At 37.5% G+C, this 72,089-nt stretch overlaps 3 protein-coding genes across 3 annotated transcripts; 2 read left to right on the top strand and 1 right to left on the bottom strand.

Annotated features, from left to right (window-relative positions):
• The first annotated feature begins 30,823 nt into the window (after positions 1-30,823).
• On the top strand, positions 30,824-31,765 carry LOC139046023 (putative olfactory receptor 1F12P). Its single transcript, XM_070516788.1, has one exon. The coding sequence runs from the start codon at positions 30,824-30,826 to the stop codon at positions 31,763-31,765; it is 942 nt and encodes a 313-aa protein (XP_070372889.1).
• A 5,045-nt stretch (positions 31,766-36,810) lies between these two features.
• Positions 36,811-37,749, bottom strand: LOC139046073 (putative olfactory receptor 2B8). The gene has a single exon (XM_070516844.1). It carries the CDS (start codon positions 37,747-37,749, stop codon positions 36,811-36,813), a length of 939 nt encoding a protein of 312 aa, XP_070372945.1.
• Positions 37,750-62,491: 24,742 nt separating this feature from the next.
• Positions 62,492-63,424, top strand: LOC123287690 (putative olfactory receptor 2B8). Its single transcript, XM_070516787.1, has one exon. It carries the CDS (start codon positions 62,492-62,494, stop codon positions 63,422-63,424), a length of 933 nt encoding a protein of 310 aa, XP_070372888.1.
• The last annotated feature ends 8,665 nt before the right edge of the window (positions 63,425-72,089 follow it).

Genomic DNA, 72,089 nt, shown 5'->3' with positions numbered 1-72,089 from the left:
AATTTTTAATTCTTATAAAACATTTAAAATCTGAATCAGGTTTGGGTGTAGACACTTTTATGTGTGAAAGAAATTGGTACAAAATGGCATAAAATAAATATTAATAAGATCTGAATAAGGGAAAAGCAAAGATCAAATGAAAGAAGAGTTAGTGGTAGAGAGGCAGCTGGGAAATATCATCTATCATGACATAAATGTCCTCCTTGTCCAGTAATTTAGTTGCAAGAAAAATAAACAAAAAAATTATATATTTTGAAAAGTAAAAGCACATATAATAGAAATTTCATATATGATATAAGAGAAAGATTAGTTAAACTAATCTAACTTTACACTCAATCCTAAACAACATGAAAGAGTACTATTTCTCATATCTGGCAAAAAACAACTATGTAATCAGTGAAAAATTTTTCAAATTTAAAGTTTGAAAAATTAAAGTATCCAAAGGTTGAAGGCTGAACTGATATGCCACTTACACTTAATAATATTAATACCAGCTAGTGTTGTGAGTGTTTGACATGCTCCAAAATATTGACATGCGTAATCTCAACTAATCTCTCAAAATATTTCGAAATTCATTGCCATCTCCTTTAAACATATGAAGAAACTGATTTAAGCGGTTAAATAGATTACCCAAGATCATTAAACTCCTAAGCGGTTTAACACAAACCCAGGTGCCTTTGACATCAAAGTTTGTACTTTTAGTCACAACATTACTTTGTTGTCAATCAAATGGATGTATTAAAATTCAGAGTAAACACCACATGTGACATAGAAGATGTGGTATTTAACAATATTTCATGCTTCTTTTGATTTCTTATAAGAATGTGATCAGTAGTATCCCCTTAAGAATCTATGGAAAAAAATTTCGTAACAGAAATAATTATAAAAATATGAGAGACAGTCTAAACGTGCCATGACAGGATACATCCCCTCACTCACACCTGCTCAGAACAGCAAAGAAAAACAAACCATGGTTCAGTCTCATGCACATATACACAAATATAAAGACAATCATCTGAAATGAACCACTGGACAATTTTTAAATTATATCTAATAAAGGAAGCACTCACCAAATTGAAGGAGGGCAAAAATAAAATGCTAACTCATCCAAGGAAAAACACCAAGATAATAATGCACCATTATAATAAAATATATATATAAAATATATATATATAAATATATATATTTAATAAAATAATGATATATTCTTATATCAATAAGAACCAAGACAGCAGTTGATAACAGATAAAACCCTGGTGAGACAAAATTGTACAAATGATTTGCTGCTTTACAGGATAATATATATAATAATTTTTAAAATGTTGAATGGCTACCTATCCAGCAGGTACAAAAATGAATATGATTTCAGGTTGAAAAATAAATATCAGACAAGGGAGATGCCCGCTAAAATGGAAAAAAGAATCTGATTGTCTCAGTGTGTTACAATAGCTTCCAATGTCACACTGGGAGCACACTGGGAGGTATTAGGATACTGTCATATTCTGTCTTTTACTTACAATTTTTTTCTCGCTACAATTCAGGAAAATTATTATCCTTCAGAAAGACTGCATATGGGAAAGATCTAGCTGCAAGATGTGCTATCCCATTGATTCTCAAAAGTATGTTCCGCTAATCTACGTCACTTTGATCCCTCCTCCTTTCCTGTGTGGCAGCCATGCCTCCTAAAGCTGTTTGTACCACCAAAAAGTAATCTTTCAAGGGAAGGAATTTTTTTTTGACTGAAGTCAAATGAGAAACTTCATCTCGTTTCCTTCCTACCATATTTAAAGAATTGTGTAATTTGACTGGGAATCATCATCTCTGTTCAGGTAGGCATCAATTGACTTTAATGCAGTAAGAAAGATTGATTCATATTAGACAAAATATATAAATAATAATGGCTGGAAATGTTAGACACGTCCGTCTTAGGTACAGGAATAAAGAATTGTGTCCTTGGTAACTATCACAATGTGACATGATACAGGAAAGTTCAGTTATAAAATTGCACATTAAATATTACTCTGGATACAGAAAATAAATAATTGATAAACTAAGAATATATAGATAGAAAAAAGTTTTTAATTGGTAAAATAAGAATAAATAGATTCTACAAAACAGATGGCATTCTATGTGACAATTACCATCAAAAAGGAATATAATGGGAAGTGACATCTCACAAGAACACGATTTTACAGTAGGAATCAAGAGGATAGGTAACAAATGAAAGAGGTAAGTGCTTAGTGCTGAGAGATATCCAGTGATAGAGGTAATAGTTTACAATTACAATAACTATACAATACGGACAAATAACTCCAAAAATTTTAGTGGAAGAATACATATTTCAATAAAGCTAGATACTTAGCAAACTACACATTTTAAAGGCAAAAAATCTCAAGATAATGTCTGTATTTAAGATATTTCTAATTATACAACATTCACTGATATATTTAACGCACACACCCTGCCCTGTCCAGTTCCTGAATGAATCCTGGAAAAGTGCTGGCAAAATATCCACAGCCTCAGTGCTATGACTAAATTGTTATTGTTTTAATAATGCTTCTGTCTCATAGGTCTGAGCTGAACCCAGATCTAGTAGGACTGGCCCCTGATGGCAATGGAGAGTGTATAAATGAGGGCAAAGTGGATCTATCACTGTACTGGAAATGACAGTGCATACTGTCCACTGAACATGAACAGTGTTTTAATCCACATTCTATAGAGGAAGAGGCTGAAGTAGGAATTCTATTGCATGTTGTTTTTTGAAGTAATGTTCCTAGGATAAAGGGAGTGAGAGCAGAAAAATAGAGCAGAGGACGTTGCTAAGCAAGGATGTGATCACAAGTGAAATATAGCATGAGCCTGATCCCATAAGAAGCTGGAGCAGAAGCGAAATAAGCCAGAGGGAGAAAGTCAAATACCGTATGATCTCACTCATAAGTAGAAGATAAAAACAACAAACAATCACATAGAGACAGAGATTGGATTGGTGGCTACAGAGGGGAAAAGGGGAGGGGGGAGGGCAAAAGGGGTGATTAGGCTCATATGTGTGGCGATGGATTGTAATTAGTCTTTGGGTTGTGAAAACGATGTAATCTATACAGGAATAGAAATATAATGAGGTACACCTGAAGTTTATATAATGTTATAAACCAATGTTACCACAAAAAATTAATTAATTAATTAATTAAATAAGTAAGCTGGAGCAGGACTCTGCCGTAGAACTATCTGTGATGGTAGAAATATTCTATCTTCACTGTCTAATACAATAGTCACTATCCACATGTTTGAATGTGGTATTTTAAATGTGAAAGCTAAGGAACTAAATTTTAAATTTTACTTAATTTTCTTTAATTTAAATGTAAATAGCTACACGTGGCTACTTACTACTATATTGAACAGCACAGCTCTGGAACGTGAATTGCAGCCGAATTAACCTCATCTTAAGGCAAAGGCAACCTTTTGTATATCCCATGAATTGCTCATTGACTGTGGGCTGCTCCCACCAATTCCTGCAGACCTCTTGGCAATGAGGCTCCTTTACAGCTGAAGCCAATTCTCTGAAGAAAGGAACGGCTATGATCTTAGCAGCCAATACTAATAACAAGCAGGGTTTAGATGGATGCTCCAGCTAGCAAAAAGGATCTGAGTGGGGTCCCAACAGCATTCACACAAAAGAGTCCATTCATGAGTATGTGCAAGGATGGAAGGATGGTCACTAGTGTACATTACGCATCACCTCAATGCAAACCCATAAAAAAAAATTGTCGTTGGCCTAATTCACCAACTATTTAAACAATCAGGTCACCTTTTCCTTTTTCTTCTTCAAATTAGTATTTGCACTTAAGTGAAGAATCATCATTCTTCATTAACAATAAACTCAAAATAAAAATGCATTGACACAATATTCACTTAATGGAACTTCCTTGTAACTTTCAACCTAGCATTTTGAAGATTCCATACATATTTTAGACATATTTTTGTCCCACTTTAATGGAGGAAAAGAACATTTAAAAACTACAGATACTGAAAATACACTTTAAGGACAGAGAACGAATATTGTGCAGTTTCACAGAGAATAAAGAGGTAAAAGGAAAGAATGGAAGCATATGGTCTAATACTTTTACATACACACACTATTATTCTATTACTGAAGAACATATTCTATTACACGGAAATATGCTCTATTTATGTTATTTTCCATATGTACATGCTGAGATACAGTGAATGTACTACAATAGAATGAAATATCTGGGAACGAGTTGTCAGCTTCTAAAATGAACAATAAAATTTAGTTCTTATATTTGATGAATTTCTGTAGTTTGTTTCTTTTGCCAGTGGACGTGTAGGCAAACCAACTTAGCTTTTTGTTTCAAGAGCAATTGCAACTGAAAATAAACTAACTTGCCAATTCCTAAAGCAACACAGAGACTAAGTTCCATTCCACTCACCTTTGTTCTGTGGGTCCTAAGCTATTTCTCTACCTCATCTTCAATTTGCCGCCTTCAATAGAGTACTGGGGTTGGAACTTGGATATATAGAATCAGAAGTATGTGGAGCGAGTGCAAGGTTAATTATACCAGCATTGGATTATCCAGAAATTTTTCTTAAGCAAGAGGACACTTTCTCATGATGGCTTCACATATCTTCACATGGTACAAGAGATCTGCATTCTGCCTCAGGTAGTAGGAAGAAGAAGAAAAGCAATTTCTAACTCTCAATATTATGTCCCCAATACAATGACCTGGTTTTATGACTGGGAGACCCATAGCAGCAACATGAGAGGGTGGTATGACACTGTGCTACGACTTGGGCTGGCACGGATGGATGGAGAACCAAATCTGTTTACCTGGCTGAAGTCTCTGGGGAACATATGCTCCATACTGTTAATTGTTTGATATCACCAACCTGTCCAGAGAAGACAATCCTCAGGGAATCTGAATATCAAGGAGGATGCCAAGGGATGCCTAATCTATCTCTTGTATAACTTCATATATTTGAGAGAGGACGGATGGCTCCCTGGACCTCTTAGCTACCTTCTCTCTCATCTTTAAATGACATAAACGTTTTACCAGAACCTTAAGACGTTTTCTCTCACTACTGCAAAAAAATTTTACACATAAGTATATAAATACATAAGAATTCATTCAGATACTTAATTTTAAATGTAAATGATTTTTTACTCAATATAATTTATAACCAACTTATAAGGGATTATAGAGCTAATAATTAGGTACAGTCTCATCTTTAAGGTGAATATAATGGAGGGCAACTCCACATTTACTACCAAATTTCTATGGTGGCTACAAAAAATAATCTCAAATTCTCTATAACATTGTTCAGTTTGTATCCAAAAGTTTTAATGATTTACTCAAACAATGAAAAAAGATTATTGATTTTTTTAAAGAAACTTACACAGTTTGTTTGAAGTCCACTAGTCTTTGCATTTAAGTTCCAAATGATTTTGAGTTTACCAGGATAGCTATAAATAATTGCTAAAGAAAAATGAAAGGAAGTTAATGGGTGTTTTGCCTGCTGAAATCAAGTTTGAAGATCAATCAATTAATTTCAAAATAACTTATCTCTACTTGACTATATAGGCAAAAGGCAGGCATAAATAACATCATCTCACTTTGACAAACTTAGGCCCCAAATGTCAAATGCACTTGAAAAAATATATATGAAATCTTTTTCCACACTGGAACACATTTGGTTTCATAGAAATAGAGGGCTGCTAAGTAGCAATACAAGCTGGCTCAGAGAAAGCCATTTAGGTTTGAAGCATCTTAGCTCTTATAAATGCCATTAGTCACACAAGTATAAAGAGTTTTGCTGATTAATTTTTATTCTGTAGCCAACTATTTCCCATATACCCAGAAATTCCAGTTTCACTTATAAGATTCAGCTCAGAGAGATAAACTATCTCCTCCTAAAACCATTCTTAGGTTAGACTTTCCGTTGTCTCCCTACTAGTTAAATCCCATCGTGATATTTATAAGGAGGTCTAGGCAACCCAATACCGCTTAGGGTGTCCAGAGAAGGGAGGGAATTACATAGCTGCTATTAAAGCTTTTCTTCCCAGTTCACTCCTGCTGCTGCAAATATTAATTGGTAAAATCACTTTGGATAATACTTTGACACTATCTAGGAATGCTGACCCACAATTAACATTACTAGGCTTAATATTCTCTAAAGTAGTTCTTGGTCATGTGCCACAAGAGACATGAAAAAGAGTGCTCATAGCAGCATCATTTGTATTAACCAAAACCTAGAAACAACCCAAATGTTCATCAACAGTAAAAAGCGTAAATTATGGACTATTGATACAATATAGTAGTATACAATAACAAATATGAAAAAACTACAGCTAAACAAATTAAAACAATGTCCTTCACACAAAAATATTGAGCAAAAGATGCAAGTCACAAAATACTTAATCTATGTAAAATTCAAAAACTATTGTTTACGAATGCAAACATGGGTGGTAAAAGTAGTTATAATCAAAAGTTATAGTCAAAACTAAAAATAATATCAAAAGGCTGATTATAACAAAGTCAAGATCAAAGAAGAGGGAAAGGGATGCAATTGGGAGAGGTTATCCAAGATACTGTCCAGGTTCTAGTTTACAAGGGTGGTGATAGCATGACTATTCACTTTTTAATTATTCTTTAAAATGAACACATATTCATACAGCTCTATAGACAGAGACAGACAGACAGACAGACAGAGACACAAAGACAGAGAGAAAGATTGCCAGAGGAACTAAGAAATGATACATAGGACAAGGTTATACTCATGTTATACCCAATATTAAACCTCTGACAATAAGAAAGCAGGAAACAAAAAGGCTATATAAAAATAATATGAATGATCAGGATTATTTTTTAAATATGGCTGATATTCTATAAAAAGGAAAAATTATTAGGAATTTGTAAGGAATCAAATTAGTGGACCAAAAGAAGTCAAAAACAATCAACACTGATCTAAGGAAAAGCAAGATCATAGAAGGAAAGAACACAAATGCTTCTCCACCAGCTTCCAGGACACTATCTTCTCTGTAGACTAGACATAATGAAGATAACCATCCATCCAAAATATCTAAATTGCCACCACCTCAGTAAATTATTGAACAGGCTATTTCTGGTCTCTGAATTATTCTGAAACCTCAGATTCTCTTCCTCAGGGCTTGTCCTCTGAGATAAGTTGGAGGAAAGGTCCACACTTCCCAAGTGAAATGCTACCACCCCTCTACTGCTTCCCTGCTTTTGATTTTCTGTGGTTATCACTAGATAAATGGATAAAGAGCCAAAATGGGAAAAGGGAAATGCTCAGAAACAAAGGGAAAGATAAAGAAGACAAGTATAGAAGGACAACAGGATCTGAGAGAGACAGCAGATATAAACGGAGATTTGAATTAAATAGAGACAAAAGATATAAACTAAAAGCAAAAACAGAAGGAAAGTGATAGTTAAAACAATAAAATGATGGGCACAAGGATTATTAACACCTCAAAAAGCTCATAATGGATTGAAGTAATTACAGTTAGGTAAAATTTAGTGCCAGGCTACAAAGCAAGCATATTGTTTAATCATTCTATATTGAAAAATAATTCACTTCTTGAAGAAACTTTCACATACATGGTCATCTTACACAAAAATGGAACATATTAAATATAGACATCTATATTTCCACCAAACGTCAATAGTAACAAAATCTGATCACTTTCTGTTCATTACAACATCCAGTCCCTCGCTCCTCTCCTGTACAAAATGTGTGTCTGGAGGTTCTCATGTAAGCAGAGTTTTCTTAGACTAGAGCTGGACTCCATTGTTCCTGTGAGGTCCTTAAAAGAGCTTCCCAAAGTATTTTACCTCTGTGGGAATTTTCTGAACTGTAAAGAAATCAGGTATAGTTAGTCTTATGGAGAAGTGACTGTGAGCACTATAACCCAGAACATGTGGAAATGGCCCATATATCACATGCTACATTTCCATCATCCACTCCCTCCCACTCCCAAAACTACACTCACATACACATAGACACAAAATATTTGCACTAGAAAGCTCCCCAATTTTGGTTCATCATGTCTGATTTGATTATCTGATCAATGAATGAATCTATGTTTATGTTGCTGAATATACCAAAAAACCTTAAAACAGTTTGAATCAATTTCTATTTTAATATATTAAAATTCTTTTGAAACTGCAGGAGTGACATCAGTAACATGGCAGAGTGAGCTGTTTCCTTCCTCTCCCCCTCTGAATTACAATGAAACAAACAATCATTGGCCAACAGAGGATACCCACACAGCACAACAGGATGCCTGAGAGACCCCCAGAGCTATACATCTGAAGGTGGATGGACAGGATCCCCAGGAAGGAGCGGAGACGGGTGAGTGCACCCCTCCCTCACCCTAGCAGCAGCAAGCCAGGTCACAGGGCCTCACACAGTGGCCAGTATGACTCTAAGAGCGAGTGGGGGCAGTTCAGCCTCCACATGAATGCTACCATGGCCTATGGGAGAGCCCACTGTGCTGTGGCAGCTCTGCCAGTGACAACACTCCCCAGTGAGTGGCTTCAGCTTGACATCTGTGAAGGACCCCAGCCCAACAAGCACAGCGGCCAGTTTGACTGTAAGAGGAGTTTGAGTCAGCCTGGCATGCACAAACACTATCCCTGCCTTCCAGAGTGCCTAACTTGCCATGGCAGCCCCACCAGCGGGAACACTCACTACTGAGTGGCCGCAGCTCAGCCCCTGTGAAGGAGCCCTGCCCACCAAGCACAGTGGCCCACATGACTATAAGAGGAGGCAAGGGCAGCCTGGTGCACATGCAAACATCTTTGGAGGGGTAGTGTGGTCTGCGGGAGCACCCACCATTCCCCAGTGGCCATGCCAGTGGGAACACTCCAGAACAAGTTGCCACAGCCCAGTCTCCATGAAGGTTCCCTGCCCACCAAGCACAGTGGCTCAGCCAAACCACCAGCAAGCACAGTGCTGGCCAGTAACTGTGCAACCCACCCACTGAGCACAGAGGCACAGAGGTCCCACCGCTAAGAGAGCTACCCGCCCAGCAGCTGTGGCTACCTGGTACACATGCAGAGCAGCCATACCTGCACAACTTCCAGCAGAGGAGGCAGCATCAGAAACACAGCTCCTGCTTCCCCCAAGTGATGGCAGGTGGAATCTGCCACCTGATACTACCACTAAATGTGCCAGCAAAGGATGAGTTTATCAAACACCATGAAAAACTACAGTAAGACTTAAGAGCATAAGGAAAATGACAAGTCTCCAGAAACCAAGCCTGAAATCAAAGAAATTTACAATCTAAATGACAGAGAATTCCAAATAGTTATGAAGAAACTCAATGAGTTACAAGAAAACTCAGAGAGACAGTTCAATGAGCTTGGGAACAAAATTAATGAGCAGAAGGAACACTTCACCAAAGAGATTGAAATTATTAAAAAAAAAGTCTAGATAATGAAGAACACAATTAATGAGATAAAAAATAATCTAGAATCCTTACAAAACTAGAGCTGATGTTATGGAGGACAGAATTAGAGATTTAGAGGATAGAAATATAGAAATGCTTTTGGTGGAGAACAGAGAACTAAGATTTTTTTATATTAAAGAAATCCTTCAAGAAAAATCCAACTCAATTACAAAAAGCAGCATAAGGATTATAGGTATTCCAGAGGGAGAAGTGAGCGTGAGAGGAGCAGAGAGCTTCTTCAAAGAATTTATACCTGAGAACATCTGAACCTAGGGAAAGGACTGGACTTACGAGTACATGAAGCCAATAGAACTTCTAATTACATCAATGTCAAAAGACCTTCTCCAAGGCATATAATAGTACAACTGGTAAAAGTCAATGACAAAGAATGAATATTAAGGGCAGCAAGGGAGAGGAGAAAACTCTACAAAGGAACCCATATAAGGCTTTCAGTGGACTTCTCAGCAGAAACCTTACAGGTTAGGAGAGGATGGAATGATATATTCAAAATACTGAAAGACAAAAACTCTCAGCCAAAAATATGCTATCCAGTGAAACTATCCTTCAGATACAATGGAGAAATAAAAGCTTTTCCAGATAAACAAAAACTGAGAGAGTTCATCACCACTAGACCCCCCCATACAAGAAACGATGAAGCTCTCATACCTGACACAAAAATGCAAAGGTTTACAAAGCATAGAGCAAGGATATAAATAAACAGACAAAATCAAAAAACTGCAGCTCTCTATTACAACAGGTCAGCAAACAGTTTTAACATAAAAGATAAAAGGAAGGAAAGAATCAAAATAACGATAAACACTTCAATGTAGTCACAAACTCACAACACAAAACAGAATAATTTGTGATAATAACTCAGAAGGGGAAGTGGAAAGGGATGGAACCTGTTTAGCTAATGGAGATAAAAAGCTATCAGAAAATGGACTATCTCATCTATGAGACCTTTTATACAAACCTCACGGTAACCACTAAACAAAATCAGAGCAAAGTCACAAATCATAAATAAAGAGAAAACTGATAAACCATCACAGAAAACCACCAAATTTAAATGACAGAAATATAAGGGAAGAGAAACAATGGAAATATAGAACAGCTGGAAAACAAGAAATAAAATGGCAGTATTTAGTCTTCATATATCAATAACCATTCTAAATGTAAATAGATTGAATTCACCAATCAAAAGACAAAGAGTAGCTGGATGGATTTAAAAACAAGACCTAACAGTATGCTGCCTCCAGGAAATACATCTCAGCTCTAAACACAAACATAGGCTCAGAGTGAAGGGATAGAAGGCAGTACTCCAGGCAAATGGCAAACACAAGAAAGCAGATGTTGCCATACTTATATCAGACAAAGCAGACTTCAAGATAAAAAATATAATGAGAGACAAAGAGAGAGATTATATAATGATAAAAGAGACAATCCATCAAGAAGACATAGCACTTATGAATATATATGTACCTAACACAGGAGCACCAAAGTATATAAAGCAACTAGTAAAAGACATAAAGAGAGAAACTGACAGCAATACAGTAATAGTAGGGGACCTCATCACCCCACTTACATCAATGGATAGATCATCCAGACAGAAAGTCAACAAGGAAATAGCAGACTTAAGAGAAATGCTAGATTGCGTGGACTTAATAGATATATATAGAACATTCTATCCAAAAGCAGTAGAATACACATTCTTCTCAAGTGCACATGGAACATTCTCATATAGACCATATGTTTGGAAACAAGGTGAGCCTCAATAGATTTAAGAAGATTGAAATTTTATCCAGCATCTTTTCCAATCACAATGCTATGAAACTAGAAATCAACTACAAGAAAAAAGCTGGGAAAGTCACAAATATGTGGAGCCTAAACAACATGACACTGAACAACAATTGGATCAATGAAGAAATCAAAGGAGAAATTTTTAAATACCTGGAGAGAAATTAAAATGAAAGTCAACATATCAACTCTTCTGGGACACAGAAAGAGCAGTTCTAAGAGGGAAATTCATAGTAATACAGGCTCATCTCAACAAACAAGAAAAATTTTAAATAAGAAATCTTAAACTACACCAACCAGAACTAGAAAAAGAAGAATAAACAAAACCCAAAGTCAGTAGAAGGAGGGAAATAATAAGAATGAGTAGAAGTAAATTAAATAGAGACTAAAAAACAGTGGAAAAGATCAATGAAACTGAGAGCTGGTTCTTTGAGAAGACAAACAAAATTGACAAATGCTTAGCCAGACTCATAAAGAAAAAAAGAGAGAATGCTCAAATAAATAAAATTAGAAATGAAAGAGGAAAATTTACAACAGATACCACAAAAATACAAAGGATTACAAGCAAATACTATGAAAAACTATATGCCCACTAATTGAATAACCTAGAAGAAATGGATGTACTCTTAGACCCATATTACCTCCCAAAACTAAATCAAGAAGAAATAGAGAATCTGAATGGACCAATCACAAGTAAAGAGATCAAAACAGTATCTAAAAACCTCCTAAAAAACAAAAGTCCAGGACCAGATGGCTTCTCTGGAGAATTCTACCAAACATTCAAAGAAAATTTAAGACCTATTCTTCTCAAACTATTCCAAAAAATTGAAGAAGATGGAATGCTTCCTGACTCATTCTATGAGGCCAACTTTACCCTGATAGCAAAATCAGGCAAAGACAAAATAAAGAAGGAAAATGACAGGTCAATATCGCTGATGAACATAGATGTAGAAACCCTCAACAAAACATTGGGAAACCAAATACAGCCATACATTAAAAGGAAAAACACCATGATCAGGTGGGATTTACACCAGAGATGCAGGGATGGTTCAACATGCCCAAATCAATGTGCTACAACACATTACCAAAATGAGGAATAAAAATCACATCATCAGGGCCAGCCCAGTGGTGTAGTGGTTAAGTTTGAGTGCTCTGTTTTGGTGGCCCAATTCACCAGTTCAGATCCTGAGTGCAGACCTGTATGCTGCTCACCAAGCCATGCTGAAGCAACATCCTACATAGAAGAACTAGAAGGACCTACAACTAGGATATAAAACTATGTACTGGGGCTTTGGGGAGAAAAAATAAAAAATAAATTAAATTTTAAAAAGTCACATGATCACCTCAATAGATGCAGAGAAAGCATTTGACAAGCTCAGACATCGATTTTTTATTAAAACTCTCAATAAAATGGGTATAGAAGGAAAGTACCTCAACATAATAAAGAGCAGATATGACAAACCCACAGCCAACATCATACTTAATGGTGAAAAACTGAAAGCCGTCCCTCACAACAGGAACAAGACAAGGGTGCCACTCCTATTCCACATAGTACTGGAGCAATTTGGCCAGAGCAATTAGTCAAGAAAAAGAAATAAAAGTTATCCAAATTGGAAAGGAAGAAGTGAAACTCTTGCTGTTTGTGGGTCACTTGATCCTATCTATAGAAAACTCTAAAGAATCCACCAAAACACTATTAGAAATAATCAACAACTACGGCAAAGTTGCAGGGTACAAAATCACCTTACAAAAATCAGTTGCATTCCTATATGCTAACAACAAACTAGCAGAAAGACGACTCAAGAAAACAACCCCACTTACAATCACAACAAAAAGAATAATATATCTAGAAATAAATTTAGCCAAGGAGGTAAAAGACACGCACACTGAAAATTATAAGACATTATTGAAAGAAAATGAAGAAGATATAAGGAAATGGAAAGATATTCCATGCTCATGTATTGGAGGAATAAACACAGTTAAAAATATCCCTATTACCTAAAGCAAGCTACAGATTCAATGCAATCCCAATCAGAATCCCAATGACATTCTTCATGGAAACAGAACAAAGAATCCTAAGATTATATGGAACAACAAAAGACCTCAAATAGCCAAAGCAATCCTGAGAAAAGAGAACTAAAGCTAAAGGCATCATAGTCTCTGACTTCAAAATTTACTACAAAGTTACAGTAATGAAAACAGCATGATACTGGCACAGAAACAGACACACTGATCAATGGAACTGAATTGAAAGCCCAGAAATAAAACCACACATCTATGGACAGCTAATCTTCGACAAAGGACCCAAGAACATACAATGGAGAAAGGAAAGTCTCCTCAGTAAATGGTGTTGGGGAAACTGGACAGCCACTTCCAAAACAATGAAAGTAGAGCATTATCTTACACCATACACAAAAATTAGCTCAAAATGGATTAAAGATTTGAATGTAAGACCTGAAACCATAAAACTCCTAGAAGAAAATATAGGCAGTACAATCTATGACATCAGTCTTAGCAGCAGCTTTCAAACGCCATGTCTACTCAGGCAAGGGAAACAAAAGAAATAATAAACAAATGGGACTATGTCAGACTAAAAAGGTTCTTCAAGGCAAAGGAAACCATGAACAAATGAAAAGACAACCTACCAACTGTGAGTGAATATTTACAAATCATATATCGGACAAGGGGCTAATTTACAAAATATAAAAAGAACTCACACAACTCAACAAAAAAAACACAGCAAAACCAAACAATGGGCAGAGGATATGAACAGACATTTTTCGAAAGAAGATATACAGATGGCCAACAGTCACATGAAAATGTGTTCAACATCACTAATTATTAGGGAAATGTAAATCAAAACTACAATGAGATACACCTTACACCTTTTAGAATGGCTATAATTAACAAGACAAAATACAACAAATGCTGGAGAGGATGTGGAGAAAAGGGAACTCTCATACACTGCAGGTGGGAATGAAAACTGGTGTAGCCAACATCGAAAATAGTACAGAGATTTCTCAAAAAGTTAAAAATAGAAATGCCATACAATCCAGCTATCCCACTACTGGGTATTTATCCAAAGAACTTGAAATCAACAATTCAAAGACACTTTTGCACCCCTATTTTCATTGCAACATTATTCACAATAGCCAAGACATGGAAGCAACCCAAGTGCCCATCAACTGATGAATGGAGAAAGATAAGGTATATATATACAATGGAATACTACTCAGCCATAAAAAAGACAAAATCGTCCTATTTCCACAACAGGGATGGACCTTGAGAATATGATGTTAAGTGAGATAAGCCAGACAGAGAAAGACGCACACCATATGATTTCACTCATATATGAAAGATAAACTAACACAGGGATAAAAAAAAACAAATTAGTGGTTACCAGAGGGGAAGGGGATTGGGAGAACGGTGAAAGGGGTAAACAGGCACACATGTATGGTGATGGATAAAAATTAGACTACTAGGGGTGAGCATGAAGGAGTATATTCAGGAATTAATAAACAATAATGTACACCCAAAATTACACAGTTATAAACCATTATAATCCCAATAAAATTACTTTAAAAAAAAGACCCAGAGTTTACAGTGTTAACTAATGACTACACATTTTTTTAAAGGTTGTTCTTACTTATAAAACTCTTGGTTAGTTCTTGTTGACCCCACAGAAGCCAAAAGCAGATATAGTATTTTAAACGTTCCCTCCTTTGTAATTCCAGCTATGGTACAGATTTTTCTTTGCAAAAAAAAAAAAAAAAATTAGACTACTGATGCTGAGCACAGTGCAGTTTATGCAGAAATTGATAAATAATAATGTACACCTGAAATTACACAATGTTATAACTACTATGACCTCAATAAAACAATTGAAAAAATTCTTTTACTTTTTGCCATTATTGGACTCACTCTATAATTCATAAGTAATTATATTATGAAAATTATTAACATCTTAAAATTAAAAATTACAAACACAAAGCTTACCATTATACTGAGGAAATCTTTGAATGTACAGCAAGCCGTTTAAAACATTAAGAAAAGTTGATTGCCACCTTTTGGTAATCATTAGTCTCTACCTAGTGAGAGTGAGAGCTTATTAAAAGAAATAAAAGAAGTTATTCCATTTTTACATAGAAAGAGCCTAACTCTGGAGTCTGAATATCTAGGTCCACATCTTGGCCTCGTCATTCAGAATCTGCATCACTTCAACTAAGAATTTAACTTCTCTGTTCCAGAATGTGCTGAGCTGCAAAATAAGTATAATATCGTCCCTCAATGTTGTGGTAAATAAATAAGAAAATGAATGTAAAAATGCATTATAAATTGTAAAGCATTGTGTAAATGCAAAGAACTACTAGCATTCCTGGATAGAGTCGTACTTTTTCTTCAGTCCGTTTCCTCAGATCGTCTTCAATCACGCCACGCTATTGGCTACTTCCTTTTTGAAATGGTCCTCATGTTGCTTTTCCAAAATGTTCAGCCTTGATATTTTCACATGTCAGTGGCCACTACTTTTCCGAATTTTCTGAAACCCAAAGTCCTTTACCTTTAATTCTCTTTTTACACATTTTCTCTTTAAAATCGACTTCAAAGGTTGATTTTGAACCACCAAAGAGATAATTGCCAAAGCACGTCATTCTCAAGGCCCTCTGTGCAAATATAATCCTACATTTCCATTGTCGTTCCTGACACACCTATTTATATATTTACAAATAATATGGCTCTGTAAATTCACTGTTTCCCTCTCCCCAACAAAAGTAGCTGTATTACTTTCCGATGGCTGCCAAGGTGCCAACAACTGGGGGGCTTAAAACAACAGAAATTTATTCCTCACCGTTCTGGAGGGCAGAAGTCCAATATCAAGGTGTTTTCAGGGCCATGCTCTCTCTGGAGGTTCTGAGGGAGAATGTGCTCTATACCTTTCTTTTAGCTTTTGATTTGGCTAGCAATCATTGGCATTCCTTGGCCTGTAAACTCATCAGCATTGCTCCAATCATTGCCTCTGTCATCCCATGGTGCTCTCCCTGCGCGTATGTGTCTCTATTTCTGTTTTGCTTTCTCATAAGGACACCAGCCATTTTGAATTAGGGCTCACCTTAATCAAGAATAACCTCATCTTAATTTGATTACATCTGCAAAGACTCTATTTTCAAAGCAGTTCACATTCATAGGTAACAGGTGTTAGGAAATGAACATACCTTTTAGGGGGACACAATTCAACCCTTAACAGATGCTTTTCCTCTTGGCTTCTCCATTTCTAACAAAGGGATCAACTGATTTCTCAGTCACCAAGACTGGAATCTTTTTTTTTTTAAAGATCGGCACCTGAGGTAACAACTGTTGCCAATCTTTTCTTTTTCCCCCTTCTTCTCCCCAAAGCCCCCCACTACATAGTTGTATATTCTAGTTGTGAGTGCCTCTAGTTGTGCTATGTGGTACGCCACCTCAGCATGGCCTGATGAGTGATGCCATGTCCGCACCCAGGATCTGAACCAGTGAAACCCTGGGCCACCAAAGTGGAGTGTGCAAACTTAACCCTTCAGCCATGGAACCAGCCCCAAGACTGGAATCTTTAATGATACTATAGATATCTTTCCCTTGTTTACTCCCCTATAGTTAGCTATCATATGTTATCCTGTCATACTCCGCCTTGAATTCCATAAACCGTCTCTTAATCTGATTTTAAATCCAAATTTAAGTCTGAATTCATGACGTAAGATGCAGGTTCCCGTGTATTAGTGGTGTGAGCGCAGGAAATCCCCCTACCCTCTCTGGACTGATTCTTCATACAGAAATTGACGGGATTTACTAAAGGCTCTCTTAAGATTCCTTCCAATTTAAAAAGTTGTAACTTCTGCCAAATGTGTTTATTTATTCCTCACCTACCAGGTTGAATTACTCATATAATCAATGCAATTAAAAATAAAAAAGAGTGCCAACACTCAAAACAGAACAAAGTCTCATTAAAAGGAACAAATTTGAACCCGTCTTCCTGGCTCCTTATTATTATTATCCTCACTCCTTCGATGCTATGTCACTTCACAGATCACTTTGGAAAACATTTCTTTCACCTTGCCACTCTCCTGAGCAGAGAGGAACAATGTTCCCCATTGTCTAAGACAGATCAGAAAACTATGGTCCATTGGAACTCAGACACACTCGTTTGTTTATGTGTTGTCTACAGTCGCTTTCTTGCTACAATGGCAGGGTTGAGGAGTTGTGACAGAGACTACATGGCCTGCAAAGCCTAAGATATTTACAGAAAACTTGCTGACACCTGGCCTAAAAGATGAAGTCTGAAGTCCTAAGCCTGTCTTCTTGGGCCTTTCACGATAAGGCTCTTAAGTTTCTTCTCTATATGAATCCTCCACCTCCAGCACATACCCGGAGCTCAGACCTTTTCTTCTGCTTGTTAAGATCTCTCAAGTCTTCTCCACCTAGACAAAGATTCACATCCTTCAAGGTGCAGCTCGAGTCCTACCCTTATTTGTAAGCCTTCCCAAACCAATCAACTTGATATCACGCTCCTCTGAGCTCAAACACTATGGCCTGCTGCATTCATTTTGCAATTGATAATGCATCATCTTTCTTAGTTTCCTGTGTCTTCTTTTTAACTCTTTTAACTCTTTTACAACTTATTTAACTTCTTTTCACGTTTTCATTTGCCAATTAAATTGCAACGCTCCTTGGAGTAAGACTATTTATTTCTTTGTATTTCCCATTGCATCCAGCAGACACAGGTTCTCAAACAGTATTTGTTTAATAGCATGTGGTTTAATAATCTCTTCAGGGGACGGCTGGTGGCGCAGCAGTTAAGTGCGCACCTTCCACTTCTCTGTAGCGCGGGGTTCGCCAGCTCCAACCCCAGGTGCAGACACGGCACCACTTGGCAAAAGCCATGCTGTGGCAGGCATCCCACGTATAAAGTAGAGGAAGATGGGCATGGATGTTAGCTCAGGGCCAGGCTTCCTCAGCAAAAAAAGAGGAGGATTGGCAGTAGTTAGCTCAGGGCTAATCTTCCTCAAAAATAATAATAATAGTAATAATCTCTTGACAAGTATAAGTGGATGTAGAATTAGAGGTCATCTTCATCCTTAGTTCTTCATCAGTTCATGCTGCACAAAAGGAAACCCTTGTCACCTGACATTTTCCAGCTCCAACAATATAACCCTACCTTAAAATCTTATACTTCTTGATTATTTATGTGGGGTGCATTTGCACACACATTATTTAAATCCAGTGGGAGTGGTCAGCTGAACAGTACATATAAAAGCCAAAATCATGGCCTCCAGCTACGTCCATTAACGATGTAATTTAAGCATCTCATCTTCCATCATTGCGCTCATTATCCCTGAAAATTCAATTTCCTAACTTCCCACAACAAATTTCAAGCTTCCCCTTCCCACTTGCTGTCTCAGTTAATAAACTCTTTCTCTAAATCATCCAATAGAACCACCACCTCCTCCCCACTTTCTGGATGCTGCTCTCAAACCCCATTCAGCACCTATCCTGGCAGAATCATCAGCAACTGCTCCAGCATCAGAAGCTCCAAGATCTAATCCTGGTGTGCGTCTCAGGCCACAGACACTGATGGCAAAGCTACCAGAGGCTCCAGAAGATGGCTCATCAAATTGCCTGAAGCATTTTCACAAGATCTCCTGTCCAGAAATCTCTACCTCAAGTTATATTCCTATTTCTGAGTATTATCCTCCTTCATATTTACTATTAGAAGTCCCTCTTATTTGGAAGAAAAGTGGAGATCCAGAGTTGCTGTGCTCCTTGATTCTAAAACCATTTACAAAATGGCTCATGGAACATAGAATCTAGATTTCCAGGAGATTCCTTCATGTACTATTGTTGGCAAAAAATACCACTGTTAACACTGAAAAATCACAAAAGTTGCTACAGAATTTAAAAGAAACTTAAGCTTATTTACCATCAAGGGAGTGTGGCTATAACAAAGGTGGGGATGAGAGGGAATGTAAAGTTAGGGGAAAAAAATCAACTCCTCCAAAAAAGGGTACCTGTTACCCAAGTACAATAAGAAACTACTCTAGATAGTCTTCCAACTGCAAGAAGGGTAAAAGTCACAGATGGAGAGAATGGACTGGAATTGCTGAACCAACATAAAACCCAGCAAGGATTTTTAAAAAACAAGAAATTAAAAAATTACATAATTAATGTTTGAGAGTTAATAATTTGGGCCAGCCTGGTGGCACAGTGGTTAAGTTCACATGTTCCCCTTTGGCGGCCCGGGGTTCACCAGTTCAGATCCTGGGCACAGACCTACACACTGTTCATTAAGCCATGGTGTGGCAGACGTCCCACATATGAAGTAGAGGAAGATGGGCATGGATATTAGCTCAGGGCCAGTCTTCCTCAGCAAAAAAGAAGGGGAGGATTGGTGGCAGATGTTAGCTCAGGGCTAATCTTCCTCAAAAAAAAAGAGAAAATTAAAAATTAATAATTGAATGAGAATCTGAGAGAGAGGCTGAGACACAATCTCACCAAAAACCCCACCAGGGGTGTGGCGATACAGAATCAGGAGGGAACTCGTAACTCACAGTTTCTCCCTGAAGGGCAAAAGTGTTTGTACCCTACATCTGGTGCCCCAACTTTTAAACACTTCTACCTGAGAGATGGGCCCCCAAAACACATAGCTCTGAAGCTAACTAAGCTTATGTCCAAGACCCACAAGGCTGTAACAAACTGAGAAACGGTTACCCAGACTCAGTGTGTCTCTCTCTCCAGGGCACAGCACAGGGGAAGCAGACTGAAACAGCCAGTTTTTTCCTGAAAGAGGCCTATTTACTTATCTTAAAAGCTAAGGCTTCTAATTTAACATACATCTAAGTGCAGATTGCAATCCTCTCCAGAGAAGGGAGGCCCCGAGCACCATCTTTGCACTCTCCCTCTGCCTCACTCCAAGTCGCCCATATCTCCCAGAAGGGAGCTTGTGTATCATGTCTGGTGCCTTGGTTTTTGCGGCTACCACCTAGGGTACACTTCTTGATCACCTGGTTCTGGTAACCTCTTGATCACCTGGTTCTGGTAGCCAGCGAGGTTTATCTACACGGGTACCACAGGACTGTAACAAACAGAGAAAGAGGCCTTAACTGACTATCCCCCCAGGACTCAATGCAGAGGAAGCAACAGAAAGGCTCATCTCCTAGTCTTCCTCTGGGAGAGGTATGTTTACATACTTTAAAAGCTGCTGCCTGATGGTCCAGCCTACATCGAGGTGCTGACTGAGATCTTCCCCTTTGGAATACTGACAAGTCTTGGCAAACCCTCAAATATCAGGAGACACTAAGAACAAAGTAGAGTTAGAACTGTCCCCCAATTCTTGAGAAGCTACACCACTGCCTGAGAGAGAGAGAGGTGGAAAGAGAGAAGACAGATGCAGAGAGAGAGAGAGACAGAAAAAGGATCTTCTGTAAGCAACTATATTTTCTGGGTCTTTTTGTTATATCAGCTTAGTTTTAATGCAACTAAAAGAATTTTTCTCTCACCTCTCTGCATTTTTCTCCCAATCTTATTTAGAGTCTTACAATTCTCTACTACCAATCAGTAAATGTTAAGGTGCCTCAAACCTTGGTCTTATGACCTCTTCTTTCTCTAAAATTGCCCCCCATGGGATCTTCTCCATTCTTATGGATACAAATGTCTTTGATGTTTAGTAACTCCAAAATTCATGTCTATAATCAAGATTAATTTTATAGGCCCCGAGATTTTTTGTCTTAGCCTAGGTTTCCCGGAAAACAGAGCTTGACACAAAGACGTATACACAAATACCTAATGCAGAATGTGATACAGCATCAGGAGTAAAAGAAAGCCAGCAGAACAGGGAAGAAAAGTGGGTTTGTCAAGGATACATTATCAAGTTTACCACCAGTATGGAGTAACTGGGAGCTCAGTCACATGTGTCCCAAGAAGTGTAACCACAGGCCCTCAAGGACCAGTTCAACTGACCCCATCTTATCAACAGAGTAATTAAGAATGCTTTTCCAGGAACTGAGACCCTCTTGTCCAGTTCAGGCTGGCTGAGACCACCAAACTATCAACTGGGCCTGCACAAATGCTCAACAAATGACCTTTTGATGTCAAGGAGCTAAAAACTCCACCCTCAGATCATGGTAATAGCTGGCATTTTGTGCGCATGCGTCCTATGAAGAGGCACGAAGCCTGACTATACTTGTGCAGATCATCAATTACCTTATTTCTCCTCACCTCCAATCATCTATTCCCACATTTTAGACCACCTTTCCCCCTCCCCCATAAATATCCCTGAGTCCCTATTTTTGAGAAGGCAGATCTGAGATTGATTCTCTGGCCTCCTAACTTAGTTGCCTTGTGATTAAATCTTTTCTCTTTGCAAACTGGTCATCTCAGTGATTGGCATAATCACGCGGCAGGCAAAACGAACCTGGTTTGGCAACAGAAATGTCAGGAGGCATCTCAACAGACATCTATCGCAGGAAAAGAAAGGAGAAACAATTTACTCATTGGCTCACATTCCCCATTGGTCAGATTTTCACTCCATGGGATGTTAACTGTCCCACACTTGCAGGTTGTGAATGTGTGACCACTAAGCAGTTTCCTTACCCCCTGCCATGGTGTTGTAGCGTTAGACGAACCTTAGGGCAAGCACCGGCCCAAGCTGAGGCATGGTCAAGGGGCACCCAATCAAAAATAGTGCTCATGGAACTAACCACTGCAGCAGTGGTTGAAATAAGAAGTGTGAGGCCCAATGATCTGAAGTGGTGCTCCAGACGTTCCTGAAACAGTCTACCCCCGGCAACATAAAGATCCCTTTTTGTCTGAACAAACACGGAGTCGCCTGCAAGGTGGCTGCCAGCATAATCTCTATAAAACCTTAATGCAAGAGATTTAGTGAAAATGCTACAATCTCACTGTTGAAGCTGTTCCAAAGCCGTTTATCAAAAATAGATTTCATTTATTCTCAGGCATTATCTGTGCTGTTTGCCTGGAATGGTGGTCCAGACGTTTATCCTTAAGAGAACAGTGTCTTGCTTTACTCTTGTAAGGTCTTTGTTGCCGTAATTTCACATTCACACGCTGGGCTCCAGATATACTCCTTCCTTGTCTTATGTGTAGCAGCAACCCTAGATCTGCACGATAATCAAGGTCAGTTATCCCCTACCAGTATAGTAACACCTTTCTTTGCCTGCTCATCCACTGGCGTGCGGAGCCCAGAGCGGCCAGGTGGTAGTCACTGCTTCAAGTTCAGTGAAACCCTTACTGTGTTCCCTTATGGAAACAGTCTCTTCCTTAGAATCAAATCTAGCAGACCTAAAGTTACAGGGATGAGAAACACAAATTCCAAAAGCAAACCATTTGCAGAAATGGTAAAAGATATCATTCCTACTTCCATCCTTGGTTAATTGCAGAAGTGGCTACAATTTTGCCCTCTTCCTTGAATCCATGTTTTTTGCAATGTGACTTTGAAGCTCCACCCATCAAGAGGTAGAGTCTTTCCCCACGCTTTGAAACTAGGTTGGGCTTGTGACTTGCATTGGCCAATGGAATGAAATAGAATTAACGTTGTGCCAGTCTTAAGCCTAGAACTCAAGAGACCTTTCATGTTTCTACTCTTTCTCTCAGAAATCTGCCTCCATGATATGAACAACCCAGGCCATCCTGTTGGAGGATGAGAGACCACATCAAGCAGACAGGAGCCATCCCAGCTATAAGCCCTAGACCAGTAAGCCCTAAAGGAACCCAGTAGCTAACTTCAGGCATTTGAGTGAGTCTAACCAAAACCAGAAGAACTACCCAGTTGAGCTCAGCCCAAGTGGCTGACTTACGTAATTGTGAGATAAATAAATGGCTGGTGTTTTAAGCCACAGTTTTAGGGTGGCTTCTTATATGGAAAAAGCTAACCAATACATACCCTTTGGCATCTGGACACATAAATTACAGCAGTGGGGAAACACTACCATACATTGGTCATTTTTCCCATGCATAGCACCCTAAAATTTCTGGATGTTATCCCCAAGCTGATACATTAGTTGAGGCTTTAAGAGGCCATTCCACTGTTATTCTAGGCTGAGTGCTTCATGAGGATGGAGTACACTGTAAGAGCAATGAATCCTGACCATGTGCCCGTTATCTCACCTCCTTTACCACAAAATGGGTCCTTTTATCTCAGGCAACAATGATAGATCAAGCATTCACAAGCCCAAGGGTGGTGTTGCTGAAGAGTGCTGAGGCAGGGAAGATAGACCCTATGTTTAGAGAGTAAATCGACTCATGCCTGAAAAGATCATTTGTTATCAGTGTAATGTTTGATATTTGTTGTTTTGGGGCCTCTTGAAGGTAGAGGGGGAGAAATTGTGTTACAATCCTTCCTGGAAGCCTATGAACAACTTCCAGATCTTTTAATTGTTTGAATCTCCCTGGAGAATTGTCTGCCACATACATTATCTCTAGGGTTTCAGTTGGGAAACCCACAGGAGGATGAAGTAATTATTACTGGCATCGAGGGAGCTTGTCAACATTGGGTTCCAAGAGCTACAAAGAAGCTGTAAATGTCAGTGTGGGGGAGTCCTGTGGTCACTCCAGTTCTCACTGCACCAGATATACCGTCACCAGATACATCCCATCCCTCATCCTTGTACATCCTCAGGGAAGGGTAACTTTCTTCCATTTTTATTTTTCCTATTACCCCTCAGTGAGACTTGGAAGCTAAAGTCTCTTCCCAGAAGGTTCCTGAGAGGAGCATTTGGTAAGCACAATGAGAAGTGAGCAGCTTTGAGAAAAAAGGAGAAAGCACGTCTTTAATTAGATTTGTGAAACAAGTTCAGGTTCTACTTAAGGTCACCAGGCATTGTCTAACACGTAGTAAATTCTTAATAACCATTTGTGGAGTGAATGAATGAACTGATTAATTAATGAGAACATACCCTGGGAATGTGTGAGATCCTAGATGCAGTAGTGGCTTAGTAAAAAGTGGGCTGGATTTCAAAGAAATCGTAATTCAGATCCTGGCTCTGATAAACTTAGTGTTGGTATAATGAGGATATGTGACGTACATTATAGAGTTGTTATGAGGATTAATAAATTATGAAAACATTTTGTGTGATATAGAGCACCTGATAGTGGCAAGTCTTTATATTTTTTCTATCTTGGTGAGAAATTTATGATTTTTACATAATTATAGAATTTACTCAGCTTATTTCGTGTACTTTTTATTGCTTTATCATGTTTACAAGAGTGAAAAACATTTTATCTTATGGCAATTGAGAGGGAGAGATGATGTCTTCATTGTTATGACTATTGCCACCACCCTAGTGCACTGATGAAATCCACAGATGTCTGTGATTATGCATCCAAAGTATTTTCTCATGCCTATAACTCCCTCTTGATGCCTCCTAGAGATTAGTGAAAAGCCCTTTCTCCTCCCTCCAGGGTATTTGTTTTCTAGAATATTCTCTTTATACATTTCTCTGTAAATGAAGGTTTCAGTGGATCAGTTCTTTAACAGAATCAACAAAGAGCTTAGGATAACAGTTACTAATAGGTTTGGGTGAAAATGAAAGAATACTAGAAAAAATGTATACCTGCAGTTGAAAACATACCTGCAGGCAAATAAGGTCTGAAAAGCCAATGGATATGAACTTGGTCCAGGCTATGAACAAAAAAGAAGGAAGCTGTGTCTTCAAAACTGAGTTTAGGAAGAATCCAGTTTGGTAGGGCAGGAAAGTCAAAGGTGCAAAGGTAGGAGGGAAAATAAATAGGAGAAAACCCCTTCAGATAGTCAAAGCAATTAAAAAATGAGTCAGAATTGAAGGAGAGCACTATGTGACTCTCTCCCTTTTTCTGCAGATCAATTTTAGTCTTCCTTCTCTGCAGGTAAGTTTCCTCTTTTATTCATTCTACACAGCATAAAGTGGCAATGGTTCAAATTCTAAATTTTCATATCTGCTCTGTCCAAGAACTAATCCCACTTCACCTGGCCATTCCCCAGCACCCCCAAAGATCCTTGAGTGAAAGAGCAGAGACTTTGGTAGAAGAAAAGACTGTGGGCACCATTTTCTCTTGGAGTTTTCTCTTTAAGTAGAAGTGAAGGATCTACACACTAGAAGTAGTTACTGTCAAGGTAGAGAGATATTCTACAGCTTATGCGCAAAGTAGAGAAAGGCATTGGCACTTTGGACTCCAGAGAAGCCAGGGCTGCATTGGCATTAGCAGCATTAGCAGCTCTGAGATCTTCAGTGCCCCGATATCACATCACTTTTGTAAAAGCAGGCACTGGCAGAACAGTATTGGTGAGCAACCTAGATCAAAAGAGGAAGAAAAGGGAGGATTCTAACCACCAGGGAGACAGCAGAGAACCCGTGTGAGGGTTTCCTGGGAACTCTAAATAGAAATTATGGCAAATGATAAAAGCAGAGATGTCTGGTATGCCAGTGAGAGATGTGGAGGTGAGGGAAAGTGCAGCAAGAAGAAACCTCCCATAAAGGACGTTTAATAGTTTTATTTCTTTTGCTTCCTGCAGAGCGCATGGCCTGCCCTCCCCTCCACCTATGTCTGCTTTATATTCCATAGTGAAAATCCTGTCTCCTGCTGTCACCATAGCTGTTACAGAACATTTATTCAACTAACATTTTTGAGTGCAAAAGCTGTGCCAAGTGACATGACACAATTCTGATCCATGTTTCCTGAAACCACATCAATCTGTTGACCCGAGAGTGGCAATAAACAGCAGGCTGTCATTTTATCTACCGCAGCAATCCCTGCAGTCTGTGGAAAGTTGCTTTAATTATTTCTGGGAATTCCCAGGAAGTTCTCACATGAGCTCTGTGTGTTCTGGAGTCCAAAGTGTCAATGCCTTTCCCCACGTGACATACACATGTGTAGAATGCCTCTCCATTCCATTCAATTTCACATTTTTATTGTTCAATCATGGAAAAAGTAGTCCAACAGCATCCCTCCATTTCCTTTAGTTTCTGCCACCAGACTCTCCATCCCTTTGGCTAAGACTCAGGACAATGGGGCTGAGTGGAGAACCAATCATGGAATCAGAGACTGTGTCGTCTTGCATCCTCTGGCAAGCAGCTCATTCCACCCATAAACTCAGTCTGTCTTCATAGGCAAATATAAACCATTGTTTATAAAACTGAGCTTCCCTAGACAAAGATGAATAAGATTCAGTGCATGTGCTCTCCAAAATATCTTATAAGCAAGGAAGAGCCATGAAAACAAATATACAAATACTGACATATAGATGTAGATATAGATAATCTCACATTCTATATAGCCTAGAATAAAAGTCACTATAAAATATGCATTAAGGACACATATTTCTATCTGATATTTAAGAAAAAACTTTCTGAGTCTTTAACAAGTATGTTCGTTTATTCCTGTATTCAACAAATACATATTGATTATCTGCTGTATGTTAGGCATTATTCAAGACATATAGGGGTTTAAAAAAAAGACAGATTTTGGGGCTGGCCCCTTGGCTGAGTGGTTAAGTTTGCGCTCTCCGCTGCAGGCAGCCCAGTGTTTTGTCAGTTTGAATCCTGGGCACGGGCATGGCACCACTCATCAGACCACGCTGAGGCAGCACCCCACATGCCACAACTAGAAGGACCCACAACTAAGAATATACAACTATGTACGGGGGGCTTTGGGGAGAAAAAGGAAAAAGATAAAATCTTTAAAATAAAAAAGACAGATTTCATGCTCTTATGGACTTTACATTTTACTGATGTAGATTTGAAAATAAATAAATTACTTTTCAGGAAACAAGAAAATTCCAGATAGTGGTAAGCGATATGAAGACAAAAAGCAGGGCAATGCAGTAGAGGATGTTTGAAGGAAGCTTTAGAGGGGGTGGTGAGAGAACTTCAAAAAAGGAAAAGCCACATAGACATAAAGTTTCAGGGTGTGTCAGGAAGTTCTAAGGGTGGAAAATTGACCACAGCAAGAGATAAGACAAAAGAAGTAAGAAAGGGATAATGTAGAACCTTGTAGACCATGATAAGGAATTTGGAATTTGAATTGAAGGCCATTGAAAACCCTTGAAAGTTTTGTTTGTTTTGTTTTGTTTGGTTTTGTTTTTGAGGAAGATTAGCCCTGAGCTAACTACTGCCAATTCTCCTCTTTTTGCTGAGGAAGACTGGCCCTGAGCTAACATCCGTGCCCATCTTCCTCTACTTTATATGTGGGACGCCTACCACAACATGGTTTTTGCCAAGCGGTGCCATGTCCACACCTGGGATCCGAACCAGCGAACCCCAGGCCACCAAGAAGCAGAATTTGCAAACTTAACTGCTGCACCACCCAGGCCGTCCCCCGTTGAAAGTTTTTAAGAAGGGAAATGGGGAAATTCTTGTTTTAGAAGGATAATTCTTTGCTAAGTTTGAAGGAAGGGTTGAAAGGGGGAAGACTGTAGGAAGGAAGACCAGTCTGAAGTTTACTGTAAGTATCCAGATGAGAGACGGTAAGAGTTTGACATAGACAATATAATTAGGAATGACGAAAAGGAGTATGGGTGCGAGAAAAATCAGAATCAACAGGGCTCATTCACGAACTGGATGAGTCAAGGATGACTCTGAAGTTTCTGGCTTTGATTTCAAACTCCTTGAGGGTAGAGACCACATATCTCTTATTCACTGCTATTTCCCAATGCCTAAAACAGTGCCTTAGTTGTGGTAGATATTAAAAATCTATTTGCTTAATAAAAATATTCTGATTCCTAAGAAGTAATGTCAACAGGGCTTAGCAATTGATTGGATGTATAGGTAAAGGAGAGGGTCCTGGACTCACTCTCAAATTTTCTCTTCTTGAAATTGGATAGATTGTGGCGCTGTTTACTGAATAAGGGTACATGGAGAGAGAAACAGTCTTTGAGCCCTGAGGAGAATATGACAGTTTCCGTTTGGGAAGCATTAGAGATAAGCTGTCTATGACATCCAAGGAGCCATGTCAGAAAGCATTGGGTATATGAATCTGAAAATAAAGAGAATTGCACTAAAGAAATAAATTTGGGAGAGAGTGGCACATGGGTAGTATTAAAGCCATGGAAGTGAATAGAATCATACAGGAATATGTGTAGGATGAAAAGAAAAGAAGCATAAGACAAAAACCAGAGAAATGTCAACATTTAAGGGCCAGTTAAAGGGAGGGAATTCTGCCAAGGCAACTTAAAAGGAATGGCCAGAGAGATAGGAGGAAATATGAAAATAAATCCAAGAAGGAAAAGAGTTTCTCAAGGAGAGAATTCTAGGAGGTCTAAAAATGTAAGAACTAAGAAGTATCCATTGAGTTTTTCCAGAAATTTTGATGGGGCCGGCCCAGTGGCACAGCAGTTAAGTGCACACGTACCACTTTGGCAGCCCAGGGTTTGCCGGTTCGGATCCCGGGTGGGGACATGGCACCCCTTGGCAAGCCATGCTGTAGTAGGCATTCCACATATAGCGTAGAGGAAGATGGACACAGATGTTAGCTCAGGGCCAGTCTTCCTCAGCAAGAAGAGGAGGATTGGCAGCAGATGTTAGCTCAGGGCTAATCTTCCTCAAAAAAAAAAAAAGAAAGAAATTTTGAAAGAGCAATTCAATGGAGTGGCTGGGGCAGTAGATAGATTGGCCCGAGATGGGATCACATGAAGAGGTGTTAACCTTTTCAGGGAAGGATATTGCTTCTGTTGTAACAAAAGGGAAAGAGAAAAGGAAGGATGAATGGAGCTGCAGAGAAGTTTTCTGCACTGGTGGCAGGAAGAGAAGAAAAGATTTAAAACAGCCACTGGAGGCTGGGAAAGAAGCCTGACTTATCCCTTTCTGGCTTTCTCAACAATAGTTTGAATTTATTGAGTAATCATTATTTGCTAAGAGTTTTTCATACATTAATTCATTTCATTTTCACAACAAACTTTAAGGTAGGTACTATTATTTTACATGAGGAAACTAAGATTTGGAGAGGTTAGGTGACTTGGTCAATCAGACTGCAAGTGATAGAGTCTAGTTTCAATGTGGGCTAACTCCAGAGCCCACACTCTCCTGTATCTTGTCCATCTCTTAGGGAGTCCTCCATTCGTCTAAAACTATCTCATCTATGGACGAGAACCTTTGTCTTCTTACTTATTTTCCATTATAATATTTTTCCTCCACGACCTGATTCCAAATTTCTTGGATCAGGAACTCTGTCTTAAATTACTTTGTGTTTTCTACATCTGCAAGAAATGCAGGAAGTAATAATGATACTGACAAGAGATTTTCACATATTGAGGTATATGGGGTAACTATTTGAGTTCAAAACTGATTCGACTTGAACTAGAAAGCCTGACTTATGGCGTATCAAAAACATAGATTGTACATCTGCTTATCCATTAAAGTAAGGAATCTCTCTTGACGTAAAGAATGCATACTTCCCCTCCTATGCCCTATTGGTAACAACATCCTATTGGTAACATCCTATTGGTAATGCCCAGATTAGTCCCTTTCCTGGAATCAAGGTCATGTTGACCTGTTAATTTGCAACTGTGTACTGGGTGTTTTTGAAAATGTATCCTGGGTGTTTTTAATGTATCTTCTTTGTTCTAAAAAGATGTAAGACTGTACTGAAACTCATGCTTCTCTGGAACACCTTCTAAAGCCTTCCCAGGTTATAATCCTCACTTTGACTCATAAGAAACTCACTCTAATTTTGATATATAGGTTGGTTATGGATTATTTGCATTGACAATGCTTTATAAACCTGAACCCATTTTTGCAGTTATGGTTAAAATATTACAAAGCCATCAAAAGGAAATCTTCTAAATTTGCCTCCCTATTTTGACACAACTTTTTCTCTGTGTTCTCCTTTAGATTTATCTACATGTATTATATAATTATAGTATACAACTTTTTAACTTGCTTGTAAATACTTACCTATTTTGTACATAGTTTTCATGTAAACTATTTCTTTGGTGTCTTAACTCTTTACACTTGTCAAGTATGTTAATATATTTTTATTTTGCGTCTCAAAAAAATAAGATAGTTTATCTTCTCCTTATGAATCCTAAATGGTAGATGTCTGACTGGTTTCCAAGCAGGTTGGTTATTATTGTGTTTGACAAACATTTGGAAAAATTTTCTCATTTAAATCTTAATGTTTGGCGTGGAGTCCTTTAGTGTGTCAAACCCATGGATGTGTTCCAGCACACAGCTGACAGTCAGGCAGCCACACAAATTGCAGAATGTGCAAGAGTTTGTATCAGCATCATAAGTGGGAAAATAATCTCTACTTACAGAGGAGAGATGTATAGAGATCCCTTGGAAATCTTGGATGAGGTGAGGCTCCAGCAAGAGAGGATAAGTGAAAAGACAACGCATGAAATGGAAAGACACACCCAAGGTGCAGCAAGGCTTGGGAGAGAACATCAGAGGGGAGGTAGGGTAGTCTAAAGAGAAAATATTTAGTAAATGGGACTAGACTAGGTAAGTAGGTAAAAAGTACCAAGGGGAAATTTATTCTGTTGAAAATATTTCATCCTCTGGGTCTTCATGCAGGTATATTCAGGCAATGGAAAAGGAAAACCAAACCAGTATCTCTGAATTTCTCCTTCTGGGCTTCTCGAGTTGGCCAGAGCAGCAGGCACTCCTTTTTGCACTTTTCTTGTGTCTTTACTTAACAGGTCTGTTTGGAAACTTACTCATCTTACTGGCCGTCAGCTCAGATCATCGTCTCCACACACCCATGTATTTCTTCCTTGCCAATCTGTCCTTTGTAGACCTCTGCCTTCCTTCAGCTACAGTTCCCAAGATACTACTGAACACCCAAACACAGACTCAGTCCATCTCCTATCCTGGCTGCCTGGCTCAGATGTATTTCTGTATGATGTTTGCCAACATGGACAATTTCCTTCTCACAGTGATGGCATATGACCATTATGTGGCCATCTGTCACCCTTTGTATTACTCCACCATCATGACCCAACACCTCTGTGCCTCTCTGGTGACTGCACCTTGGGTCATTGCCATTTTGAACCCCCTCTTGCACACCCTTATGATAACCCGTCTGCACTTCTGCTCTAACAATGTCATCCATCATTTCTTCTGTGATATCAACTCTCTCCTCCCTCTATCTTGTTCTGACACAAGTCTTAATCAGGTCATGGTTCTGGCTGTGGTGGGGCTAATCTTTGTGGTACCTTCAGGGTGTATCCTAGCATCCTATAGCCTCATCATCTCTGCTGTGATGAAAATCCCTTCTGCCCAAGGAAAATGCAAGGCTTTCTCCACCTGTGGATCTCACCTTGCCTTGGTCATTCTTTTCTATGGAGCAATCACAGGGGTCTATATGAGCCCCTCATCCAACCATTCAACTGAAAAAGACTCAGCTGCGTCAGTGATTTTCATGGTCGCAGCCCTTATGTTGAACCCCTTCATTTACAGTCTAAGGAACAATGAGCTGAAGGGGGCTTTAAAGAAGGCTCTAGGCCAGAGCAAAATCTTCTCCCGGTGATTCATACTGGTAGAAAGGAGTTCAACAGGAGGCAAGTTCTAATGAGATCATCATTTTCATTTTCATCATAATTACAAAGCTGTTATTAAATACCTATTAAACTTGACAATGACCTAAGTTTGCTACAAACTCTAAAAATGACATAGTCACAGGTCTTATCCTTTTGAGCTCCCTGAAATATTATTTATGTGGGCAAATATTTACATATGAAGTCCCTGAAAAATCACAATAAAAATATAAAATCAACATTCAAATGCATGATTAGGACCTCACATATGGCTCAGATTAATACAGGAATACACCACGGGGAGTTCAGAATAGAGTATTTCCCCAGGACTGTCCTCCTAGAGTAGACAGGAGTAGATAACACATTGTCATGCATGAAAAACGGTAGAGAAAAAATTACTATGTAATGAAAGGTTCACATCAGAACTTTGATGTGAGGTCGAAGACAGAAGATATTGGGGAGGATTTAAGAGGTCAAGTAAAGCTTCAAGAAAAAGACAGCACTTAATCTGGACCTTAGACACAGATGAATTTTACATAGGAGTGATAAGAATATTCAAAAGTGGTTAGAAAGCCTTGTAGGGAAGAAAGAGCATGGTACGTATGAGTAAATGTATTGAATAAATCAATCTGAATGAAGTGAAGGGTCCATATTACAGACTGGTGAGAATGAAGGATGGATTGTTATTTCTTACCCTAATGTTTTATATTTATTCATGTTTTATGATATTGTATGAATTTCCTATAATCTGTCTTTATCTCCTTGTGTAAAGAGCAGGATTTATATCTATGTCTATGTAGATAGCTATATAAATCTTCATGGTGGTCTCAACAAATTGCCTGGGATGCTATTAATCATCATTTTAAAATTTAAAAATTTGTATTGTTATTTACTCTGGAACATGCATAGAGTTGCCTATATGAGTAGCAGACCACACCAGCAATGGAAAGCATATGCCTTTGTGACTTTTGATTTGGAACTCACATCTGATTTAACAGATTGTTTTCTGTCCACGGTGTCCCCCAGAGCCCTGCAAAGTGCATTTTTCCATATGCCATATGTCCCATATTTTAAGTCATACTACCCAAAGTATCTCTTCAAAGTTGTTTAAAAAAATGCTCAATCATTTTCATGTGGTGTGATAACTGACAGGAAAAAATAAAGATAAAAAGATAGAAATAAGATAGAGATTTTTAAAAAGACATCCTGCTATAAATATTTTTTATTCCTTTGTTTATTTATGATGTGAAGATCTTCTACAAATTACCCTTCTGGTTTTCACTCTTCTCTGATGAGAAAGAGATCCAAAAAATTTGCTGGGGCATGTAAGGCCCAGTATAAATAACATTGGGTGGAAGAGAGAAGCAATGGTAAAAATGGCCCAATCAGATCCAAATTCCCCAACTCTTGAAAGATCTTTGTATGCATCAGATATCTTAGTTGCAAAGAAACAGAAATCAATTCTGCTTAATTAAGCAGAAATAAAATTTAATGAAAGAATACTGGGTAGTTCACAAAATTGCTAAAAGGGCTAGAGAACTGGGTTCAGAGGCTCACAACCAGACCACAGCCAATACAACACTAATAATCATCCTATAAGTTGACCAAAGTCACATGATTAAACACTGGATATTGCAGCTTGACCCAGTGATGCTGTGTGCCACAGACATTGGATGCCTATGCTAGCCTGCTGCCACTGCTGACTCAAAAACTGGACATTTCTGTCACTGCCACCACCAGCAGAGAGATTTTCTACCATTTCTCATTTTTGTATCACCTATCCTTGATTCAAATTGCAGAGAGACTATATCTGATTGGTCAAACATAGAATACATGCCCTTGCCCCAAGTACAAAGAAGACTGAGAGAGTATCTCAGATTTTCCCCTGTACTGAACACCATGCCATGCCTCCCAGACCCCCTTTCAAGACTGACAGATTTATCCCCCCAGTTGCTGGGGGTGTTGCTGGTTGATAGTCCTCCCTGATAGGCCTCACTGTCAGCCCTCTCCAGAAATTGCCCTCAGATGAAAAGAACAGCCTAGTCTAAGGGGCAAGCTCTTTAGGGGCAAGCTGTATGCAAAGACTGGTCTCTTGAGGGAGTATAAAGACCTTACCCATTTAACCCAATTCAGGACACTCTGAAGGGCCATCTTTCTTCTGAGTTAGCAGCAAAGGCTTTGTTGTGATTGCATCACAACCCAACTTCCTTCACCCAATGCTGATGCCTTTATTCTCTCACAGGTATCAGTCACAGGATCGCTACCTATAAACTTCCTGCATGCCAGTCTGTAATCTCAGAGTATGCTCCTCTTGGAAGGCAATCTGTGACTCCACCTGTAATGAAATAGTTAAGACAACAGTCTCTGAATGTAATCTAGTAAAACTAAAAATTAATGACACATTCAGAGACAGAAAAATCTTCCACTTGAAATGTTTTTAAGTGTCCTTTAGGTAACTGTTGATTCAAGAAGGAGCTATAAATATTTGAGAATACTTAGAAAATTATAATAATCAAAACACTACATATGAGAAAGCATGAGAACAACTACAGCAGTGTGCAAAGGAGAATTCTGAGCCATAAACATTTAAGTGAAACTTAGATACCTCTAGTTAAGGATCCGACTGAAAAGTTAGAAAAAGGCAACAAAATAAACTGAAGGACTACAACAGAAATGGAAATAAAAGCAAAAAATAATGAATCATAATACAAAACAACAACAAAAAAACAATAACACATAAAAAATAAGTCCAAGAGATGGATATTTAAAAAACAATTGCTAAAACTGAGAAACCACTACCCAAACTAATCACTAAAAAGAGGAGAGCAGAAATATACAAAATAAGAAGCAAGAGGAAATATCTACAGAAATAGGAAAATTTGAAGAAACATAAGACTAAAGTATTTTAACTAAATCTATGCAGATAAGTTTGAAAATCTAAACAAAATGAGTAATTTTCTAGGAAAATATATTTATCAAAAGTGACCCTAAACAAGGTATAAAATCTGAATAGACTGATTTCCATAATAAAATTTTCAAAGAACTAACACCCCAAAAGAACCAAACCTAAAGTTTCCATAGGAGACTTCTACTAAAATTTAAATAATTTTCAGAGCCTAGAAAAACTTTTCTTATATCAGTGGCTTCAGGAGACCTTAAAGTTTTCTGCAGCAAAGAAAGTTCATTTAAAGGATTTGAAAGTGACCATTTGGGTCTACTTATCAAGGTGCTGTTGAGCAATAACAGAGAGTGGGAAATTTGTCACCACGGGGGGTAAACAGTATTCCAAAACTGTTTTTATACTGGTATACATTAAGAATTACTATGGTGCCAAAATATATGGTTTCCCAAGTGTTGACTTCAAGTGTGAATGCTGGGATGCTGTTAAGGATATAGATAGAATCTTGACCATGTGTATAATTTCGCCTAGCTGTCATTTCCGCCTCGCCAACCTGTGTCTCATGCAAGATCAATTCTCATGAGCATGACCAACTGAGGGGGTTCAAGGCCCGGGAGGATGCAGGTAGTTGTCAGGACAAGAGACTATATAATAAGTTTTTACATATGTCTCCACCCAGAGACACACATGTACTTATCTGCACTGTGCTACATATTGGAAAAATCTACTAAAAATCATAAACATTTCTGTGATGATACCACTGTCAAAGTTATAACCTCCACAGAAAAATACACTGTGCATGACATTAAAGATATACAAACACTAGGATTCATATCCCAAAACAAATTTACACTGAAAACTGAGCTTTGAAGGGGATCTGAGGGCTAGAATGTCAGATTCAATTTTTCTGGAATGTTTATACTTACTACATAATTCAGAATTGAATGATGATTATTTCACGAGATGGCTGTTTATAAAGTTTAGGTATATAGAGATTTTTAAAAATTAATACGCACATTATTCTTTCAATTTCCTCCAGATGAATCTGAGTAAGCTTCCACAAAACATGAGGTTTCCTGGGAATAAGGGGCCACTACTTACATCTGTATAATATGTCACCAATTCAAATTATGTGCAGTTTTGCCAGATGTGAGATACAAACGCCATGAGCAATAGATGCCTGAATCAAAGAATTTTATAAAATGGTAAGAAGAGAGAAATTTAAACGTATTTTTACCCTTTGGAAATTTTGCTGCATTACTGGAAGTAAAATATGTATAATATGAAATAGAACTTGGGTCACGTGCTATTCATATATGATAACATCCCCCCAAGTCAGATTTAAAAAACAGAATGGGGCTCACAAATTTAATATAATCAACATCCGTACCTCACATCCATGTTTTTTATGGCTATGTACCAAATTATAGGGAAGCACTACCAGCTAATGGCTACCATTGTCACCAGCAACATCGTATCACTCCCTCACCCAGTGATCCTGTGTACAGCCTTCTATGAAATGAATGCTGCATAATATGGCTGCCACGGTGGTGAGTTCACTGTATGGACTAACTTCAGAATGACTTTATCAGGATTGATGTTAGCAACTCTTTCTTTGAACTTAAAGTTTGTTTTTCTTACAGCTTCCCCCACCTACTTCTGTGAAAAACCTCTGATGGAGTCAACCTACAGACTTTGTATGAGAGCCCTGATCAAAGTGCCAGACTAAGTGATATCCCTCCAGCAATTGCTAGAAAATGCTAACAAGTTAATATTTCTTACAGTGTTTCAGTGGTTTTATGCTCTTATTTGGCTGTGTCTTTACAGTATGTACTTAAATGTCTTTTTGCAAGAGAAGCAGAATAATGTTTCCAAATGGGGTTGCAAATAAGAAAACTTCATAGAGCTTTTAAAAATAATAAATGTAACACAGATCTTCTAGAGACACTGAATCACCATCTCTGGAAGCTGGAATGAATCTATGAATGTTGATTTGAACACACGTTTTCATAGGACAATGAGGTAAGAAAATTCCCCTGAGAGTTGTTAGGGAAAATTTTAACTGACACATGGAAGACAAAAACATCTTAAGGGCTCTGGTATTCAAAGACCTTCCATTAAACTGTTTTCCTCGCCCAGTTATCTGGAGTCATGACCATTCCAAAGAACATTCTTCATTGCTCCCTTCACATCCTTGTTCCGCAGAGTATATATGAGGGGGTTGATCATGGGAGTAACGATGGTGTAGAAGAGAGCTATGAACTTGCCCTGATCCTGAGAGTAGTTGTTGTTGCTCTGGAGATAAGCATAGATGGCTGTGCCATAGAAGAGAGTGACCACTGTGAGGTGGGATCCACATGTCCCAAATGCTTTTCTCTGCCCTGCTGCAGACTTTATCCTTAAGATGGCCCTGACAATCCCACCATAGGAGAACATGATAAATGCAACTGGTATGAGAAGTATGAAGACACCTACAAAGAAGAGCTCAGACTCATTCATAGTGGTGTCAACACAGGCAAGCTTGAGCAATGCAGGTACTTCACAGAAAAAGTGGTCTAATTTATTTCTCCCACAAAGCGGTAAAAGGAAGATGAGTACCGTTTGGAATAAGGAGTTGGCAAAACCAATGAACCATGAAGCAGAAGCCATCAGAGCACAGAGATGGGGAGGCATGATTACTGTGTAATGAAGGGGCCTGCAAACAGCTACATAACGGTCAAATGCCATAACTCCTAAGAGAATGCATTCAGTACCTCCCAATCCTAGAGAGATGTACAGCTGAACTACACAACCACCAAAGGAGATAGATTTGTCTATTCCCCTGAGATTAACCAGGAGCTGGGGAACAATGCTGGTAGTGTAACACAGGTCCAGAAAGCTGAGGTTGGAGAGGAAAAAGTACATAGGGGTGTGAAGATGTGGGTCCAGGTGGGACAATGCGATGATGGTTGTGTTTCCCAGCAAAGTGAAGATATAGAAGATCAAAAGAACCACAAAGAGGACCAGCTCCAGTTGAGGCCTGTCAGAGAAAGCCAGCAGGATAAACCCAGTGAGGGAGCTTGCATTTTTCTCTTCCATCCTTGCTAGCACATGGTTCCTATCAAGACCAAGCATTTAGAAATTTTTAGAAGGTGTCTTTAAAAGAAAAGGAGAGAGGAAGAGGTGAATCTATCATGTTAAAAGACACGGTCATGGGATTTTTATATGCAATTGTTTTCAGAAGTGATGTACTCATTGAGATGGACATATCTTATACCAATGTAGTTCCACATTATCACAAAAAGTTATATCATTGATATTTAATGTAAGAAAAATCAAATAATAGACCTTGTGTTCCCATGATTCATGGGTATGAAAGGTCTGTTTCAGATTGAGTTTCATAAGATTTAAAGTACTATAAGAATACATGTACATTAGAGAAAATGAGAATGAGGGAAATACTGGAGCACGATCAGAAAGAATAAGAAAGAGAAGCAGACAGAGGCAGAGAGATTATTTGAAACATATATCTCAAAATTCTACACAATTGTACATACCTCACATGCAATAGAATATAAAGCAAGATAATCTCTAAAATACATTCAGATATTGGAATTCGTGATCTAGAATGTACTTATACAGAGGAATAAATTATATTAAAAATATCACTTACAGCGCTGACTCTACATATTTTGGAAGTTTTGCTCTGTACTCTACCTACTCCATTATATTTGTGAAGACTACCCTGGTCCTTTTTATGGTAGTCAAACAATTAAATACTCAGTCAGACACCATTCAATCACCATTATTCTGTTACAGTGTGGCACTCTTGCCCTCAAGATGCTTGAAATTATCAGACCAACTTTACAAGTTCTCTGAAAATTCGCTGTCTGTGCAGAGTCAGTTGGAATCAGAACTCTAAAATCCAGTGGCCAACAGTTTCCTTTTCCTTTTGCTGATTTCATTTTCAAATATTACCAACAACTAGAGTGTGTGAATTCCGGAAAGAGGTGGGATTATTTTCTATGAACGTTCTAATCAGGGTAAACATTTTTAAAAGTGATCCAATTGTGTAACCTATGTACAAAGTGTAATGCTTTGCATCACTCCCTATGATAAAGTAATTAAAAAGATAAATACATAGAGATAAAGGCAGATACATTGTCAAAGCAATGACAGGTCAAAGAGATATATTGTAAAACTAAAACAAATACAAGGAAAGGCATAAAAAAGGAGATTTTGGTATTATAAAAATCTAAGAACATCCATCTACATTCAGTTAATTTTATATACACAGCTTTCTGGAAGCTATCTTGAAGAGTGAGTTACACTGGACCACACATGTTGCCAACTCTAAGGATGGTTGATTGCCGTTTTCATCCAGTTATTTAGTATTGCATAGCATGGTCATACCCCGACTTAAGTGGCATCAGGAAATGAATATTTCAGATCTAGCATATTCAAATGGAAAATCATACGGTAAATTTTTAATCTTTCTAAAACTTTTAAAATCTGAATCGTTTCTGTATAGATACATTGATATGCAAAATAAATTGGTACAAAGTGGCATATAATAAATATAAATAAAATCTGAATAAGGGAAAAGTAAAGATCAAGGGAAACAAGAGTTAGTGGTAGAGAGGCCACTGGGAAATATCCTCTACCACAGACATAAATGTCCTCCTTGTCCCATAATTTAGTTCCAAGGAAAGCAAACAATCAAAAGATTGATGTTTTCAAATATAAAAGCATTCCCAGCAGAAATGTAATACATCATGCATGAGAAGGATTAGTTAAACTAAATTAAATTTATACTCAATCAGAAAACAACAGTATGATAGAGTACTATTTCACATATCCATCAAATACAATATTTAATTTGTAAAAAATGTTTTCACATTTAAAGTTTGAAAAATTAAAGTATCCAAAGGTTGAAGGTTAAACTGATATGCTACTTACATTAATAATGTTAATGCTGGTTGGTATTACTGAGGGTTTGATATGCTCTAAAATATTAACATGCATAATCTCAACTAATCTTTTAAAAACTTTTTGAAATTTATTACCGTCCCCTTTAGACATATGAAGAAATTGATTAAAGTGGTTAAATAGCTTACCCAAGATCCTTAAACTCCTAAATGTTTTAACATAAAGCCAGGTCCCTTTGATATCAAAGTTCATACTTTCAACAACATTACTTTATTGTCAATCAAATGGATTTAATAAAATTCAAAGGAATCATCACATGTGACATAGAGGTGCAGCATTTCATAATATTTCATAATTCCTTTGATTTCTTATAAGAATGTGATCAGTGATATCCACACAAAAATCTATGCACAAAGAAATTCATAATAGAAATAATTATAAAAGTATGAGAGACAGTCTAAATGCGAAACGAAAGGATACATCCTCTGACTCACACCTGTTCAGAAGAGCAAACAAAAACAAACCATGGTCAGTCTCATGCATGCACACACAAATAGAGAGGCACTCGTTGAAATGAACTGCTGGCTAATTTTTAAATTGTATCTAATAAAGAAAACATTCATGAAAGTGGAGAGCAAACATAAAATGCTAACTCATCCAAGGAAAACACCAAAATAATAATGAACCATTAAAATTAATTTATATGATTTCCATTTTATCATCTAAATAAGGACCAAGATGGCAACTGATAAAAGATAAAACCCCAGTGAGATCACGTTGTACAAAATATTTGTTGCTTTACATGATAATACATATACGAAGAAAAAAGAAGGCTGAAAGGCTACCTATCTGACAGGTATGAAAATGAATGATTTCAGGTTGAAAAATAAAATATCAGGCACAGGAGATGCCCACTAAAACAGAAAAGAATGTGATTGCCTCCGTGTGTGATCATTGCTTCCAATGTCACGCAGGAGCGCATACTGGGAGGTATTAGGATACTAATGTCATATTCTATCTTCTGACTTTGAATTTTTTTCTCATTACAATTCTGGAAAATTATTATCTTTAGTAAGACTGGACATGGGAAAGATCTAATTGCAAAATGCATTATCCCATTGATTCTCAAGAGTATGTTCGGCTGGTCTAGGTTACTTTGTTCTGTTCATCTTTTCTTACTTGGAATCCAACCTTTCTAAAGCTGCTTGCACCACCACAAAGGCAATCTTCCAAGAGAAAGAATTCTTTTTGGCTAAGGTCAAATGAGAAATTTTACTTCATTTCCTTCCTACCACATTTGAAGCATTGTGTAATTTGACTGGGAATCATCATCTCTGTTTAGACAAGCATCATTTGACTCAATGCAGCAAGAAAGATTGATTCATTAGACAAACTAAATAAATAATAGCGACTGGAAATATTATTCCTTAGGTACAGGAACAAAGGATGGTATCCTTAGTAGCCATCACAATATGACGTGATATAGGAAAGTTCTGTTATAAAAATTACACATAAATTATTACTTTGGGTGCAAAAAAATAAATAATTTTTTTAAGTGAAGATTATATATGAAGGAAAAAATTTAAATAGGTAAAATAAAACATATCTACAAAACAAAGATGGCATTCTATATAAAAATTACTATCAATAAAAGAATATACAGGGAAACAACATCTCACAAGCTGAGTACTGTATACATATTTTAGATATTTTTGTGCTTCTTTAAGAGAGGAAATAAACTGTTTAATACTAACAATACTGATGATGCATTTTAAACATAGAGAATAAATATTGTTTCACAGAGACTAAGAAGCCAAAGGGAAAGAATGAAAGCATATTGTCTAATACTTTCAATACACACGTACACTATTTTTCTGTTACTGAAGGGCATATTTTATTACACCTAAATATGTTATATTTAAATTACTTTCCATGTGTACATACTGAGGTACAATGAATGTACTACAATCGGATGAAACGTCTAGGAATAAATCATTAGCTTCTAAAATGAACAACTAATTTAGTTCTAATATTTGGTGAATTCTGTAGTCTGTTCCTTTTGCCGATGGACATATATGCACACTGACTGAGCTTTTTGTGGCAACAACAATTGCAACTGAAAATAAACTAACTTGCCAATTCCAAAAGCAACGCAGAGATCAAGTTCCATTCTACTCACCTTTATTCGTCTTATCTGTGCTTCCTAAGCTACTTTCCTACCTCATCTCCAGGTTATAGCCTTTAACAGAGTACTGGGGTTGGAACTCTGATATGTAGAATCAGGAATCAGGTTGTGCGGAGTGAGTGCAAAGGTTGATTATATCAGCATTGGATTATCCAGAAATTTTTCTTAAGCAAGAAGACACTTTCTCATGATGAGTTCACTTGTTTTCACGTGGTACTAGACCTGCTTTTGCCTCTAGGTGGTAGGAAGATGAAGAAAAGCAATTTCGAACTCTCAGTACTATTTCCCCAAATACAATGACTTGGCTTTATGACAGAGGGACTCTATGAGCAACATGAGAGGGTGAGATGGCGCTACGCTGTGACTGGGCTGGCACAGATGGAGACTCAAACCTGTTTACCTGGCTGAAGTCTCAAGGGAATGTATGTTCTACACTGTTGATTAGCTGATGTCACCAAGCTGTCCAGAGATGACAATCCTCAGGGAAAATGGGCAGCAAGGAGAATGTCTCTTCTTTAATTTCATATATTTGACAGAGGATGGGTAACACCCTCTACCTCTCTAGTTACCTTAGTTCTCAACTTTCAATGACTTGGATGTTTTCCAAAACCCTTAGATTTTGTTCTCACAATTACAAAAACTTTTTATGTATAGATAGATAAATCAATCATTCGGTTACTTAATGTAAAAGTATACATGTAAATAAATTTTTCATTTAAATTCATTCATCACCAACTTATAAGAGATCACAAAACTAATAATTAAGCACACCTTAATCATTAAGGGAAATATAATGGAGAGCAACCATCACTTTTATTCACAAACTCCTAATGTGGCTAATGAGTAACATTTCATATCCTCTATAACATTCTTCAGTTTATATACAAAGGTTTTAATGATTTACTCAAGTAATAAAAAGAAAATTCTTTAATGACATTTACATGGTTGGTTATCTTGAATTTCACTAGTCTTTGCATTTAAATTCCAAATGATTTTTAGTTCACCAGGATAGTTACAAATATGTGCTAAAGAAAAATGGAAGAAAGTAGATGGAGGTTTCACGTGTTAAAGTCAAGTTTGAAGATCAACCAATTTATTTAAAAACATCTTTACTTGACTATACAGGCAACAGACAGCTATAAATAACAACATCTGACTTTGGCAAGCTTGGGCCCTAAACATCAAATGAAACTTCAAAAAAGATAAAATCCCTTTATCCACACTGGAACACCTTTTGTTTCAGAGTAATAGACAACTGCTAAATAGTGGTATAACCTAGCTCAGAGAAAGCCATTTAGGCTTGACGCACCTTGGTTTTTATACGTCATTAGTGACACAAGTACAGAGAGCGTCTGTGATTAACTTCCATTCTATAGTCAATTGTTTCCCATATATCGACAAATTCTACTTTTATTTGCAAGATTCAGCTAGTGAGATAAACTATCTTTCTCCTCCTAAAAACATTCTTAGGTTAGAATTTTCTCAGTTACAGCCCTACTGGTTAAAATCCCATCATAATATTTAAAGGAGGTCTAGTGAAGACTAATACTGCTTAGGGTGTCAAAGGAAGGAGGGAATTACAGAGCTACTATTAATGCTTTTCTTCCCTGTTCACTCTTGCAGTTGTAAGTATTAATTGGTAAAATCACTTAGGTAGGATAATAGTTTTACTTTATCTGGGAATGCTGACCTGCAATAACATTCCTCAGTTTAATATTCTCTCAAGTAGTTCATGGTCATGTTCCCCAAACACATGAATAAGAATGCTCATAGCAGCGCAGTTTGTATTAACCCAAACCTGTAAATAATTCAAATGCTCATCAAGAGTAAAATGGCAAAACTGTGAGCTATTCATACAACACAGTACTTTACAAAAGAAAGGAATAGACTACAGCAAAACAAATTGGAACATTGTCCTTCACACAAAAATGCTGAACAAAACATGCCAGTCACAAAGGAATCAATCTGTCTACATAAAGTTCAAAAACAGGTAAAATAAACTGTTGTTTATGAATGCAAACATAGGTGGTGAAACTATAGTTATAATCAAATATTATAGCCAAAACTAAAAAGAATATCGAAAGGCTGATTATAACAAAGTCAAGATCAATGAAGAGAGAAAGGGATGCAATTGGGTAGAGGCTGTCTGAGGTACTGTCCAGGTTCTAGTTTACAAGGGTGTAAATATCATGACTATTTACTTAATTATTCTTTAAAATGAACATTTTTATACAGGTATAGAGAGAGACACGCAGACAGACAGACAGAGACAGAGAGAGATGGCCAGAGGAAATAAGAAATAACACATAGGACAATGTTATACTCATGTTATACCCAAACTATAACTATGACTATAAGAAAGCAGGATACAAAGCAGCTATATAAAAATAGCAAAGATGATTAGGACTATTTTTAAATGAATAAGGCTGATAAAAATCACATTTGGAAAAGCTAAGTTCTGAAAAAAGGAAAAATTATTAGGGATTTGTAAGGAGTCAAATTGGTGGACTAAAAGGAATACAAGTCTGGAAACAATCAATACCGATCTGAGGAAAAGTAACATTAATGTAAAGGAAAGAACAGGAATGCTTCTGCACCTGTTTCCAGGACACCATTCTCTCTGTAGAGTAGACACAGTGAAGATAGCCTTTCTTCTGAAATATCTAAATTGCCACCACCTCAGTAAAGTATTGAACAAGTTATTTCTAGACTCTAAATTATTCCGAACTCTCAGATTCTCTTCCTCACTGCTTGTCGTCTATCTGAGATAAGCGGAAGGGAAGGTCCACACTTCCTAAGTGAAATGTTATACCACCCTGTACTGCTGCTTCGCTTTTGGATTTCTGTATTTATCACTAGATAAATGGATAAAGAGCCCAAGTGGGGAAAAGGAAAGGGAAAAAGGCAGAAACAAAACGAAAGATAGAGAAGACAAGTACAGAATGACAAGAACTGAGACAGTAGATATATACAGAGATTTCAGTGAAAAAGACTACAGATACATACACTAAATGTGAAAACAGAAGGAAAGTAATAGGGGAAACAATAAAATTATGTGCACAGGGATTCTCAAAAGCTCAAAATGCATTAAAGTAATTACAGGTAAAGTAAAATATAGTGCCAGACTGTAAAGCCAGCAGGTTGTTTAATTACTCTATAGTGGAAAATATTTCACTTCTTGAAAGGACTTTCACATACATGGTCATCTTACACAGAATGTGGGATGTATTGAATATAGACTCTATGTTTCCACCAAAAGTCAATGGTAATAAAATCTGATTACTTTCTATTGAGCACAACATCCAGTCCCTCACCCCTCTCCTCTGCAGGATGTGACTCTGGAGAGCCTCAAGCAGAGTTTCCATAGACTGGAGCTAGACAGTCCCATTGCTTCTAAGAAGTTCTTGAAGGATCCTCCCAAACTATTTCATCTTGGAAGGAATTTTCTGGAATCTAAAGAAAATTAGATATAATTAGTCTTCTGGGGAAATGATTATGAGCACTATAACCCAAAACCTGTGGAAAAACCCCCAGATCACATGCTGCATTTCCATCATCCATTCCCTCCCACTCCCAAAACAAGCACTTACATTTTCACACACACAAGACATTTGCATTAGAAAGCTTCCAAAGTTTAGTTTACTATGTCTTCTTTGATCGTTTGACCAATGAGAGAATCTGTGTTCAGGATGCTGAATATATAGGAAATCTTATAACAATTTGAACCAATTTCTATCTTAACATATTAAAATTCTATTAACTTTAGTCGTTATAGGACTATCCTTATAATTCTTATGTAATTAAACTATGAAAATTATTGACATCCTAAAATTGAAAATTATAAACTCAAAGCTTATAATCACACTGAGGAAATCTTTGAATGTACAACATGCTAATGAAAACATTAAGAAAGGTTGATTGTCATTTCTTGGTAATCATTAGCCTCTACCTAGTGAGAGTAAAGGCTTATTAAAAGGAATATAAAAAAGATATTCCATTATTCCTTGGAAAGAGCATAACTTTGAACTCTGAAAAATCTGGGTTCACATCTTGATCTCGTCATTTAGAAGCTGTGTCACTTCAAGCAAGGATTTAACCTCCTGTTCCAGAGAGTGCTCAGCTGTAAAATAAGGATGATATTGTCCCTTAAGGTGTTGTGGTAAACAAATAAGATAAAAAATATGAAAATGCATTACAAATTGTAAATCATTGTGTAAATGCAAAGAACTACTAGCATTTCTAGCCAAAATCATGCTTTTTCTTGTGCATTTCCTCAGATTACCTTCAGTCATGCCATGCTATTGGCCACTTCCTCCTTGAAATGGTCTTCATTAGCTTTTATAAATTGTTCAATCTTGATGTTCCCACATGACAATCACCATTACTTTTGCACTTTTTCTGAAACCCAAAATCCTTTTCCTTTAATTCTCTTTTTACCCATTTACTCTTCAAAATGATGGTACTTCAGTGAACCACAAAAGAATTGCCAAAAGTATATCAAGCTCTGAACCCTCTCCCCAAGCAGAATTCTACATTTCCATTGCCATTCCTGACACATGTACTTCAAAATTTACATATACTATGGTTCTATAAATCCACTGTTTCCCTCTCCCCAACCAAAAGTAGCTGTTTTAGTTTCCTGTGGCAGCCATAATGAAGTACCACCAACTGGGGTATTTAAAAGAACAGAAATTTATTCTCTCACACTTCTGGAAACCAGAAGTCCAAAATCAAGTTATCATCATCAACACGCTCTCTCTCTGAAGCTTCTAAGGGAGAATGTGTTCTATGTCTTTCTTTGAGCCTCTGGTGTTGCCAGCAATCCCTCACATTCCTTGCCTTGCAGACTCATCTTTGTTCCAATCTTTGGCTCTGTCAACACATAGTGTTCTCTCTGTGTGTCTGTGTCTTGTCTCTGTTTTCCCTTCCTAGAAGGACATCAGCCATATTGGATTAGTACCCATTTAATAAAGTATGGCATCATCTTAACTTAATTACATCTGCAAAGAATCTATTTTCAAATAAGGTCACATTCATAGACACCAGGAATTAGGACTTTTTTTTTTTGGAGGTACAATTCATACCATAGCAGGAGCTTTTCATCTAGGCCCCTCCATTTCTAACAAAGGGATCAACCAATCTCTCAGGGATCAACCAATCTCTCATTCATCAAGCAGCTTTTAAATACACAATACAGTTTTATTAACTATAGTCACCATGCTCTACATTAATTCCCCTCAACTTATTTATTCTATATGTGGAAGTTATACCTTTTGTCCACCTTCACTCATTTGGCCCACTCCCAGACCCACCCCTGGCAACCACTAATCTATTAGCTGTGTCTATGAGTTTGATTTTGTTTGTTTTAGATATCACACATAAGTGAGATCATATGGTATTTGTCTTTCTCTGTCAGACTTTTTTCACTCTGCATAATGCCCTCATGGTCCATCTGAGTTGTCAGAAATGGCGGGATATCCTTCTTTTTCATGGTAGAAAAATAGTCCATTCTGTATATATACCACATTTCGTAATCCTTCATCCATCCATGAACACAGATTGTTTCCATGTCTTGGCCGTTGTACAAAATGCTGCAATGGACATGGCAGCGCAAAATCTTTTTTGTTACTGTTTTTGTTTCTTTTGCATAAATACCCAGAAGTGGAATTGCTGGATCATATGGTAGTTCTATTTTTAATTTTTGAGAAACTCCGTACTGTTTTCATAGTGGCTACCAATTTATCACCAACAGTGCACAAGGATTCCCTTTACTCTACAGCCTTGCCAAGACTTATTTCTTGTCTTTTTTTTTAATTTCAGGTGTACATCATTATATTTCAATTTCTGTTTGGATTACATCCTGTTCACCATCCACCACCATACACTTGTGCCTAATCACCCCTGTGCCCTCCTCCCTCTGTCCTTTCCCTCTGGGAACCACCAGTCCAATCTCTGTCTCATTGTACTTGTTTATTGTTGTTTTTATCTTCTATTTATGAGTGAGATCATATAGCATTAGACTTTTTCCCTCTGACTTATTTGGCTTAGCATAATACCCTCAGGATGCATTCACGTTGTCGCAAATGGCAAGCTTTCATTTTTTTATGGCTGAATAGTATACCACTGTGTATACATACTACATCTTCTTTATCCATTCATCCCTTGATGGGCACCTAGGTTGCTTCCAAGTATTGGCTATTGTGAATAATGCTGCAATGAACATGGGAGTGCATATATCTCTACGCATTCATGTTTTCATGTTCTTTGGATAAATACCCAGCAGTGGAATAGCTGGATTGTATAGTAGTTCTATTCTTAAGTTTTTGAGGAATCTCCATACTGTTTTCCATAGTGGCTGCACAAGTTTGCACTCTCACCAGCAGTGTGTGAGACTTCCCTTTTCTCCACATCCTCTACAACACTTGTTATTTCTTGCCTTGTTAATTATGGTCATTCTGATGGGCATGAGATGATGTCTCATTGTAGTTTTGATTTTCATTTCCCTGATAATTTAAATTAGTGATGGTGAACATCTTTTCATGTGCCTGTTGGCCACCTGTTTATCTTCTTTGGAAAAATGTCTGTTCAGATCTTTTGCCCAGTTTTTAATTGGGTTGTTTGGTTTTTTGTTGTTGAGATATATGAGTTCTTTATATATTTTGGATATTAACTCCTTGTCAGATATATGGTTTGCAAATATCTTCTCCTAATTGTTAGGCTGTCTTTTTGTCTTGTTGATGGTTTCCTTCGATATAGTCCCATGTGTCTATTTTTTCTTTTGTTTCTCTTGCCCGGTCAGACATGGTATTTGAAAATATGCTGCTAAGACCGACGTCAAGGAGTGTACCGCCTATGTTTTCTCCTAGAAGTTTAATGGTTTCAGGTCTTACATTCAAGTCTTTCATCCATTTTGAGTTCAGTTTTTGTGTATGGTGTAAAATAACAGTCGACTTTCATTCTTTGCTTGTGGCTGTCCAGTTTCCCCAACACCATTTATTGAAGAGACTTTCCTTGCTCCATTGTATTTTCTTAGTTCCTTTGTTGAAATTTAACTGTCCAAGGATGTGTGGGTTTATTTCTGGGCCCTCGATTCTGTTCCATTGATCTGTGTGTCTGTTTTTGTGCCAATAATATGCTTTTTTGATTACTATAGTTTCATAGTATATTTTGAAATCAGGAAGTGTGATACCTCCAGCTTTGTTCTTTTTTCTCGGGATTCCTTTGGCTATTCAGAGTCTTTAGTTGTTCAAAATAAATTTAGGAGTTTTTGTTCTATTTCTGTGAAAAATGTCATTGGAACTTTGACATAGATCGCATTGAATCAGTAGATTGCTTTGGGAAGTATGGACATTTTCACTATGTTAATTCTTCCGATCCAAGAGCATGGAATCTCTTTCCATTTCTCTGTGTCTTGTTCAATTTATTTCAACAAGGTTGTATAGTTGTCAGTGGACAAATCTTTCACCTCTTTGGTTAAATTTATTTCTACATATTTTATTCTTTTTGTTGTAATTGTAAATCGGATTGTATTATTAACTTCTCTTTCTGCTACTTTACTTTTAGTGTATAGAATTGCAATTGATTTTTGTATGTTGATTTTGAATCCTACAACTTTACTGTATTCATTTATTATTTCTAAAATCTTTTTAGTGGATTCTTTAGGTTTTTCTGTATATAAAGTCACGACATCTGCACATAGTGACAGTTTCACTTCTTCCTTTTCAATTTATCCCTTTTATTTCTTTTTCTTGCCTGATTGCTCTCGCTAGCACTTCCAATACTATGTTAAGTAAGAGTGGGGAAAGTGAACACCCTTGTCTGGTTCCTGTGCTTAGAGGTATAGCTTTCAGTTTTTCTCCATTGAGAATGATATTAGCTGTAGGTTTATCACATGTGGTTTTTATGATATTAAGGTACTTTCCTTCTGTACCCATTTTATTCAGTTTTTATCATAAATAGATGCTGTATCTCATCAAATGCTTTTTCTGCCTCTATTGACATGATCATTGGTTTCTATTTGTCATTTTGTTAATGTGGAGTATCACATTGATTGATTTGTGCATGTCAAACCATCCCTGCATTCCTGGAATAAATCCCACTTGATCATAGTGTATGATCCTTTTAATGTATTATTGTCTTCAATTTACTGGTATTTTTCTGAGGATTTTTGCATCGATGTTCATCAGTCATATTGGCCTGTAATTTTCTTTTTTTGTGTTGTCTTTGTCTGGTTTTGGTATCAGGGTCATGTTGGCTTCATAGAACGAATTAGGGACTTTCCCCTTCTCTTAAAATTTTGGAAGAGTTTGAGAAGGATAGGTATTAAGTATTCTTTGAATGTTTGATAGAATTCACCAGGGAAACCATCTGGTCGAGGACTTTTATTTGGGGGAGGTTTTTGATTACTGTTTCAATCTCCTTACTGGGGACTGTGCTATTCAAATTCTCTATTTCTTGTTGATTCAGTTTTGGAAGGATGTGTGATTCTAAGAATTTATCCATTTCTTTAAAATTTTCCAATTTGTTGGTGTATAGCTTTTTGTAGTAGCCTCATATTCTTTTGATTTCTGACTTGTCCATTGTAATTTCTCTTCTTTCATTTCTCATTTTATTTGTTAGAGCTTTCTCTGTTTTTTTCTTAGTGAGTCTAGCTAAAGGTTTGTCAATTTTGTTTATCTTTTCAAAGAACTAGCTCTCGATTTCATTGATTTTTAATATTTTTTAGTCTCAATTTCACTTATATCTGCTCTGTTTTTTATTATTTTCTTCCTTCTACTGATTTGGGGCTTTGTTTGTTCATCTTTTTCAGCTCCTTTATGTGCAGTCTTATATTGTTTGAGACTTTTCTTGTTTGTTTAGGTAGGCCTGTATTGCTATAAACTTCTCTATTAGAACCACTTTTGTTGTATCCCATGAATTTTGGCATGTCATATTTTCCTTTTCATTTGTCTCCAAGTGTTTTTTTATTTCCCCTTTGATTTCTTAATTGAGCCAATCATTGCTCAGTAGCGTTCAGTTTAATCTCCACATTTTTGTGGCTTTTCTGATTTTCTTCCTGTAGTTGATTTCTAGTTTCATACCATTCCAGTCAGAAAAGATGCTTGGAATTATTTCAATCTTCTTAAATTTATTGATACTTGTTTTGTGGACTAATATGTAATCTATCCCAGAGAATGTGCCATGTGAAAAGAATGTGTATACTGCCATTTTTGGATGGAATGTTCTGTGTATATCTACTAAGTCTATCTGGTCTAATGTGTCATTTAAGGCCAATGTTTCCTTATTGATCTTCTATTTGGATGATCTATCCATTGATATAAGAGGAGTGTTAAAGTAGGGGTACTATTATTGTGTTACTATTTCTCTTTTCATGTCTGTTAATAATTGCTTTATATATTTAGTGCTTCTATGTTGGGTGCATAGACATTTACAAGTGTTATATCCTCTTGTTGGCTTGTTCCCTTTATTATTATGTAGTGTCCTTCTTTGTCTCTTATTACAGTTTTGTTTTAAAGTCTATTTTGTCTGATATAAGTGTTGCTACTCCAGCTTTCTTTTCATTCCCATTTCCATAAAGTATCTTTCTTCATCCCTTCACTTTCAGTTTGTGATTGTCTTTAGGTCTGAAGTGTGTCTCTTATATGCAGCATATATACAGGTCTTTTTTTTTTTCAATTGGCCACCCTATGCCTTTTAATTGGAGCATTTAGCCCATTTACTTATTTAAAGTAGCTATTGATAAGAATGTACTTATTCCCATTTTGCTACTTTTTTCCAGGGGTTTTAGTAGTTCTTCTCTGTTCCTTTCTTCTTCTCTTGCTCTCTTCCCTTGTGGTTTGATGGCTTTCTTTATTATTATGTTTGGGTTTCTTCCTCTTGCTTTTTTCTGTGTTCATTATAGATTTCTGGTTTGTGATTACCATGAGGTTCAGCTATAATAATCCAGGCATATAGCAATCTTTATTAGCTTGATGGTCTCTTTAGTTTGGCCTCTTGCTAAAAGTCCTGCTCTTTTACTCCCCTCCTCCCACATTTTGTTTATGATATCATATCTACCCTCTTTATTGTGCATATGTGTCTGTTACCCTCTTATCATGGAAATATACAATTTTAGTACTTTTGTCTTTTGACCTTCATATTAGCTTCATGGGTAGTGGATCTGCTACCTTCACTGTATTTTTCCCTTTACCAGGTTTTAATATTTTTCTTATTTTTTTTAATAATTTTTTTATTCCTTCTTTGTGGTCTTCTTTTTTCCACTTAAATAAGTCCCTTTAGGATTTCTTGTAAGGCTGATTTCTCAGTGATAAACTCCTTTAGTTTTTGCTTGTCTGGGAAACTCTTTATCTCTCCTTCCATTCTGAATGGTAACCTTTCCAGGTAGAGTATTCCTGGCTGTGGACTTTTTCCTTTCAGTACTTTAAATATATCATACCACTCCCTTCTAGCCCATAGGGTTTCAGCTGAGAAGTCAGCTGATAGCCTTATGGGGTTTCCTTTGTACGAATCTTGTTGCCTTTCTCTTGCATCCTTTTAGGATCCTCTCTTTATGTTTAATTCTTTTTTCTTTTTCTTTTTTTTTTGAGGAAGATTGGCTCTGAGTTAACATCTGCTGCCAATCCTCCTCTTTTTGCTGAGGAAGACTGGTCCTGAGCTAACATCTGTGACCATCTTCCTCTACTTTATATGTGGGACATCGGCCACAGCATGGCTTGACAAGCGGTACAAAGATCCACACCCAGAATCCAAACTGGCAAACCCTGGGCCACCAAAGCAGAACGTGCGAACTTAACCACTGCATGACTGGGCCAGCCCCTTTATGTTTAATTCTTGACATTTTAATTATAACGTGTCTTAGCATGGGCCTCTTTGGGTTTATATTTCTTGGTGCTCTGTGTGCTTCCTGTACCTGGATGTCTGTTTCCTTCCTTAGGTTAGGAAACTTTCCAGCTATTATTTCTTCAAATAGATTCTATGCTCCTTTGTCTCTCTCTTCTCCTTCTGGACACCTATAATACAGGTGTTAGTGTGCTTGATGTTGTCCCAGAGGTTCCTTAGACTGTCTTTGTTCTTTTTAATTCTCTTCTCTTTTATTTGCTCAGCTTGGGTGGTTTCCTCTAATCTTTAGTCCAGCTCACAAGTCCATTCTTCTGTATCATCTACTCTCTGCTATTGAGTCCCTCTAGTGATTTTTTCATTTCCAGTATTATATTCTTCAGTTCTGATTGGTTCCTTTTTATATTTTCCAGTTCTTTGTTGAAGTCATCACTGAGTTCATTCATTCTTCTCCCAAGATCAGTAAGCATCCTTATGACTACTAGTTTGTCCTCTTTGTCAGGTAGATTGTTTATCCCTGTTATGTTTAGTTCTTTATTGGGTTTTTTTTCCTGTTCCCTTGCTTGGAACATATTCCTTTGTCTCCTCTCTGTGCTATATCTATGTATTAGGTAGGTCAGCTACATCTCCTGATCTTGGAGAGGTGGTCCTCCAAGAACTGATATAACAGTTGCCCCATGAAGCCCAGCAATGTTCTTCCCTCTTGTCACCAGTTCCAAATGTTCCAGGATTCTCCCCTGTGGGCTACATGTGTCCTTCTGCTGGAGCAGAGTTATGCTTGCCACAGGTACCCAGGAAGGCTAGGCTGTGCCCCAGGGGAGCTGGTCACAATACTCAGCTGCACATGGTTGCTATGATCCCTTCTGTCACTTTATCAGGTGTGGTGAGCCCCAGTACAGTTGGCTGCAAGGTTTAGTAGCACATTCTTTTTGCAGTTTTTCTGTTAACAATGTAGACCTCCAGCATGGCTCGTTGCTCGGCTCAGGGGCTTACAATTGCTGTAGGCCTATGGCCTACAAGGCTGTTGTCAGCTCTCAGGATTGCAGTGGAGTCAGGCTGGCCCCAGGCATGAGAGCACCCAATTTTTTTCTGGCTTTGGAGGATGGGGCCGATTCCCTATGTGGCTCTTTGAGAAGACAAGTCTGCTGCAACTCACAAGCCTCACAGCCAGAAGGGGCACACACCACGTCAACACAGTCTTGCTCCATGCCCACACCCTGACCCACTGAAGCAGACCCTTCCATCCTGCTGCAGAGGTCCTGCACACTCCACCAATGCAGGCCCACCCCTCACACACGCCCTGCCCCACAGAGGCAGACCCACTCGCCCACCTGCAGAGGTTCCAGGTTCCCCACTTATGCAGGCCCACAAGTTGCCTGAGGGCTTGCGGTTGGCTAGGCCCAGTCCCTAGGGCAGGCTGTCTGCCCTGGCTGAGCTGGATTAAATTGGTGCCCTAGTGGGTGGGGCAGATCCTGGCCTAACAGGCCAGGGGAAGAACTCCAATGGCTCCTGCCAGCATCTGTATCAGCACACCTGCACTAGGTGACAATAATGGCTGCCGCCAATGTCTCCATCCCTTGGGAGGTAGTTCCAGCCAGGGGAGGTCTCACCCCTCACTGAGAGGCACCCAGAGCCTATCAAGTGAATCTGTTTTCATCAGAGGACTGTGTACCTTTCTTTCTGGTGATTTTAGGTTGCTTTTCAAAATGGGTGAGTTTGTGCATGGGCTGTTTAAGAGCAGGCTTTCTTTTTTCCCTTGTGTCCAATAGCTTTTCTGGGAGTATTCTCCATTGTAGTTAATAACCAATAAAGCCAGATATTATGACACTTGTCTCAGTTATGCTGAATCCAAAAGCTGCTTATTGTGATAATGTTCCCCCACTCAGATCCCCTACTCCTCCAGGGAAGGCTTTATACCTTAGGATTGCTCCCAGCTGGTCGAAAAGCACCACAGCTGGAAGGTGGCATTTTTCCCTCCAGAAAGGAATTTCTGCCTCTCCCACCTCAGCCAGTACTGTCCCTTGTTGTGGGGGTTCTTGTTATCTGGTTTTCAGTTCTCTCTCAAGGATAACTTTTCCAAGAGTAGTTGAAAATTAGTTATGTCATGGCAGGAAGTGAGTTCAGAGTCTGCCTATGCTACCATCTTGACACCAGATCTCCCAGAGAATCATTTTAACTAGACAACTAACTCCAGAATAAGTAGTAACTATACCCAAAACAGTAAGTTCTGATTGATAATCTCCAATGGGGAAAAAACAAAGAAGAGATTTAACAGCTGATTAACCCAAGCAGGCACCTTAGGTGACTAAATAGAATTGGACTTTAACAGTTCCAAGGTGCTAAATTAAACAAATTATCTTAAAGAAGAACACTTAATGCTCAAATTTGATTTCTCATTTCTTGTGAGGAGTATTCTCTAGGTGTACCTACTAACTATAATGAAGCATTAATAAAGCGGGTGTAAGTTTTCCATGATTCTAAAAGACTGCAGTAATACATAAAAGTGACAGTCAATGAGTATATAATATTGACAAAGAAAGTAAAATTATAAAATAATTTAGAGAGATATTCTAGATTTAAAGGAGTAATATTTAAGAGAAAGGAATTGACTTAAAGTTCTTATTTATAAAACAAGTAAATATAACTCTAGAGAGCACTCGTAGTCTTAATGGTAGCTTGGCTTTAAAAAACATACCAGATCCATTTCCTGAACAAGAATCAATCCTAATCTCTTTTTAGCTAATTGATTCTGATATTTTTTTATTTCTTTGCATTCCTTTTAATGATATCTTAAGATGGGTGCTTATGTGACAGTTTAATTCTTTGTTTAATAAAAATGGTTTGACTTCTGGGGCATAAAATAGCACATTATCAACCTTACCTGGAAGAAGAAGACACACTTCACAGAGTAAGAAATGCTTTAACTTAACTATGATGTCTGAAAAGACATCCACTATATAAGAACATTCAAAGTGAAAGGAGCATCAGAGGGAAAAGCTGATCTGTGAAACTAGAAAAACAAAGAAACACAACATGAACAAGGACCTTGACTGCTATGCTTAAGAGTTAACACTTTATTCTGAAGACAATGGTGCACTGCCAAAGAAATTTAAGCAGAAAAGTAAGTTATCATTTTTACATATTAATAAGATTCCTCAAATCCACATTCATAACCTCACCTCTTAAATCAATATCTACTTGTGAAGGACGTACATGTACCTTTAACATATACAGAGAGAACAAGATAATTCTCAGATTCTTTTTCAATCCACTACAATTACAGCTTACATTGAAATTACATTCATTGTTTCAGAATTTCAGCTCATTAACTTAATATTCATTAAGAATAAAATTTTGAAAACATAGAATGCATAGGACATAGAATTACACTGGGGATAGAAAGGTGAAGAAGAAATAGGTCCATCCTGAAGGAATTCACATTCTACATGGAATATAGGCAGCCAAGAATAAATACCATGGCCACTGATTAGTAATAATAATAATTAGGTAGAACATGTTACAAGACCTCAAAAAAGAGAGCAAGTGGGGATTTTATGGTCTTCATAAAGAATATGATCCTTGAGCAAAGAATTCAATTAGAAATACCTTTCAGATGAAACAACATGTTAGAGTGATAGAACACCTAATATATTGGCCCCAAACTGGAATGTGTATGCAGTGAAAAGCAAGTTGTGGATTTCTTCCCACAACTACAGGGTCCATGGAATAAATACAGTTTCATATGTTAAAGTTGTACTTTTTATTTAATCTTGTAGAAGATAGCTATCTTTAAGCAAAGAAGTGATACGATTATGTAGTTTAGGAAAAAAATTCGATAAAACTAAAGAAACTGCGAGTCGATTTGGTTGGAAGTTCTCCTAGGAGATGAATTAAATAGTTCTTGCAAGAATAAAAAGATCTTAATTAATATGTTGATAACAAGCGGAAAATGTGTGCTAGAGGGTGAATGTATTCTAAAAACATGTCAGAAAGAGAATCAACAAAGCTTAGGTTCAATGTTGTGACCCAAACAAAGGGCAGAGTCAAGGAAAATTCAGGAGTCTCAAAGTGGTTACTGAGGGTTTGGTAAGGAGATTATGGAAATTTGACATGTTTTCTTACATGATTTACATGACTTACATGGAGCTAATTTCATAAAATGATAAATTAGATTGTAAAACTATATAAATTTTCGAGTTCATAAATAGTCCACGTGTATATAGCCAAGATTCCATTTGCTTTAGTATTGAACTCAAGAGTAGGTCTACATTGTAGATATGGAAAGAAGATTTATCATATACATAGATAGTAGTTTGAGCCATGGAAACAGCAAAGTATCTCAGGATCAGTATGGAGACAAAAGACAGCCAAGGATAGAATTTTAGGAAATCTAAACATTGAAGCTTATGTCCAATGAGAAAGAAGAGTGAGAATCAGGGTTCCAAGAAATAATAGATAACAAACACAGAGAAGCTATTAGCATAATTTCTTGAAGGAGGGAACATCATCAATGCCAAATTACGTCAAGTAAGATGATGATTAGTTTGTCGACCTTGTTGACTGGAAAGGTATTGAAGATTTCACAGAAAGCAGCTTCACAACAGCAGCAGGGCAAGAATACAAATAAGAGTATTTAAAAGTGTTGACGAGAGGAGAACAAACATGGGTATTTTGTGTACTATCAAGATGATTCTAAGTTAATGAAAGGGAGAGCTAGAAGAGTGTGGGGTTGGGGAAGAGCAACTTAATCTTAATCTTAATTTTATTTTTCTGACAGGGCACACTTCAGCATATTTTAGGCTACGGATAAACAGATAATGGGATATAAGAAGCTGAAGATGGAATAGATTAGATATGTCTGAGTAACAAAGTCTCAAAAAATGTGGAAGGTAAAAGTTGATAGCACCATTAGAAAACACTTTTTTTAAGTGAGTCATTAATAGTGGAAGAATATAACTAATATGAAAAAAGTCGCAGAAGTTTATACTTACTGAAAATTTTTTTACTCTTTTAAGTAGGAAAAAATAATATTTCTGAAAATAGGATGAAGAATTTAAAGACTAGCCATGGGGATGTAATGTACAGTGTAGAGACTATAGTTAGTAAACATTGTATATTTCAAAGTTGCCAGAAAGTAGATCTTAAAAGTTCTTATCACAAGAAAAAAAAATTTTAACTGTGTGCGGTGATGGATGTTAACTAGACTTATTGTGGTGATCGTTTTGCAATATATACAAATATTGAATCACTAAGTAGTACACTTTAAACTAAATAGTATTATACATCAATCATGTCTCAAATAAACAAAAGGATTTAAAGTCTAGCAGAAAAATTTGCAATCAATACTACTAGATTTGAGAAATGGAAATTAAGTAGACAATAGGTTCACTCCTAGTCAATTTGGCAGGAAGAGATGGACAACCTGTTGCTGTCACCTCTCTAGAGCCTTCCTGCTTGGCTGCTCCCAAGAGGCAGCCAAACTCTGGATGCCTGAACTGAGGCTAATGAGTTACACAGGGCAGGGCACTCTTGGTACCGCTAAAAATAAACACATCCTCATGTATTTCAGTCCCTAAAGCATGTACTTTGACTTTGTGACTTATAAATATATCCTTCAGATGTAGTATTAGCCCTTCTTTCATGGGCAGATTCCATAGAATTCACAGATTCCAACTTCTGTTTAGCTACAGACTCAATTGTCCATTCTAATTTATTTTTCCTCTTTTGCACTGGAACACTCTATAAAATGAGTGGACAATCTTCCTGGAAAATCCTGAGGATGACATGTTATGCTAGCAATAATTATAAAAAGAGTTGGTACTACTTTTGACTATCCTGAAGTACCAACAATTTCCATTTTCCTTGACTTTGATGATTAACAATTTTCAAGGATTATCCTGCCCAAGGTTGGCATATTTTAAGGCATTTTTAAAATATATGGATCTGTATTTATTTTAAGAATTCTGTTCTATCTACTTCAGCCCCTAACACATTTCTGCAGTTCCAAGACCACACACGGCTTAGTAATTACTGAATGTATCAGCATTCATGGGGAACTATTAATCATGTGGTTTCAGCTGCTAGATATTAACGTTCCCAACAATATGCCAATCTTCTAGTTTCGCAGAACTGCAGTGGTCCTTCAAAGACCATCTTGCTTCTTTGAGAAGGTAATTGGATAGCTATAATCTTTCTTATTCTTCTATGAAAGAAGATGTCATATTTTTAACCCAACATCCATTCAAATGTTCCAAAGGCCAGCTGAGATTGCTCCTTTTGCTCCTGATTCCTTAGATCCAAATGTGGTGGTGCTTCGTGCAGAACTGGTGTCTGTGCATGAGTTTGCTTTATACATCGATTAAACTCTAGACTGAAAGAGTAGTCTAAACTCCACATACCACTTCAATAAAGAAGTGAAAGGACATAAGTATTTTCTCTTTCAATTCAAACCAAATGCTTAGTGCTAAGTCTTATAGGCATGCAACCTGTATTTATGTTTCAGATCCCTAAAGTGTAACAAGGTGTGTATAGAAGAAAAGCCTTCATTGGATATTCATGCTTACTAAGGGGAATCAGTTTTTCCTATTACTGTGGACTTCTGCTATCTACACACCAATTGGAATAACAGAAATAGCAATTTTATCGATAATAATCTTAGCAATTATCATAGCCACATTGTACCTCGTTTATGAACTTGGAATAAGATAGAACTAGTATCTGCATCTTAGGCTTATCACTGCATAGCACGCATTTATAATAAAGAACTCTTATAATTTGACAAGCGTGATTACACTATTCTATTGGTATGGGTTGAATAGTGTTCCCCCAAAAAGATGTGTTGAAATCCTAATCATTGGTTCCCGTTCATATGACCTTGTTTGGAAATAGGGTCTTTGCAGATGTAATCAAGTGAAGGGAAAGTTATACTCAGTTAGGGTGGGCCCTATTCCAATATGACTGGTACTCTTATAGAAAAACAGAAAAGACAGACAGGCAAGGGGAGACTGCTGTGTGATTACCGAGGCAGTAATTGAAGTGCTTCAGCTGCAAGCCCAGGAACCCCCAAAATTGACAGCAAACCATCAGCAGCTGGAAAATTGCAAGGATTTATTCTCTCCTACAGGATTCAGAGACCCTGCCAACACCTTTATTTTGGACTTCCAGCCTCCACAACTGAGACAATAAATTTCTGTTGTCTTAAACCATCTAGTTTGTGGTACTCTGTTATGGCAGGCCAGGAAAAGAATATAACATACAGAAATCTATATTAAAATGCCTATGTCAATTTAATTCTACTTTTGTAGTTACAATGAACTTTATGTCTTTTTTATTAGAATATGTGCTTTCTTGGTTCAAATCACTTTCTGTGCATCAGTAAGAAGAATAAAATCACTTCAAATCATGTTCTAGACTGAGTCATGAGATAGTTCAGTGATCTCTGAGAAACAACAGCCTATTTGAAAGCATTTTAAGAGCCTTTAACTGGCACCGTGATGGACTGGAGACGCTCCTTCTCTGTGACTCTTAAAGCACAAGGATAGAGAGAAGAAGCAAAGGTAAGCACCAACAACATTTGATAAAACAAATTCTGGTGACTAAATGCCAGTTTTATGATTCTGGATATTTTGAAACAAGGCCTGATAATCTGGAAGCTATAGAAATTAAGAACCGTGTTGTCACTAAGGGGTGTGGAAGGACTGAGGAGAGTATATTTAAAGTACAACAGTAGGGGGCCAGCCCCATGACGTAATGGTTAAGTTCAGTTGCTCCTCTTCAGCAGCCGGGGGTTCTTGGGTTTGGATCCTGGGCACAGACCCACACACCACTCATCAAGCCATGCTGTGGCTTGATGTGGCCCACATATAAAGTAGAGGAGTATTGGCACAGGTGTTAGCTCAGAGTCAATCTTCCTCAAGCAAAAAGAGGATAATTGGCAACAAATGTTAACTCAGGGCCAGTGTTCCTCACCAAAAAAAAAAAAAAAAAAAATTCCACAATAGATCTATTGGAACATAAACCTACCAGGTTTCAGTAAAGAGCTAAAAACATTGTCTTTCTTTGGTTATTAAAAGCTGACAACAGTATCTCTTTTATTTTGAAGGAGAGAAGGCCAGGAAGCAGGGGTGGGGGGAGCAGCCTTTAGAATCTCAGAGCTTATTAGTCGTAGATTTGTATTAGAATTCAAGCATCCTGATTCCCACTTTATTGCATTTTATAACTTACTATTCCAAATTAATTTCACTCTTTGAAAACACAGTAACAACAGCCACCAAAACAATCAATATCCTCTTGCCTGGTCATGGGTTTTGCTAACAGAAAAGTGACATTTACAAAAGATTAACAGTCCTGAAAGGGTCCATACAACACAGCATTTTACAAAAATCTAAAGTTTGAATGGTAAAGACTGCTTATTAACTGTTGTTTGAGATTCCTTTTTTTTTTTTTGCCCTTGTACACTTATAGATTTCAATAACCCTTAAATTCAGTTTCTATAACCTATTACAGATTTTAAACTTCTACCATATTTTCATTTATTCAACATATCTTTTGTGAATCTACCATATACCAGACTCTTTTCTAGGCTGTTGTGATATTATGAAATATTTCTCTTCCTTACGTATTATTTACTACTAAACTTGCATCATGGAGGGTGTGTATGTGCGTGTGTTTGTGTGTGAGAGAGAAGTTTATTTCCAAGAAAATGCCTGCTGATTTTAATAAAAAAAGGAATGATTTGGTATTTATAGGAAGAGCAGAGTGAAAGGTGGAAAAAAATAAATTACTCTACCACATTGAAGAATTTAAAAAGAGAATTACAAAGTAAAAGAAAAGGAAAGAGTAAACATTGTGTTGTTCGTTCCCTGAGTTTTTGCTGAAAGTGGTATCAATGGTGATTCTTCAGGATTAGTCCTCCAAAACATGAGATTTTGGACACAATGAATTCTTAAATCATTTCCAACCTTTAAACATGATTTCAGGCTCCGTAACCAAAGGTTCCTTTGGTGTAGGCATTAACACGTATTATTCTCTTTGAATAAAATTGGTGATGGTAAATTTTATTGTTTATGAAACTTCAGATAATATATTTTTTCTCTACACAAAACAGAAGAAAGGCAGTCTGAAATATTTCAATTCTTCATGGAAAACAAAACTAGAGGGACTGGGGAGCACATATTTGCAAAATATTCAAGACAATTACATTTAATTTTTTGAGAAACTTGGATTATCTTTAGAGTTCATGCAATTATAAAAAGGCAGTGTCCCTAGCAGTAAAGAACTCATGTCGTGGCGTCAGTTTTAATCCTGCCTGTGCTATATATATATATTTTTTTTTTTTTGAGGAAGATTAGCCCTGAGTTAACATCTACTGCCAATCCTCCTCTTTTTGCTGAGGAAGACTGGCCCTGAGCTCACATCCGTGCCCAACTTCCTCTACTTTATATGTGGGACTCCTGTCACAGCATGGCTTGCCAAGTGGTGCCATGTCGGCACCCGGATCCAAACCGGCAAACCCCAGGCCGCCGAAGCTGCACTTGCACTCTTAACCGCTGAGCCAGCCCCTCTGCCATTCATTAGATGAGTCACTCTGGGAAAATTACTGAACCTCTTTAAGACTCAGTTCCTTCTTCTATTCAGTGGAGATCATGGTAATGCCAAGCTCATAGAGTTGTTTTGAGAAAATGCATAGGAAGTTTAGGCCAGTGCCTGAAGCATAGAAGACACTCATATACAGTACCTATTTATCATTCCCTTTCTTGCCAACCAGGAAGTGTTGTGAAAATGCTTCAAGCTCCCAACCAAACTTTATTTACCCACTCTAGGAAAAAAGAGGTGGATTAAACATGGAAAGTAAAAGCATAGAGTCCTCTTAATTCCAACTGGCAGAGTGCAATGGAAAGAGCTAATGACAGCACCTTCTCTGGATTCATTCTCCTGGGCTTCTCCAACAGACCTCAGCTAGAAACGGCTCTCTTTGTGGCCATCCTGATCATCTACTTTTTGAGCTTTCTAGGTAATGGCACAATTATCCTTTTGTCAGTTTTGGATCCTCGCCTCCATACCCCTATGTATTTCTTCCTCTCCAACCTCTCTTTCATGGATCTTTGTTTGACTACTTGCACTGTCCCTCAGACTGTGGCCAACTTTAAGGGGAAGGACAAGACCATCACCTATGGTGGCTGTGTGACCCAGCTCTTCATTGCCTTGGGACTCGGGGGAGTGGAGTGTGTCCTCCTGTCTGTCATGGCCTATGACCGCTATGCGGCTGTGTGCCGCCCACTCCACTACATGGTGATCATGCATCCCCAGCTTGGCTTGCAGCTTGTTGTGACTGCTTGGCTTACAGGGTTTGGCAATTCTGTAGTACAGACGGCATTGACCATGACTCTTCCCCTCTGTGGTAAAAACCGAGTAGACCACTTCTTCTGTGAAGTTCCAGTGATGCTAAAACTGGCCTGCACCAACACCTCCATCAATGAGGCTGAACTCTTTGCTGTCAGTGTCTTCTTCTTGGTGGTGCCCCTGTCATTAATCTTAGTATCCTATGGTCACATTCCCCGTGCAGTCCTGAAGATAAAATCAGCCCATGGAAGGTGGAAGGCTTTTGGAACCTGTGGCTCTCACCTAATGGTAGTGATCATTTTCTTTGGCACACTCATCTCCATGTACCTCCAGCCTCCCTCCAGTTATTCGCAGGATGTGAACAAAAGCATTGCCCTCTTCTATACTCTGGTGACTCCCTTGCTGAATCCCTTGATTTACACTTTGAGGAACAAGGAAGTCAAAGGGGCGCTAAGGAGACTAGTGAGGAGAACCAGAGACTAGAGAGAGAGCTAATACAGGGCGTGCAGGCCCAAGCACTTGTGCACTGGAAGACTTCTGAGTGACTAAAATCTAGTCATATCTTAATTCAACAAATTCTTGCAAAGCACCTGCTGTGTACAAGATGCTATTCTAGGTATCTGGGATATATCAGTGATGGAAACAGAGATCCCTGGCCCCATGGAGCCAACCATCCAGTGAGGAGCAAATAAGTTATATAAGATAGCTAAAAGCAAACTGTGGTCTTCTGTGTATTGGAATACTATACAATAATGAGAGTAAACAAATTTTAAGTACATACAACATGAGTGATTTTCATAAACATAATGTTGAGTGAAAGAAGCCAGACACAAAATAGTTCATACTGTATGATTCCGTTTACATAAGACACAAAACCAGACAAAATGAATCTGTGATGCTGGAAGTCAGAATAGTGATTCCTTGGGGCCGGCCCAGCGGCATAGTGGTTAAGTTCGTGTGCTCTGCCTGGGCGGCTCGGGGGATTCACAGGTTTGGATCCCAGGCACACCACCTGTCAAGCCATGCTGTGGTGGCATCCCACATACAAAATAGAGTGAGACTGGCACAGATATTAGCTCAGTGACAATCTTCCTCAAACAAAAACAGGAAGATTGGCAACAGATGTTAGCTCAGGGCCAATCTTCTTCAACAGCAACCAAAAAAAGAATAGTGGTTCCTCTAGGGAGTAATGATTAGAAGGAGAAATAGAGGGAGGGGGCTTCTGGGCTTCTGCTTACGTTCTGATTCTTGACATGGATGCTGGTTACATAAGGTATACAATTTGTGAAAATTCATCAAACTTTCCACTTAAGGCACTTGCACTTTTTGTACGTATATTGTACTTCAATATCATTTACTTTTAAAAAGGTTTAAAGAAGCTGAAAATTAATAGAATAGTATGACACTAAATAACCACATTAAGTATTTTTTGCTCCTTTCACACAAAATTTGGGTTTATATTGTGATCTCAGTTACTTCTCTCCATTGAACTGAACTAGTAGATTCCAAAGTGGTTTTGATATTAGTAATATTTAGCCAATTAGAATGAATCCTAATTCTCTTTTGAAGATCTCAATCAAGGATAATTTGTACAGTGAGTGTCTGATCGCTTATTCATTCCACATAGATACCTAGTGGCCAGTTCTTAAGGTAAAAATACTGATAATTTTCAAAAGAAAATTTTACTACTGAGTATTGTATTGCTGTGAATTAACTATATTTTGACTGAAAAAGATGTTTAGTGTGTGTGTGTTTGTATATCTGTGTGTATTTTCATGTATGTAGTCTACAAAAATCCACAGTTTAGTAGAAACCTAAAAATATTTTCAATCAACAGAGATTTCAAGATATTTAATATTTCATGGCATACTAGTAAAATAGCAGATATTGAAGGGGATTTATAAAATAAAGTAAAAAATAGAATCAAATAATTGGTAAACTCAATGTGCAGTTAGTTTAAATATTTTCATCTTAAATGTTTATTAAACTATGACAAGTTTGAAGCTTTGTTCATTTATTATTATGCTAATTAAAGTATAGAAGAGCAAGGATTTATTCTGTTTACTTAAAATAAAATTGATTAGTGAATTGTTGAGTTCCATAATGATTTTGTCTCTGCTTGTGTTGAATAAATTGAGTGATTTCTGATTGTATTCTGGATATAACAGAGAAGATATGATTTTTTTAACTATTTGTTCAAGGTCATATTCGTTTACAACATTGTGTAAATTTCAGGTGTATGTTATTATATATCAGTTTCTGTAAAGACTGCATCAGCGTCTGGCCTCATGGCTGAGTGGTTAAGTTCACAAACCCTGCTTTGGCAGCCAAGAGTTTCACTGGTTCGGATCCTGGGTGCAGACCTATGACTGCCCATTAAGCCATGCTGAGACAGAGTCCCACACAGCACAACTAGAAGGACCTAAAACTAGAATATACAACTAGGTACGGGGGGGCTTTGGGGAAAAGAAGAAAAAAAAAGATTGGCAACAGATGTTAGCTCAGGGCCAACCTTTAATAAAAAAGAGAGAGATTGCATCAGGTTCAACATCAATAGTCTAGTTTTATCCATCACCATACATATGTGCTCCTTTACCCCTTTCACCCACCACTGAACCCCCTTCCTCTCTGGTAACCACTAATCTGTTCTCTTTATCCATCTTTTTGTTCATCTTCCACATATAAGTGAAATCATGTGGTGTTTGTCTTTCTCTGTCTGGCTTATTTGGCTTAACATCATATCCTCAAGGTCCACTTATGCTGTTGTAAATGGGACAATTTTGTCTTTTTTATGGCTAAGTAGTATTCCATTGTATATACGTATATACGTGTGATATGTGATATATATCACATCTTCTTTATCCATTCATCAGTTGAAGGGCACTTGAGTTGCTTCCACATTTTGGCTATTGTGAATAATGCTGCAATGAATGTAGAGGTGCATAAATATCTTTGAATAGTTGATTTCAAGTTCTTTGGATAAATACCCAGTAATGGGATAGCTGGATCATATGATATTTCTATTTTTAATCTTGTGAGAAATCTCCATACCATTTTCCACAGTGGCCTCACCAGTTTTCAATCTCACCATGAGGGTGCTCTTTTCTCCACATCTTCTCCAACATTTGTTTTTCTTTGTCTTGTTAATTACAGCCATTCTGACAGTTATAAGGTAATATTTCTGTAGGTTTGATTTGCAGTTCCCTAATAATTAGTGATGTTGAACATCTTTTCACGTGCCTGTTGGCCATATGTATGTCTTCTTTGGAAAAATGTCTGTTCATATGCTGTGTCCACTTTTTGATTGAGTTGTTTGCTTTTTTCTTGTTGAGTTATATGAGTTCATTTTATATTTTGGAAATTAATCCCTTATTGGACATATGATTTGCAAATATATTCTCCCAGTTGTTGAGTTGTCCTTTCATTTTGTTCATGGTTTCCTTTGCCGTGAAAAAGCTTTCTAGTCTGATGTAGTCCCATTTATTTATTTCTTCTTCTGTTTCCCTTGCGTGAATACACATTGTATTCAGATAGATGCTGCTAAGATTGATGCCTAAGACTGATGCCTAAGACTGATGCCTAAGACTTGTGCCAGTACCATGCTGTTTTGATTACTATAGCTTTGTAGTATATTTTGAAGTCAGGGACTGTGATGCTTCTAGCTTTAGTTCTTTTTCTCAGGATTGCTTTGGCTATTCAGGGTCATTTGGTTTTCCATATAAATTTTAGGATTATTTGTTCTATTTCCATGAAGAATGTCATTGGGATTATGATTGCAATTACATTGAATCCGTAGATTGCTATAGGTAATATGGACAGTTTAACTAACTTTATGCCTCCAATGAATGAGCATGGGATATCTTTCCATTACTTTCTATCTTCTTCAATTTCTTACAATAATGTCTCGTAGTTTTCAGTGTATAGGTCTTTCACCTCGTTGGTTAAATTTATTCCTAGATATTTTATTCTTTTTGTTGGGATCGTAAATGGGATTGTATTCTTGACTTCTCTTTCTCCAAGTTCAGTATTAGTGTGTAGAAATGTAACCAACTTTTGTATGTTGATTTTGTACCCTGCAACTTTGCTGTAGTTGATTATTTCTAATAGTTTTCTGGTGGATTCTATAGGGTTTCCTACACATAGAAACAAGTCATCCACAAAGAGTGAAAGGTTTACTTCTTCCTTCCAATTTGCATCCCTTTTATTTCTTTTTCTTTGCCTAATTCCTCTGGCCAAAACCTCCAGTACTATGTTGAATAGGAGTACTGAGAGTGGGCACTCCGTCTTGTTCCTGTTCCCAGAGGGCTGGCTTTCAGTTTTCACCATTAAGTATGATATTGGCTATGGGTTTGTCATATATGGCTTTTATTATGTTGAGGTACTTTCCTTCTATACCCATTTTATTGAGAGTTTTTTTAATCATAAATGGATGTTGGATCTTGTCAAATGCTTTCTCTTCATCTATTGTAAGGATCATGTGAATTTTATTCCTCATTTTGTTAATGTGGTGTATCACTTTGGTTGATTTGTGGACGTTGAAACATCCTTGCATATGTGGAGTAAATTTCACTTGATCATGGTGTGTGATCCTTTTAAGGAATTTTTGTATTCGAGTTACTAATATTTTGTTGAGGATTTTTGCATCTATGTTCATCAGGAATATTGACCTATAATTTTCCTTTTTTGTGTTGTCCTTTTCTGGTTTTGGTAACAGGGTAATGTTGACCTTGTAGAATGAGTTCAGAAATGCCCATATGCTTCCCTATTTTGAAATAGTTTGAGGAGGATGAGTATTAAATCTTCTTTGAATGTTTGGTAGAATTCACCAAGACGTCATCTTGTCCTAGACTTTTATTTTTGGGGAGGTTTTTGATTACATTTTCAATCTCTTTACTTGTGATTGGTCTATTCAGATTCTCTGTTTCTTCTTGATTCAGTTTTGGGAAGTTGTATGATTCTAAAAATTTATCCATTTTTTCTAGGGTATCCAATTTGTTGGCATATAGCTTTTCATAATCTTATATTCCTTTGCATTTCTGTGGTGTCCATTGCAATTTCTCCTCTTTCATTTCTGATTTTATTTACTTAAGTCTTCTCTCTTTTTTTCTTAGTGAGTCTGGCTAAGGTTTTGTCAATTTTTTTGTCTTCTCAAAGAACCACCTCTGAGTTTCATTGTCCTTTCTTTTCATTTATTTCTGTTCTGAATTTTATTGTTTCCCTCCTTCTATTGACTTTGGGCTTTTTTTGTTCTTCTTTTTCTAGTTCTTTTAGGTTTAGTTTAAGATTACTTATTTCAGATTTTTGTTTGTTGAGGTATACCTCTATTGCTCTAAATTTCCCCCTTTGTATCACTTTTGATGCATCCCATAAGAGTTGGTTGGTTGTGTTTTCATTTTATTTGTCTCCAGATATTCTTTGATTTCTCCTTTGATTTCATCCTTAATCCAATGATTGTTCAGTAGCACGTAGTTTAGTCTCCACATGTTTGTGACTTTCCCAACTTTTTTCTTGAAGTTAATTTCCTGTTTCATAGCACTGTGGTCAGAAACGACGCTTGATATGATTTCAACCTTCTTAAATTTATTACGTCTTGCCTTGTTTCCTAACATGTGGTCTATTTGAGAATGTTCCATGTGCACTTGAGAAGAATGTGTATTCTTCTGCTTTTGGATGGAATGTTCTGTATATATCTATTAAGTCCATCAGTCTAGTGTTTAATTTAAGGTTACTGTTTCCTTGTTGACTTTCTGTCTGGATGATCTACCCATTGATGTAAGTGGGGTATTAGGGTCCCCTACTGTTACTGTGTTGCTTTCCATTTCTCCTTTTAGTTGCTTTATATTCTTTGATGCTCCTGTGTCAGGTGCATGTATATTCATAAGTGTTATGTCTTCTTAGTGGAATGTCCCTTTTATCATTCTATAATGCCCATCTTTGTCTCTCATTATCTTTTTTATCCTGAAGTCTGCTTTATCTGATATAAGTATGTCTACACTCATTTTCTTTTGCTTGCCATTTGCTTGGAGTATCATCTTCCATTCCTTCACTCTGAGCCTATGTTTGTCTTTAGAGCTGAGATGTGCTTCCCGGAGGCAGAATACTGTTGGGTCTTGTTTTTTAATCCATCCAGCCATTCTGTGTCTTTTGAGTGGAGAATCCAATCAGTTTACATTTAGAGTCATTATTGATACATGAGGGCTTAACAATGCCATTTAATCTCTTATTTTCCAGTTTTTCTATATTTCCATTGTTACTTTTCCCTTGTATTTCTGACTGCCATTTCAATTTGGTGGCTTTCTGTGATAGTTTCTCAGTTTTATCTTTATTTATGATTTGTGACTCTGCTCAGATTTTTTGTTTAATGGTTACCATGATGTTTGTATAGAAGATCTCGTAGATGAGACAGTCCATTTTCTGATATCCTCCTCTCCCCATTAACCTGAGCAGATTCCATCCCTTTCCTCTTCTCCTTCTAATTTTTGTTTTCACAGATTACTCTGTTTTGTGTTGTGAGCTTGTGACTAAGTTGAAGAGTTTATAGTTATTTTTAATGCTTTCTTTCCCTTTATACTCTGTGTTATAACTAAATGTTTGCTAACCTATTCTGACATAGAGTGGCAATTTTCAGATTTTGTCTGACTATTATCTCCTAGCTTGAAGCTTTGTAAACTTTTGCCTTTTTATTTCAAACAGGAGTGCTCCCTTCAACATTTCTTGTAAGGCAGGTCTGGTGGAAATGAACTCCCTCAGCTTTCGTTTGTCTGGGAAAGCTTTTATTTCTCCATGATATCTGAAATATAATTTCATCAGATAGAGTATTCTTGGTGATAGTTTTTGTGTTTCAGTATTTTGAATATATTGTTCCATTCTCTCCTAGCCTGTAAGTTTTCTGAGGAGAAATCTGCTGAAAGTATGATGGAGGTTCATTTGCAGGTTATTTTCTTTGCTCTTGCTGCCCTTAATATTTTTTCTTTGTCATTGACTTTTGACAGTTTTAATCTTATATGCCTTGGAGAACGTCTTTTGGCATTGATGTAATTAGGAGTTCTCTTGTCTTCATGTACTTGTAAGTCCAGTTTTTTTCCCAGGCTTGAGAATTTCTCAGCTATTGTTGCTTTGAACAAGTTCTCCGTTCCTTTCTCCTTCTCATCTCCCTCTGGGATACCTACAATACTTATGTTACTTTTCCTAATTAAGTTGGATATTTCTCAAAGAATTTCTTCATTTTTTAAAAATCTTAGTTCTGTCTCCTCCTCCACCTGAAGCATTTCTATATTTCAATCTTTGAGCTCACTAATTGTCTCCTCCATAAGGTCTGCTTTCTACATTATTTTTTCTACTTTATTATGCTTTCTACATTATCTTTTACTTCATTAATTGTTATTCATTTCCAGAATTTCTGTTTGCTTTTTTTTAAGCTTCAATCTCTTTGATGAAGTGTTCCTTCTGTTCATTAATTTTATTCCTGAGCTCCTGAACTGTCTTTCTGAGTTTTCTTGTAACTCGTTGAGTTCCTCTATGACTACTATTTTGATTTCTCTATCAGTTAGATTGTAAACTTCAGTGACTTCAAATGTGCTTTCTGGAGAGTTATAATTTTCCTTCTGTTCTGCAGTGTTACTGTAGTTCTTCATGGTGTTTGAGCAATTGATCCTCTGCCAGCACATTTGTGGTAGTAATCACCTTTTCTTATTTGGGTACAGCTGTTGTTGCTTTGGTTCTAATCACCTGGCTCTTGTGTTCCTCCACTGGCTCTTTGCAGGCTCAGATGCTACTTTCCCAAGAACCACCTACACTGCTGTTCCTGGGTTATCTTGGGTTGCTCATTGCACCACTGCCAGGGTTGCTTCATTCAGGTGCCACAGTCACTGGCAGGGGCTGAGGAACCCAGAGACCTGTACACAGCTCCCGCTGCTGCTGGAGCTGGTGTTTGGGTTCCTGCCACTGGAAGCTGAGTCACCAGTTCTGCTGTGGTTCTTGTTGCTTCTGGTTGGAGGTTCTACTTGCCACAGACATGATTATTTTAATAATAATTCCTTAGACTTTTCTTTCAAACATAACAACTAACTTCACTGATAACCATATCATTTTTATGACACAAAGGTTCCATACTCTATATCCATCTAGGTGTTTACTTTTGCCTTTTCAGCAAATAAACATTGCTTCCATTCACTAACTCAATTTATTATCCCATTCAAGGTAGCCTTGTGTGACTTCCACTTCCAGATAGGATGTATTAGGTTGTAACAGGCCAATATTCCCACTGAAATTACTTGAAAAAGCCAGATGAACTTTTAGCAATCATACTTTTGAAGACATTAGAGAGCTGCGGAAGTGACAAGAGTGATGTAGATGAGACTTACAGAGGACAGAACCTTCTGAACTGAACTTATGAGTGCCAGTATTCTTTTTCCCAGGGAGCATTTGCAGAGCCTGAATGTGAGCTGACGATTGGTCTTGGCCCAGAGAGAAGGCCTTTGCCAGAAGGAAAAGAAACCATCATAACAGTCATGTAAGGCTGAAGTGACAAATGGAAACCTAAGAGACTTCAAATACATGGCCAGATGTTTCCAGTGGAAATTTCCATTATCAGTGGACCACGTGGGAAACCAGAGAGTTAGACCAATAGCTTCAAAAATATAAAATAAAACATCTTGCACTTTTATTGTGCTTGAGAAATGCATACCCACTAGGGAGAGTCCTATCTCTACCACACAGCTCTCTTTATTAAGGCATTTGCCAAATTTTGAGCTGCACAGAGCAGGGGACTAAGTAGCTAAGCTGAAGGGCAGAACATAATCTTCCAGAGTCTTTCAGGACCGATAAAAGACTTTCCAGACTTTCAGTCAAAATCCCAGGAGGACCAAGCCCTAGAAATAGGAGAGAACAAGAGGTAGACTGAATATAAGTCTGCAGTCCAGCCTGACCAACTTAGTCTTAATCAAAGAAAGGGAAAACGCTCCCTGGGGGAAGATAACATCCTCTAGGATCCGCTATGGTTCTTTTATACATCACATCTGGTATATCATTAAAAATTAAAAGACATTAAAAGAAGGAACATTATATGACTGACAATTGAGGGGAGAAAATGATACTAGAAGCAGGGGGACAAATGATCTAGATAGTGGATTTAGCAGCCCAAGACATT

The sequence above is a fragment of the Equus asinus genome, chromosome 8, assembly GCF_041296235.1.
Source record: "Equus asinus isolate D_3611 breed Donkey chromosome 8, EquAss-T2T_v2, whole genome shotgun sequence".
NCBI classification, from domain to species: Eukaryota; Metazoa; Chordata; class Mammalia; order Perissodactyla; family Equidae; genus Equus; species Equus asinus.
This window is presented reverse-complemented; position numbering and strand designations above follow the sequence as displayed.

Bases quoted from the DNA above. Each gene is read 5' to 3' on its own strand.
- LOC139046023 (XM_070516788.1), top strand. From the start codon at position 30,824: ATGGAAAAGGAAAACCAAACCAGTATCTCTGAATTTCTCCTTCTGGGC.
- LOC139046073 (XM_070516844.1), bottom strand. From the start codon at position 37,749: ATGGAAGAGAAAAATGCAAGCTCCCTCACTGGGTTTATCCTGCTGGCT.
- LOC123287690 (XM_070516787.1), top strand. From the start codon at position 62,492: ATGGAAAGAGCTAATGACAGCACCTTCTCTGGATTCATTCTCCTGGGC.